This window comes from Anolis carolinensis, chromosome 1 (genome assembly GCF_035594765.1).
Source record: "Anolis carolinensis isolate JA03-04 chromosome 1, rAnoCar3.1.pri, whole genome shotgun sequence".
NCBI lineage: Eukaryota > Metazoa > Chordata > Lepidosauria > Squamata > Dactyloidae > Anolis > Anolis carolinensis.
Window position 1 is genome coordinate 247,004,789 of NC_085841.1, and position 72,089 is coordinate 247,076,877.

Below are 72,089 nucleotides of genomic sequence, written 5' to 3' on the forward strand. Positions count from 1 at the left end.
TTAGTTAATTAAACTTAAAGAACATGGAACCAGATAAAAATTCATTAAATAGGTGCAGGCTGACAGCAAGTTTGAATGTTAATTGAGCTTTTATGTGCAACAAAAGAGGTACAAATGGAAATTCAGTGTTATTCTAGTGAGTGCTGCTCATAAAAGGCCCCAGCAGAGCAGAGATGCAGGCAGGAAATCGGGCTGTAAAAATCTCAGAGATAAAATTCACTTCTATCAAACTTGAAGCCCCATTGCTTTCTGTTCCATTTTGAGAGGTTTCATTTAATAATGTCAAGCAATGATGCAATGAATGCTGAAGGCATCCAGACTTCAGTTCCTGGCCGAAAAAGCACCTTCTTCTGACTTTGAAGAACGATGGTGGTGACTGTGTGTGTGTGTGTGTGTGTGTGTGTTTGTGTATATGTGTTTGGTCTTTCCCCTCTCATTTGCTATACCCCAGCAATGCTTCCTTCCTTCCAATGTCAACACAAAAACATTTCTTTGCATTTATAAGACTAATTAAACACTTGTGTTTAGCCATATTATCAGGGCTGATCTAATAGAGCTGCAAGCTGAGCATAGCACAAATGAAAATACTCTATGAAAAGCACAAGGTGCTTTATCCATTCGTGTGCCCCTAATTTTGGTGAGTCTGTTCTCAGTTGGACTAGGGGACTTGATCCCATGCAGTCTTTTCTCAGTCTTCTTTCCGTTTTCTATGCTACTGAAACAGAGTCCTATGGAGGCCATCACATAACACAAAGCCACTTCCAGTGGTTGCCCATGGGACTCCATTGCGGCAGCACTGGGAAAAGGAGGAAAGACTGCATTTCTAGGGGTCGGGTGCTACCTAACTCCCAACAACAGAAGACTGAGAGAAGGTAAATACAAGTGGGGAAAGACAGGGAAAGCATGCTGCCATCCCCAAAGATGGAAAGACACAGGACCTTGATAGTAGGGAACAAAAGAAGATGGTTCCCTCTGCTTTTCCTAGCTTTTCCTGCATTCATGTGATGAGGTCCCATGTCTGGATCCATTCCTGTCTGATGCACACACAGCTGTATCATTCTTCTTCCCCTCAACTGCAACAATAATATCACCAACAGGAACATCATTTTATCTCTCATTTCTTTCTAACTTCCACATAGGATTGTATATTAGTTTTTAACAATGGCACTCACTCTATCCTCCAGAAAGTGCTCCTGTGTGTGCGGTTTTTTTAATGAAGCAAGAAAGTAGTCCTCCCTAAAAATAGCTTCACATGCATGCCAGTGCTGTCTCATATAACATTTGATTTCTGGGGCCGGGCTGTGGCGCAGGTTGTTGAGCAGCTGCAATAAATCACTCTGACCATGAGGTCACGAGTTCGAGGCCAGCCCATGGCGGGGAGAGCACCCGTCAATTAAAAATAAAAAATAGCCCCTGCTCGTTGCTGACCTAGCAACCTGAAAGATAGTTGCATCTATCAAGTAGGAAATAAGGTACCACTTATAAAAGTGGGGAGGCAAGTTTAACTAATTTACGACCTGGAATGAGGAAGTGCTGTCAGAGTGGATGATGAAGCAGCTGCTCCCCCCTGTGGCCAGAATCGAACATCCCCTCAGGAGAAGGTTAAATTGCCTCTGCGTCTGTCTGTCTCGGTCTTTGTTTGATGTGTTTATGGGCATTGAATGTTTGCCCTATGTGTGTATAATGTGATCCGCCCTGAGTCCCCTTCGGGGTGAGAAGGGCGGAATAGAAATACTGTAAATAAATAAATAAATTTCTGCATTGAGGTGGTTGTTTTTGTATGATGCTGAACATTTCTATGCTGTCACTTTAATCCACATTTTATATATTTTCTAAGAGAGTGTGAGTCAAAATGTGCTGCCTGTTCTGATATATTACGACATTCAAATGATCAATCAACACATAATAAATCATTCTGTGTGGATTCACTACTTCACTTGCTTACCTTGGCTATTTTTCTGAATCCATGGTATAATCCACATCAAGCTCTCAACTCAAAAAGGAGGTTTTCAAATTCAAATAACAGATGCATTTTAATAATGATTCAATTCAAAGTTTCTCTCTTTGAAAACTTCATTTAATTTGTTTTCGAATTTGTCACTTTTAAGACTTCCAACCTTGCTTATTTTATGCTAAGCTCTTTAGACCAATTTAATTGGCTGTTGATGTCTTTTCATTTGCACAATTTGTCTCATGACAAATCTGTAGCTAAATATCAAAACAGAAGTGACATTCCCAGAGCTGGGGCACGCGTGATGCATGTGCATAACATCACACATTACATAACCCCACATTTATGAAGACCAAAATGTCATCTGTAGAATTTTAAATTATAGTCTGAGCATTTCAGATTCCAAAATAACAAACAACCAAACCCGCAGTCAATGACAAACAGAAAACCTTCATTTTTGTCCAGCTCCTGTGTCCAATTAAGCAAGAAGCAGATACTTTCTCAAATACTTGGCTTTCTGTTTCTGACATCTATACTATGCTTTCATCTTATCTCATCAATCAGTTCCTGAAGCCACTTAATTATAGCAGAGTAAAATATTTTCCAAGAATTTACTGCTACCTTTCAATCCTAGGACATATTTAGATCCATAACCATCTTATCCAGTGCCATCTTGTGGCTTCCATATCAGTAGACTGTGAATCAAATTGCAAAATTTAATCCAAATTTGGTGATTAATTTCAGAAAATATCTGAGCAAGGAATTTTGAAATTGATTGGGATTTCTCATGCAGTGGTGCCTGCTGGATTGTTTCATGAGTTGATGGTGTATCATAGAGAAATACTGAGAAACAAAGCAGAAAATATTTCAGAAATGTCCATAATGTATTTTTTCCTAACACTTCCAATTCCTCATTAGTTATTTCCTTGACTCTTATGAACTCATTTATTGATTAGATTTATCGCTGCCTCTCACTTACAGGCTCAAAGTGAGTTACTGAAGCCTCTATCGGAAGGAGCTTACAATTTAAGTAATTAAATGGCTTGGGAGGCACAGAGGCCATCTGCATTTTTCAAATGATGATAGAGGAACACAGAATTAAAAGTGATTAAGACAACAGCCCTAAAGCTCTCAGGTGGAGACTTCTGATGGGCTTTAAGTAGCTGTAGAGGTCTCTCATAGTCTGTTCGCTGAATGTAAAGGACAGTGGGAGCTAGAACAGGGCATGTCAGGGGCATGTCAAAGGGTCTGTGGATCTGCAAGGTGCATGGGCAAACTTCAGCCTTCCAGGTGTTTTGGACTTCAACTCCAACAATTCCTAACAGCTGGCCTAACTGGAGGGCCAAAGTTTGCCCATGACTGTCCTAAATCCTCTCATTCTCTTAGGTGCGCCTTAGTAGGACCTGCAACTATGCCATCACCGGCATAGTTACTATCCTCACACTGCATTTAATGGGAGGAATCTGTTTTATAAACACCCATTGGCCAAAAAACCAATAAGTGTCTTGCTACCCCCAGCCTCCTACTCTAGCCATTGAGAGTCAACAAGGCTTTGGATGCTGTTGCAGATTTCGACAGATTTCCTCCTTTTCAGTGCTTCCCTGGTAAATGGGGCTGTCCTGCAAGAATCTTAGTATACATTGTGAGAAATTTAAGGAAACAGTGGGAAACATAAGATTTGCACTGATAGATTTCTCCTAGTGCATTATTTGAAAATACCACTTTGGTGTGAAAGTGAATAGAGGATTGGTCTGTTCGTTCTGTCCATCCCTTCTCCTTCCCAATAAGAAGATAGAAGGAAATTACCCATCCAAGATGTCTATCTTGACTAACATCTATTCAAAAGTGTCTTTACTAGTTGTACTACTTCGGTGCCAGAAAACGTATACTTTTTATTTTTTGCAGGATTGCACTTTTCATCAACCACTCTACAGGTAAGTGACAGCTTCTCCCAGTGTTGGTGATATGGAACATACCTGTCTATAGCTACTTATCTATCTGTTAATGATAAATATGCATTATTCCTGAATATCTAGTGCATTTTAAAAAGCTGATTCAGGGTACAGAAGTTTCATAAATCTATCACTGCAACTATCAAAAATAGTATAAAGTAGTATCAGTAATGTAAGGGACGGAAATGAACTAAAGAGGGATTAGGCAGTGGTTCTCAGCCTATGAGTCCCCAGATGTTTTTGGCTTTTAACTCCCAGAAATTGTAACAGGTGGTAAACTGGCTGGGATTTCTGGGAGTTGTAGGCCAAAAACATCTGGGGACCACTGGCTTAAATCCTGTTCAGTATTTACCATGTGGCAAACTAGACTTATTACTTCATCAGTTCTGGTATTGTATTTATGATCAGGACACCAAGACCTCAAATATACAACTCACCTTAAAGACCAAGCAGCCATATTAATCAAAAATATTCTACAGCATTAGTTGTAGCACATCCTTCAGCCACCTCCAACCAGGAAGTCACCATGTGAAGTCTCTGGCATCTCTATATAGTCCTGTCATAACTACTTGTTGCTTCTTTGCTCACTGGTAGGAGGGGGCTGGATGCAGCCCATCTCCACTGTGTGACATCCCTGTCCCAGTTTGATCCATTTACTTGCACATTTATCTGTTTTATTCCAATCAATTTGGAAAGTCACACAGTAGGCATGGACGAATTCCTCAGAATCATCGTTAATCATAATAAAATCATATCTATTTTGGGTTCTGGACAGGGTTCCGAGGTGGTTAACTTTCCAATTTGAAGCGCTGGAGCCCATTTATTTAATGACCTTGGAAAACCTTTGAATATATGAGAAAGCATTTTTAATTCAACCAAACTTTGTTTGCAGGGAAGAGCAGGCTAGCCTAGGGTTGCCTCCTTGCCCAATCAATCCTGAGTCTTGGCAGAAAGGGAAGAGTCTTTTCATCCAGGCTTAATGGCAGCTCCATAGAAAGCAACCAAGTCCTGAGTGTTTTCCCTCCTGGCTGGGGCTAGCCACAGACTTAATGGCAGCTCCATAGAAAGCAACCAAGTCCTGAGAGTTTTCCCTCCTGGATGGGGCTAGCCACCAGCTTAATGGCAGTTCCAAGGAAAGCAACCAAGTCCTGAGCATTTTCCCTCCTGGCTGGGGTTAGCTACCGGCTTAATGGTAGCTCCATAGAAAGCAACCAAGTCCTGAGTGTTTTCCCTCCTGGCTGGGGCTAGCAACCGGCTTAATGGCAACCCCATAGAAAGCAACCAAGTCCTGAGCATTTTCTTTCCTGGCTGGGGCTAGCAGCCACCGGTTTTGAGACAGCATGGTGTAGTGTAGTGGTTTGAGAGTTGGACTACGATTGTGGCTTGATTCCCCACTCAGCCATGGAAACCCACTGGGTGATCTTGGGCAAGTCACACATTCTCAGCCCTAGAAAACCCAATGAAACAGGAAATAACATTTTCAAACCAGGAACAGATTTTTATTATTAAAAAATGTTTTTATAAAAACATTGAAAATTCACCAAAAATCTGAGGATAAGTCAAACCTTAGATTTGGTGAGTTAATAGTGGTAAATGTGTTCTACCAGTGTAGCAAGTTTCATTAGGATAGCTCAAAAAATGAGGGAGAGAGAAGCCCTTCAATTTTCCCCATTCACAATAATGTTTTCCTTCATGCGCATGTGCATCCGCCTTTAACTAGGTACATACAGAGATTAGGAAGTTTTGGAAAGTTTTGAACTTTTTGCTTCAAAATTTGGAAATAACTTTCCAAACAAAGCGCCAGAGCCCCCTACTTTCGAACAGAGTTTAGAACCATTTTTTTCCTGGATCGCACATGCCTATCACACAGGTATCACTCTATTACATAACCACATGGGTGCAAGGGGTGCATGTGATCACTGTATTGTCTGCTCAGTATCACAAATTTATGGGTTTTTGTTTTGCTTGGATTTCTACAATGCATGTTCATTTTTGCCTATTCGCTTAATCAAATATCCTTTGCTTTCCTTTCATTCTCATTGCATTTCTACATTTCTATAAAATGAACCTGGTAAAGAAGGAGGAAATGTGAATGTGTGCATAAAAATACCAAGCCAAAAAAAAACCCAACAATCTTTCCAAATGCCAATACAAACTAGGGAGCTATATAGCTTCCCTGTATTCTTATTGAGCTTAAATGCATCAACATAGTAGCTGGAGCACAGGAGATTTTCACAGCAAAAATGTATTGTTGTGAGCTGTCCTTGCTGTATTTTGAGTGCCTTGGTTTTGAATGGATAATACAGCTTTACAAAAGAACTATACAGATAAGAACATCATGAACTGATTTGGATCAACACCTTGATGAGTGCCTGCATGTCAACATTTCTGCTGCACTAATAAGGCCATCTGGACAAGGTAAATGTGAAGACGTTTACTTTGTTTTCTGAACCAGGAAAAGTAGGACTATACATTGTGTTTTTCCCCTGAGGTCTCGGTCCATGTTGTAGTGCAACTCTCAGTGTGCTAGAGGCCAAGGCAAGAACTGAGCTGTCTTTCCACCATGATCTAATTCCTCAAATTTTTCTTTTAAATGAGAAAGCTTTCTTTCTCATTATGCTCAGGTCATGTCAGGCTTGCAAACTGGTAAGCTGCAAAGCCCAATGCCTGAATAGTATGTGCAGAGGAATGAAAGGCTACTCACTCATAAGGTATTAAAATGGATTATCTTTGCAATCTCAGAGACATGGATACATTGAAATGAATTACATTCATCTACCACCTGACCCCTCTTCCCACATTTTGGCTTCTCTCAAGGACGCCATTTCTGTTCTCTTGGCTGTTGCTATTTTATGAACAATTTCAGTGAAAAAAGAAAGACACTTCCTGGTGGGACTTGTGGCTTTGTACTATATCTTTGAGATACATTTGCAAATTCCCCTTCTTGCTTTCTTTGCGTGCCATTCGCCCCTCTTTGGCAAACAAGGAGGAGATCACAGTGGCATTAGTAAATGTACCTAATGTAATCACTTGGCCTCTGGGGGTTAGATCCCATTAAAGAGCTTAGAAATTGCATGGATATTTTAATCATTAAAGCTTATTGGTACCAAAGCTGATTAATGTAACAGAGTCCCATTTGAGAGGGGGGGGGGTCATTTAATCTTCATTCTCCTTATAGCACAGCTGTCATGTCAGTTTAAAAAGAAGCTGTTAATCCCTGGACATCAGGATGGCAACATTGCCCAAGCTTTACCTGCTTCCTTTGTACATCCCTCTAAAATCAACATTTCAGGACAGGGAAGTAACTTCCATGTTAGGTGTACAGCAAACATTTTTCCGGTTTTATTGCCAATTTTAAAGAAGCTATCTAAGGTAAGAAATAGGTCTGGTGATTTGGAAAGTCTGTGAAAGGTCTGAAAGAAAACCTAGAGTGAATTCACTGCATCCATGGCATGAAAGGTATTGACCATGACTGATGCTAGGATATTTTTTTAAAAATGAAATATGTGAGAGCTGGAAGATTCATACTCTTTATAGCTCAATTCTTTTTTTAAAAGCAGGGAGGTTATTTTTGTTAAATCATCAGGTTATTTTAATTCATAAGATTGAAAATAGAGCAAAACATCTTCTTCACTTGATTATAAAATAGGTTGCCTGATATGCCAGGCATGGGCAAACTTTGGCCATCCAGGTGTTTTTGGACGTCAACTCTGCAATTCCAAATTGTGGGAGTTGAGGTCCAAAACACCTGGAGGGCCAAAGTTTGCCCATGCCTGTGATACTCTGTGGTGGTATGACTAATAAAACCATCTAAAATACTGTTTCCAGGTCTGGGCACTGCAATATAAGAAGGATATTGACAAGCTGGAATGTGTCCAGAAAAGGGCAAACAAAATGATGAAAGGCTTGGAAATCAAGCTCTATTTGAGGGAGGTGGGTATGTTTAGCTTGGAGAAAAGAAAGCCAAGAGGGGACATGATAGCCATGTTTCAATATCTGAAAGGATGTCAAATGAAAAGGGGGCAAGTTTGTTTTCTACTGCTCTGCAGACTAAGAACCTCATAACATAGAGGTCCTTAAGCCAAGGGACAGCTGGGGGCATCCATGGAGCAGTGTGGCGAATCTATTGAGCAGTGCCCCACATCACCCTCTTGCCATCCCACGCTGCTATCTGTCCGGCCCCAGCTTGCTCCCACGCTGTCCCCAGCTTGTCCTATTAGAACACGGGTAGTCACTCATGTTCTCAGGACTGGTGCTTAGCATGCTGCCAAGTCACAGCATGCACGTAGCCAGCATGGAGCCTACCAGAAGTAGCCCTGTGTCATGCGATGGGTTCCAGTGGGCTGCAGCCTGGCTGCATCATAGGTAAAGGTAAAGGTTAAGTTTCCCCTGACGTTAAGTCCAGTCATGTCTGACTCTGGGGGTTGGTGCTCATCTCCATTTCTAAGCCAAAGAGCCGGCGTTGTCCGTAGACACCTTCAAGGTCATGTGGCCGGCATGACTGCATGGAGCACCGTTACCTTCCCGCCGGAGCGGTACCCATTGATCTACTCACATTGGCATGTTTTCGAACTGCTAGGTTGGCAGAAGCTGGAGCAACAGCGGGCGCTCACTCCGCTCCCGGGGTTTGAACCTGGGAACTTTCGGTCTGCAAGTTCAGCAGCTCAGTGCTTTAACACACTTCGCCACCGGGACTCCTGGCTGCATCATAGGATGGGGTAAAAAGCCCATGTGATGAGGTCGTAGGACACGAAGCAATGGATTCAAAGTGCATGAAAAGACATTCCACCTGAATATTAGGAAGAACTTCCAGATGGTAAGAACTGTTTGGCAGTGGAATATGGTGCCTCAGCACATAGTGGAGTCTTCTTCTCTGGAGGTTTTTAAGCAGAGGCTGGATGGTCATCTGTCGGGGGTGCTTTGATTCTGTGTTCCTGCATGGCAGGGAATTGGACTGAGTGACCTTTGTGGTCTCTTCCAATTCTATGATTTTATGAATTTATTGGATGTACATTCCAAAGGTAAAACGTTAAGGGATTTTGGTCACATGCATTCACTACAGATTAATAAAACACACACATTTCTATCAGCATTAATTCAAGCCATGCTGAATCCCTATTTATTTTCTGTGCCGCCATTTGCATAGAAGACCCTGGGAAGCAAGCATTTCCAAAAAAGAAAAAACCCACACCAAAACCCAAACTCTGTTTTCTTTTAAACCATTTGCCCTGGAATCAACACATAGCACACAGGAAGCAATGCCAAAAGTAATCTAAAGGTTCATATGGCATGTCCCTTTGCCCAGGATTACAGTGAGCAATCCATTTTTGGTGCTAGCTCCCTACCCCCCAGAAGGACCACATTCTCTTAGGTAATTCTAAAATGCCTACCTGGGTTTTTGGCCAGCCTTTACAGCTTGAAACTGTTCTTTAAACTTTCACAGTATAAACAACAGGGATAGGGATCCGACCTGACTCACAGCACTTGAAGTGTCACAGCGATGTGACTGCTGCAGCAATGACAAATAGCTCTTTCCGTTATCTGGCAATCACTCCCAATTAAGCCCCCTATCATGGAATTGATCTTCCAGCTGAAAAGCACAAGTGGGAAACAAGAAATCATCAAGATGACAAAAGATGTAAGCCTGAAAAATGTATCTTAAGCTCTCAGTTGCTTTGGAAGCTTTCATCCATGGAAGGAGCGAGTAGCTTAACAAAACAGGATGGATCAAGGCTTTTGGGTTGAATGTTCATCAACTTTCACAGCAAGCAAAAATATTACTGATCCCTCTTAAAGCCCAGACGCTAGCACATTAACCCAGAAAATTAAGATTTAACAGATATTTCCAGCTATGCTGTGTATGTGCAATTGCTCGTAGCAAGCTATACTCAAATGTCATCCATCACTGAAGTGAGATGAGGGGGCCCCTAACAGTCTTCTATGAATCTTCTTTACTCATTTTTACTTCTTTCAATTATTGTGTTAGATTTTTTTTTCTCCTCATAAGCTAACCTATCTTAAAGCAACACAGGCAGCCTATAAGGTGGCCATCTCACACAGCGCATGTGCAAGAACACACCTCCAATTGTAACTACAGTAGAATCTCACTTATCCAACACTCACTTAGCCAACATTCTGGATTATCCAATGCATTTTTGTAGTCAATGTTTTCAAAACATTGTGATATTTTGGTGCTAAATTCATAAATACAGTAATTACTACATAGCATTACTGCGTATTGAACTACTTTTTCTGTCAAATTTGTTGTATAACATGATGTTTTGGTGCTTAATTTGTAAAATCATAACCTAATTTGATGTTTAATAGACTTTTTCTTGATCCCTCCTTATTATCCAACATATTCACTTATCCAACATTCTGCCAGCCCGTTTATGTTGGATAAGTGAGACTCTACTGTACTGATAATATACAATGGCTTCCAGGGGGACTTTGACCCTAGAAAAGTCATTATACTGCTTTTGACCTCCAAGCCACTCTTAGAAATAGAATCATAGAGTTGGAGAAGATGATGAGGGCCATCCAGTCCAACTTCCTGCCACATAGCAATACACAATCACAGCAGATGGCCATAAAACATCTTTTTAAAATCCTCCAAAAAGGAGATTCCACCACACTCTGAGGCAATATATTCCACATTCAAACAGCTCTAACCATCAGGATATTCTTCCATACATTTAGGTGAAATCTCTCCTGCAATTTGAATCCATTGTCCCATGTCTCTAAAGCAGCAAAAAAGCATATCTGCCCCTTCTTCAATAATTATAGAATCATAGATATTTACGACTATCATGTCCTCTCTTAATCTTTTCTTCTCTTTTCTCCCTAATCTATTCCTCATAGGCCTTGGATTCAGTAGCAGATGGCATTTATTTATTTATTTATTTGCATCATTTATATACCGCCTTCATCTCCAGGGCCAGTCCAATGTCAATTCTTCATTGCAAGTATGGATCAATGTCTCTTATTGCTGTTGAGTAAAGGCTTGATCCCACAACCAGGTTTTTAGTTTCTTCCTAAAGACCACGAGGGAGGAGGCAGATCTGATGTCACAGAGGAGGGAGTTCCACAGTCTGGGGACCACCACTGAGAAGGCCCTGTCTCTTGTCCCTGCCAATCTTGCCTGCGAAGGAGGCGGGATCGAGAGCAAGGCCTCCCCAGATGATCTTAGATTCCGGGAGGGCTTGTAGGGGTAGATACGTTCGGACAGATAAGATGGGCCCAAACTGTTTAGGGCTTTATAGCCCAAGGCCAGCACTTTGAATTGTGCCCAGAAGCAGACTGGCAGCCAGTGGAGCTGGTGTAACAGAGGAGTTGTATGCTCCCTGTACCCTGCTCCAGTTAGCCATCTGACAACCATATGTTGGACTAGTTGAAGCTTCCAAGCAGTCTTGCTCTCTATTTACTCTATTTACTCTCTATTTATGAAAATGAACAAAATCTGGCTACCAGTGTTTAAAAAACTCTAGAATCAGAGCAGTAAATAGAGAACAACACTCTGAAAACAGAGGAATTCTGGACATGGATCAATCAGGGCCAGCTAACATCTCCGAACGAGGATTCCCCCAGGCAGGAAGCAGCCATTAAATGACAATCAAGGTGATTCATTACAACATTCGCACTGGCCTCCAACAGAGAAGAGTTCTTTCTCCCAGCCTGGACCTTCCACAGATATATAAACCACCCTTGCTTAGTTTTCCAATATACTTCACAACCTCTGAGGATGCCTGCCATAGATGTGGGCAAAACGTTGGGAGAGAATGCTTCTGGAATATGGCTATACAACCCGAAAAACTCACAAAAACCCAGTTTGTTTTTAGTTCAGCATGAGGAAGAGGAGAAGGGAGGAAGCATCTTGCTCTACTCGACAGGGTCAGGCAAAAGCCAGCTGCTACAGCTTCTCTGCTTTTTCTCATTAATAACTCTTGCTATTTGACCAGACTCTTAATGTTGTTTGGCCTCATGCATCCTTGTTTTCATCTATGGAATGTTGAAAGGTATGTAATAAGAAAGGAGCTTTAGCCTTGAATTCGCTCCATGTATTCCCAAGTCAATGGTACAAATTGAACAGAGCAAATGACCACATTCAGTTCGCTGCAAAATCAAACTCATGAAAGAACCTTACCCTTTGCAGATTGCTCTGGGAAAGAACTCTCTGTTCTCTGAAATACATCAGACCTCCCTCAATTGAGACATTTTAGGAAACATTATCCTTCTTTCCACAAACACATATCTTTAATTGCTGTGTATTGCCTTTCTGGGTGGTTTCACATATGGCAAATCCATTCCCCAGAATTCTTGTTTCCTCAATAGGAGGGTTAACTGATAATCTCCTATCCTATAGGAATGAAATTTATGCTATCTGATGACAGATCTGTGAAAGGAATGAGTGATGGTACAAATCTTCTGAAATGCAATTTCAAGCCTGTACCTTATCATCGCTCTTGCTTTATTTCTCTCCCCTACAATAAAATACCCGAAGGTGAAATGTACTTGTTGTACCTTTAAGCATATTATGCAAATCCAAACAAAGTTTGTACAGGGTTGTTGTGAGTTTTCCGGGCTGCATGAACACAGTCCAGAAGCATTCTCACCTGACATTTTGCTCACATCTATGGCAGGCATCCTCAGAGGTTGTGAGGTATGCCTGCCATAGATGTGGGTTAAACGTCAGGAGAGAATGCTTCTGGAACATGGCCATACAGCCCAGAAAAATCACAACAACCCTGTGATTCCAGCCATGAAAGCCTTCAACAACACAAAGTTTGTACAAACCACTGATAAAAGAAGCTACAGGTTTCTACATAATTTTTGACTTCAATTTCATGACTTTAATCAATCTTTGACCATGTTTAATTACACTATGTAATAAAATTTGAAAAATGTTCTGTCCCTGGTTAGAAAGTGTTATTCCCATTTAATTTTGCAGTAATTACTTTGAAAGAAGTTGTTATACTCCAGAAACATCGTTTTTGTGGCTGCCACAAAGTATGTTGAATTGGCTGAGACTCAATGAGATATTTCTTGAAAACCTATAGCTAAATGTGCTGTAGGATGTCCCGTATAGTTTTTGCAGTTTAATGAACTTTTTCCATTTATTTATAATAGAACTAATTAGGAAATAACTCGTATAATGGATGTTTAAATGGATGTTTTTAATTAATGTCTAACTTGTTTAAATTGTAATTGTTTTAAATATTATTTTTTTAGCATCTAATGATTGCTGATTGTGAGGCCGCCCAGAGTCCCCCCTCAGGGGTGAGAGGGACGGGATATAAATGTCTGAAATAAATAAATATAACCCAGAAACAAAAATCATATTACATAGTGTTATTTATCACTTCTCACATTCAAGTTGTTTCTTTTGATGCCAATATTAAAGATATGCTACCTCCATCCAACAGACGATCTATGAAGACAAGCCACCGATTTAAAATAGTAGATGTAATTTTACAAATATATGAGTACTGGGAAGTGGGGAAAGCTATCTGGAACCCTTTTGCGAAATGGAAGTTAGAAAAGGTAAGCCTGCAAAAATTCAAATGGAAGATAAAAGCCTAAATTATTTATTTAATCTGTGGTTTTCTGCAGTCAGAACACTTCATCTTTCATCCTTCCTTTGAATTTTCCTTTTGTCATTTTTTTCATGTTGGTAATTAAGAATTTGAAAGAAGCTTCCAAAAATCACTCTGGGGAAAAGGAAAACTGAGCACATCCTTGCTCATCTTCTGTTTTTCATGCGTCAGAGCTACCAATGAGCCCAGCCTGAACATTTTGTATTCAGATGGGGAGGAGGAAACTCCAGTGAACTTTTTAATGTCTGGGATAGAAACTACCCAGAATAGGCTGGACTACAAAAAAAAGTTGTCTTTATTGAAAGCAAGGAAAAGGAGAGAAATGAGGAGGGGGGACATGAAGACAGATGTGTGGCTTTTGTAAAGAGCAGGATGAAATATATTGACAGAAGGCCCAGAACATTTGCCCAGCCATCATAATAACATGATAATTAGTTTTTGGGGTGGGGGAAGAACATCTCTATTACCATAAATAAGAAACACCTCTGCTAGAGGATTTTATTGGAGGCAATTTGCTTGCCAGTGAGTCTGATCACCACAAAACCAAATTAATATCCAAGCTGTCCAAGGAAAGGCTTAATGTGTGTTTTCATGAAAGTTTGGCAATGTGTTTCAACAGGGCAGAACAGCATTATATTGTGCTGAGAATGACAAAATGGCAAGAGTCTGCTTTCTTCAAATAACTGAGCTATATCAGCTATTCTTGCCAATTAGATATGATCACATATAGTGAATGGACTCTATTCCATCTGTCTCTTGGCCATGCAAAATATCTAGGCATAAATCTATGGGGGATTTATTTTTACTTGAAATGATTTTCAGGCTGTCTTCCAGACTAAAACTTTATAGAGGAGCTTAGATGGATTGATCCGCTTCCCCAATGGAAGCAACTAGTCTAGGGAACTATAATCAGCATCTGCTAGAATTTTTTGGACTCTCAAAATATCCTTGACAGCATGGCCATCGTAATTGGGGAATTCTAGGACCTGCGGTACAAAATTTCTCTGAGCTCCGGAAATTCCTTTGACTCTCAACTTGTAAGCCAGATTAGAGTTGAACAATTTCTCACTCTTACGTTCAAATTCTTGAGACCAGCCTGACGCTACATCTGGTCCAAACCTGCAAGATTTCCAGTGCTTTCATACTCATGTTGGTCATCCTTCATAACCCTGCAATGAAGCAACTCAACCAAAGCCAGCAGTCCTAACACTATTATCACAACTGTCTGGATAAAACAGTGGATTATATTGCTTCAGTGTGTGATAGAGTCTCCTTGAGATTTTTAAACAGAGGTTGGATGGCCTTATGTCAGGAGAGTCTTGCCTGTTTGTTTCTGCATAACAGAATGGAGTTACTGATAAACTGACTATAGGGCCCTTGTGGTCTCTTCCATCACTATTATTCTATGAGAGTCTACGACACATAATAATAATAATAATAATAATAATAATAATAATAATAATAATAATTTTATTCTTGTACCCCACCTCTATCTCCCCACAGGCACTCAGGGCGGCTTACAAATGCAAAACAAGTATACATACATAAAACATCAAATACCGAAAACACACGAATGAAAAATTAAAACATACGATTAAAATCAAACCATTAATAAGACAAAGTTAAAACGCAGCAATAAAACATAAGGATGGGCTGATCAAAGTGCACTAAGTGAGACTTGTAAACATGGAGGAAGTTAAAAGTGCTATAAGAACATGGGGGAGAACCCAAAAGTGAGTTGAACCCTGAGGGTATATAGTTGAACCCTGAGGGTATATACCTGAGGGTAACCGATCAAGGATAACCATTTGTACAAGAATTTAACATTCAAGAGGGTGGTACTTATTCAAAAGCCTGTGTGAACAGCCAAGTTTTCAGGCTTTTCCTAAACTCTTCCAAGGTGGCAGCTAGCCGAATTTCCCTTGGGAGTGCGTTCCAGAGCCAGGGGGCCACCACAGAGAAGGCCCTCTCCCTCGTCCCCACCAACCGCGCTTGTGATGGCGGCGGAAGCGAGAGGAGGGCCTCCCCCGATGAATGAAGAGATCGTGTGGGTTCATAGGGGGATATGCGGTCACAAAGGTAGGCAGATCCCAAACCGTTCAGGGCTTTGTAGGTCATCACCTGCACCTTGAATTGGGTCCGGAAAATAAACGGCTGCCAGCGGAGCTCCTTAAACAGGGGAGTAGACCGCTCCCTGTAATTTGCTCCAGTTAGAAGCCTGGACAGATAGACAGATGACATATCCTTATAGACACCTTATAGCACATATGGTGCTATATGCTGCTACTAGCATATCATGGATATCCCCGAAATGACTTTTCAGCCATTCTAGATTTTGTTGAGGAAGGAAGAAAACGTGGAGGCAGTGACATGCAAAGATGACTGCAGACACAGACTGCAGCCAGGAAATCAGAAGAGCAATGACCAACCTCAATAAAATAGTAAAGAGTGAAGAAATCACACTGGCAACGAAGGTCCGCATAGTTAAATGATGATAACCTATGGATGCGAGAGATGGACCATAAGGAAGGCTGAGTGAAGGAAGATAAGACACTTTTGAACGGTGGTGTTGGAAGAACATTCTGAGAGTGCCTTGGACCGCAAGAAGATTCAGCCAGTCCATACTCCAGGAAATAATGCCCAACTGCTCACTGGAGGGAAGGATATCAGAATCAAAGATGAAGTACTTTGGCCACATAATGAGAAGACAGGAAAGCTTGGAGAAGAGAATGATGCTGGGGAAAATGGAAGAAAAGAGGAAGAGAGGCCGACCAAGGGCAAGATGGATGGATGATATCCATGAAGTGACTGGCTTGACCTTGAGGGAGCTGGGGTTAGCAACAGCCGATAGGGAGCTCTGTGTGGGCTGGTCTATGAGGTCGCAAAGAGTCGGAAGTGACTGAACAAATAAACAACAAGATTTTGTTGAAAACAATAGATTTTTGTAGCCACTGGCTTATTTCTTGTCCATGTCACTGTCTATTTTCTAGTAGCACTTCCGTAATACCTTACCAAGTTCTGAAAGACTCTTCATTTAATAAATGGGTGGCTTCCCAGTAGACAGTGTGAAAGCTGCAAGCCTTTGGCAGAGACAAATGCAGTCCCTTGGAAGTGGAATGCAAAGCAGAATCATACAGGTGATAGGTAATAATCAATCAATACTGTATTAAAGGCATTTCATGCTGGAAAATTCTGGGGATGCGAACAAACTTTGAAATGGACTGTGTGTGTGATGAGCAAGCATGCCACAGCATTCTGAGATGCAATTATATCCCTTGCCATTTGTGAAAGGGATTAGTCTCCGTCTCCACAAAGGTTGGACGGGAAGGCAAATATCACGTGGAGCTGTCAAAAGTCTTGGATGACAAATGGCAGTTTGAACTGTCTTTCCAGAACTTTTAAAGTGAGTTTAATTCAAATGAAAAGACCCAATAAATAATCTCCTGCTGCTGACTTTCAAATCTCCACACTAGAGCTGTTAAATTTTTCACCAGCACACTTTCATTGCTATTAGAAGTGACATGTTTTAACATTCTTAGGATATCTATCAATTTCTGCTGATTTCCAAAGAAAACTTCTGTTCCTTAATAGCAGCCCTTTAGGGAAATGGAAAGCTCATTTAAATAGATCACTCCCCAAGTGTTTTTGGAGAACATTTTTCCAAATTACAGTGACATTGTTAAAAATAAAATAAATAAAATCATCCTTTCAAAGTAAATCATGCTTTGGAAATCAATTGGAATCTTGAGAAAACAGCAGGGTCGCTGGATTGTAAACTCAATAACTGTGAAGGCTACTCAGGGCCGGCCCTAGGTAATTTTCAAGTGTAAGCAAGCAATCTTTTTGGCCCATCCCCCCCCCCCAAAAAAAACCAATCACTGAAAAATAAAAGGTAGAAGGTAGAGGTGAATAGAATACACACACACACATATGGCACATATGGTCCTTGCATATGTGTTTGTATGTGTGTGTATATATATACATATATCTTATATATACATACAGATACACACAATGTGGAGAATATGTGGCAAGGTAGATAGATAGGTAGGGAGCCACGGCAGAAGAACCTTCCCTGGAGCAAGGCCTAATAATAATAATATTAATACATCATCCCAACGAAAGATTCCCCCAGACAGGAAGCAGCTAAGCTTTGAAGCTGAAAGGCTATTCAATGCTAATCAAGTTGGGAAATTGAAACATTTATACATGCCTCCAACAGACAAGAGTTCTTTCTTTCTCCCACCCTGGACTTTCTACAGATTAGTTTCCAACTTCTAAGGATGCCTGCCATAGATGCAGGCAAAACGTCAGGAGAGAATGCTTCTGGAACATAGCCATACAGCCCAGAAAGCTCACAGCAACCCACTTGTTTTTACCGTATTATACAAATGTAATGTGCATCTCAATTTTGGCACATTACATTGATGAAATAGATTGATGTAATAGATGGATGAAATATGGTAGTTTTCTTACTCAGAAGCTTGAATAGGGCTACAGTAACTAGGCTTTGGCATTTTGGAGAATATGCTCAGCATGATAACTATGGTCCTTGCCCTCTGCTGAGCATGAGAATGATGAACAGACCTTCTTCTCAACCTCTGACAACTCTGATGGCAAGGCTGGGGTGACTTACTTGAAGTGGGGACAAACTTAGTAGATGTGGGCAAAATGTCAGTACAGTAGAGTCTCACTTATCCAACATTCGCTTATCCAACGTTCTGGATTATTCAACGCATTTTTGTAGTCAATGTTTTCAATACATCATGATATTTTGGTGCTAAATTCGTAAATACAGTAATTACTACATAGCATTACTACGTATTGAACTACTTTTTCTGTCAAATTTGTTGTAAAACATGATGTTTTGGTGCTTCATTTGTAAAATCATAACCTAATTTGATGTTTAATAGGCTTTTCCTTAATCCTTCCTTATTATCCAACATATTCACTTATCCAACTTTCTGCTGGCCCATTTATGTTGGATAAGTGAGACTCTACTGTATTTTAAAAACTCTAAAATCAGGACAGTAAATAAAGAACACCACTCAGAAAACAGAGGAATTCCAGACAGGAAACAATCAGGGCCAGCTAGCACCTCCCAACAAAGGATTACCTCAGGCAGAAAACAGCCAGGCTTTGAAGCTGCAAGGCTATTTAATGATAATCAAGGCACCTCAGACAAGTTCTTTTTCCCACCCTAAACATTCCACAGATAAATAAACCCGACTTGACTAGTTTCCAAGAGACATCACAACCTCTGAGGATGCCTGACATAGATGCAGGCGAAACGTCAGGAGAGAATGCTTCTGGAACATAGCCATAAACTCACCAGAGACTGGGAAAATGGCCAATGAATGTCGGTGCAGTAGAAAGGAGATGAGGAAGGAAGGAGGGAGGGAGGGAGGAAAGAAGGAGGAAAGAAAGAAGGGATGAAGGAAGGAAGGAAAGAGTGAAGGATGGGAGGGAAAGAGGAAGAAGGAAGGCCAGAAAGGGAGAGGAGGGAGAAGAAAGAGGGAGGGAGGGAGAAGAGGGAGGGCGCCAGGGGATCTTCAATCAGGGCCAGCTAACACCTCCCAACAAAGGATTACCCCAGGCAAAAAGCAGCCAGCCTTTGAAGCTGCAAGGCTCTTTAATGCTAATCAAGATGGCCAATTGCAACATTCACACCTGCCTCAGACAAGAGTTCTTTTTCCCACCCTGAACATTCCGCAGATATATAAACCCCACTTGCTTTGTTTCCAACAAACCTTGCAACCACTGAGGGTGCCTGCCATAGATGCAGGCAAAACGTCAGGATTTAATGCTTCTGGAACATGGCCAGACAGCCCATGAGAACCACCATCTTGATCAGGCCACGCTCGGGCTGTGGAGGGGGCGGGGCCTAAGGGCAAGGAGGGCACGCCCCTCCCAGGAGACCACGCCCCCTGCTTCCCCTGCTTCCGAAGGAGGCTGAAGTGAAGACTGCCTTGGAAGTTCAGGGAAGGAGAAAAAAAAGGCAGGAGGTAAAAGGAGAAAAAAGAGATGAAAGCAAGCAAAGGGGGGAAGAAAAAGAAGAGAAAGAATGATTGGGTTGCTATGAGTTTTCAGAGCTGTATGGCCATGTTCCAGAAGCATTCCCTCCTAGCGTTTCGCCTGCATCCATGTCAGGCATCCTCAGAGGTTGCGAGGTCTTTTTTCTTTCTCCTTCCCTGGACTTCCAAGGCACTCTTTTGGAAGCAAGGAGGGAGGGAGGGAGGGAGGGAGGGAGACCGGCGCTGCGCCCTTCCAGGCTTTGCCGGCTCCTGCGCCTTCCACGACCGCGTAGTTGGCGTATGCCTTGAGCCGCCCTTGAGGCTACTCAGTATATTTGTGTATATTTAACACAATTTAAAGTCCTGAAGACTTTATTCAGGGAGAAAGAAAGCCAGTAAGTGTACTCTGTAACCAAGATCTTCAGGGAGCTTTAGTGAAGCCAGTGTTGGGCATTCAACTATCTATTCATAATAACATAAATATCAAAAACTAAGGGAAAGTGATGTAAATATAGACAGAAAAGAAAGATGGTTTGATGTGGTTTGGCCTTGCAATAACTTGATGGCAGTCAGACACAATAGCAGTTAAACATATTCTTGGTAGATCTACCCATTTCTGCTGATTTCTGGCTGCAATTTTCAAATGTTACTTGTACGGCACTTAACATTTTCCCAGATGTAACAATACAGAGACTCCTGGAGAAATTCAATGTTCACTGCCTAAGAAAGGAGCCACTAGGACAGGGATGGGTGAATCTCAAAGAAAGTTGCTTTTCTGTTGCTAAAGGTCTTGAAATTTTATTACCTGTTTCTTATTGCCTTTTGTTTCCACTCCTCACATGCCCAAAAAGGGGGATAATGTCTGCTTGCATTGAAATCTCTCAATACCATCTTAACCAATAGCAGAGTAACATCAAAATGTAGACCTGTAACTCTTGTCCTGTATGATTTTTAACATCTTTGTCTGAAAAAGAATTCAATGAACCTTCTAAAGCTCACCTAATTTATTTTATGAATTGGCCCAATGAAATAATTGCTGTTTTGTTGATTTTTTTTTTGTATTTTGCTGCATAGCTGGCCTACCTTCCCTTGAATATATTTTAGTTAAATATGTATATCTGATTGGAAGGCTGTCAAAAGATCAGTTAAAGTTTTATGTGATTGGAGACATAGTGGCCTTGCACAAAAGAGTAGTAAAACCTCATTTCCAGTTGGATGATGTTTGACCTTGAACAGACTATAATAAAACTTATCTAATTAGCTGATGACAAAAGATCTGTGAAGCTTGTTGCTAACTGCCTGATAAGAGAATGCCAGAGAACAGTTACTCTGGATAAGCACAGATGCACAGATAGAAGACGCTTGAAATAACAAAAATACAGACCCAAAAAAGAGAGAAGGTAAACAATATGTGGTTGCTTCCATGGCTGAAGCTATGGCTGTTTCTAATAGTCACCTACTAGGTTATTTTCGAGACATATACCATAACTAATAATGCTGATGACAGAGCATATTAGAGAAACACCTGCTATAGAACTGTATAACAAATACATATGTTTTGAGATGCCATGGCCACCTGCTGGAGATATATACAAAATGTATCACTGAATACTAAAATTAGAATTGTCCATGTCACTGTGTCCATGCCAATGTGCTTCCCATTTCTGTGTATGGGTGGAAGTGGACAGTGAAAAAACTGATGGAAAGAAAGTCAATTCATTTGAGATGTGGTGCTAAAGAAGTGTTCTGTGGTTAATAAATGAGTCCTAGAGTAAATCAGGCCTGAACTTTCTTTATAGGCCAAGTTGACTAAATTGAGGGTGTAGTACTTTGGCTATATCATGAGAAGAGATGACTCACTACAAAAGACAATCCTGCTTGGTAAGGTAGAAGGCAGTAGGAAAAGTGGAAGACTACATCACAGATGGCTAGACTCAATCAAGGAAGCCACAGCTTTGAGTCTGCAAGACTTGAGCAGTACTGATAATGATAGGGTGGTTTGGAGATCTCTAATTAATTTTGTGGAGTCCCTGGTGGTGCAGTGGATTAAATGCTGAGCTGCTGAACTTATTGATCAAAAGATCAGTGGCTCGAATCCAGGGAGCGGTGTGAGCTCCCGCTGTTAGTTCCAGCTTCTGCCAACCTAGCAGTTCAAAAACATGCAAGGGTGAGTAGATCAATAGGTACCGCTCCGTCGGGAAGGTAACGGCACTCCATGCAGTCATGCCGGCCACATGACCTTGGAGGTATCTATGAACAATGCCAGCTCTTCAGCTTAGAAATGGAGATGTGCACCAACCCCAGAGTCGGAAACTACTAGACATAATGTCAGGGGAAAACCTTTACCTTTACCTAATTAATTCTGTCAGTATATATCAAAGTTGCCTTGATGACAGTTAATAATAACAGTGGAAGATGTTTAATTCTTTAACAATGTAAATTAACATGGCTGCATTTTAGTACTGCTTCCAAAACTAAGTATAGTGTTCCAATAAAAAGTAAGGTGTTTCATTTCTTGTGAACATAGAATAGATAAGAATTTTCTTAAACTGAAATGTCTGTGATCACCCCCAAGAAAAGACAGAACATGAAAGCTTAAGTTACCAAGCTAGAGGACTGTAGAATACATCCACAGATTATTAGACAAATAGCTACAGATTTGCAGATCCCTCAAATAAAAAGGTAATGTGGAGGATTCACAATTTTCCAGACCTTTGCTGTTTTTTTCTTTAAAAATGTCACTAGAGATGAGTACAACAAATGAAGAGAAAGCATCAAGCAGAAGGTTTTCTAGCTAAGCTAGAGGTGTCGGCGGTGGCCGGGAGGGCCTTTGCACAACTCAAACTTGTGCGCCAACTGCGACCATACCTCGTGAAGTCTGACTTGATCATGGTGGTCCATGCCTTAGTTACCTCTAGACTGGACTACTGTAATGCGCTCTACGTGGGGCTTCCCTTGAAGACGGCCCGGAAATTACAATTGGTCCAACGCTCGGCTGCCAGATTAATAACGGGGGCAAGTTACAGGGAGAGATCCACTCCCCTGTTTAAGGAGCTCCACTGGCTGCCGTTCATCTTCCGGTCCCAATTCAAGGTGCAGACCATCATCTATAAAGCCCTAAACGGTTTGGGACCCACCTACCTCCGTGACCCTATCTCCCTCCATAAACCTGCCCGATCTTTACGATCATCCGGGGAGGCCCTTTTATCACCACTGTCGTTATCCCAGGCCCGCCTTGTGAGTACAAGGGAGAGGGCCTTCTCTGCTGTGGCCCCCCGACTGTGGAACTCACTACCCACTGAAATTAGGCAAGCTCCCACGCTGTTAGCTTTTAGGAAAGACTTGAAAACATGGCTTTTCCGCTGTGCCTTCGGTGAGTAATTTCTGTCATATATTTCTGTGTTACTCCCACCCCGAACATCTATCCTCTAGATTACCCCACTTCCATATGTCCCCGCCCGCAGTGGAGTACCCCTCTGTCCCTCTCACTCCAGGTTTTATCTCTGTGTTTACGCGGCCTGCCCTTGTTTTATTGTTTTTTGATTTCTTGATGTAATGCCTATTATTATTTATTGTATTTTTAATGGTGCTATGATATGTTGTTTTTATATTTTATTATATTGTATTGCTCTGGGCATGGCCCCATGTTAGCCGCCCCGAGTCCCCGTTGGGGAGATGGTGGCGGGGTATAAATAAAGTTTTATTATTATTATTATTAAGCTGTTGACTTGACCAGGAGATGAAACTGCTAATAGTGGGTGACTATTTATTTGAATAAATTCTATTATGACACTATCTTGTAAAAAGGAGAGAGAGAGGACCTCATCAGACATAAGGTGAGCTCCATTTCTAGATGCTTTGAAGACATATTCCCACAGATCCCATTAAATGACGCACAACCTGTTTTGTGGGTTGCCTATGGGAGTCCATCTCCGTAGTGTTTAGAAATGGGTGGATTTGAAAGATGGGCCAGAATCGACTCCACTCATTGCTCTACGCTTAAGAATTATTACTTTTTCATTGGGAATTGAGCATTTGTCTGCTTTGGTGTCAGTTTGTGATGTGTCCGTGTGGGTGTACATCTCGGGTAGTTTTTTCGTGTCACTCAAAGTTCCATCTGCTGCCACTACTACTTAGATACACAAAGGACCTTGTTAAGTATAGGAAATAAGAATGGCCTCTTTTTAAAAAAAATTGTAGCTGTAACCGCACAATTTTAAACTTTTGTAATTAATTTTGTAATTGCGAAATTTAAAAAAAATGAATTTAAAAAGCTGTGAGATGGGCACTCCATGGACTACAAAATGGGAGGAGGCAACAGCCACCTGTGTGATGGGGAACGAAGCACATAATTTTACTAAAAACAGGCAGAAGCGCATGCTGTGTGATGGTAAGGTGAGTAAAATCTCTGTGTTCTTCCAAAACAGAACAACAGGGAATGCAACAAGAAAAAGATGCTACCTCCCACTTCTTCCCTTCCTTGTATGATGAGGTCCAGAGAGAGGGGGGGGGGAGAGATATAAGACTGACTCTATTAGGAGTTCCCAGGTGAAGTGGGATCTACATTATCTGTGGTCATGTTTACTTGGAAGTAAGTTTAGGACCAGATTTGCCCTATGCTGTATGCACTCTTGGAAAACAATTTTTCAAAACATAACTTATTCTGTTCTGCAACCTATTTTCAATATATTGCATCAATTATACCTTTTAATTATTTAAGTGTCTTTTTAATGCTGTTTTAAACTTGATATTAATTTTTTTATTTAAACAGAATTTAGTTTAAGCACATTTTAACTTTTGTACTAAATTTTTTTTTAATTGTGTTGTACTTTTAAAATGTTGCACACCTCCTTGGAACCTGTGCTGGGAGAAATGAATGATATACATAAAATAAACAAATAGTTAATTTGCAAAAGACAATCAAAATGCAAAGAAAATAGGCTTCTAGTTCTCCATAGTATCAGAAGAGTGGTCAGGATGTGAAGCCTCTCTAACAAAAATTTATTATCTGTCCACAAGGCAGTACAGAATTCCAGTAGGAAACTGTTATCTTTATTGGTCCTGGATACAGCTGCCAGGATCAATCTCGAACCAAATTGGAACTTGGGGAAGTGGACCTGGAGCAAGGCAGTGACACTTGATGGCTTCGAGTGTCAGTGCAATGGGTTTTTTCCACCTCATCACATTGAGGCAAATTGCCCCTTTGCAGCACTTTGGGGATGGTACCTTTCAAGCACTATCACATGATGCTTGGCAGGCCCTGCCCCATTGAACCTCCAAGTGCAGGGGAAGTGTTGCAAGATGCTGCCTCAGCCACGATGAGAAGAAAAGTGTTTTTCAGGTAGCTCCAATGGAGCTACCCACATTTTCCTTTCCTTTTGCCCATAGTGGGGTAATGGGCAATGCAGTAATGCATGTTGCTGTCCTTTCCTCCATCTGATGCGCCTTGTCCCATTCCCCCAATGTGATGGGGGAGGGTGGAAGGAGGTGCCCCACGTGCCTGCCATTTTGTCTGCAATTGCACACCTGAAGTAAGTGTGAAGAGATCTTAGTCTGAACATTTTAGGAAGTATCGAAGGTGCTCAACCTATTTGAGGTATGGGGTTCAACTTCCTGGATAGTTCCTCTACCCTGTTTCCCCTAAAATAAGACATCCCCAGAAAATAAGACCTAGTAGAGGTTTTGCTGAATTGCTAAATATAAGGCCTCCCCCTAAAGTAAGACCTAGCAAAGTTTTTGTTTGGAAGCATGCCCGCCTAACAGAACACCAGAACATGTAGGATCGGTAAATGTACGTACCAGAGTGTTGTACATGGAAATAATGGTAGTAACAAGAAATTCTTGATAGGATTCACAGTTTCTCTGGTTATGTTGGTTTGTGATGACAACTACTGTACAGTATATAATAAATGTTCATTTTTTTTGTTCAACAATAAATGTGAATTCTTCTTCACGGAAAAATAAGACATCCCCTGAAAATAAGACCTAGAGCATCTTTTGGAGCAAAAATTAATATAAGACACTGTCTTATTTTCGGGGAAACACGGTATTGTTCAGACTCATTTACATAGAAGCCATTAGTCACCACTGGAGTCATGAAAAACATGTATTCCCACCTTTCATGATTTGCAGTTCCATGTTGTTGCTCTGTGCCAGTGAGAAGAGCTCTAGTCTTAAGGAGAGGAGGCTAAATCCAAAATCATAAGCCCCTCCCTTTTTTGCATGCAACAATTGTACAGGGAGAGCAAATTCAATTTTTGCCTAGAGAAGGAATGCACTTGAGCCAGTCTTGATTGTTAATTCCATATTCGCCCCTATAAATGGTAACTGCTGTTGAGTTTTAAGCAGGAGAAGAATCTGATCTCCTGGATAACATCTCTAAACATGCACAGCACACTTTTAAGAAAGGAAGAAAAGGCGGGGTGGGGGCATCCAGGCTTGATGACACTGAGGTCCTTGCTGACAATGTGCCAGGAGATCGCAAGCCACGCCTCATTTGCATATAAATTGCAAGCATGTTTTATCAAATATAAATGCACACAATTGTAATACGACATTTGCTCGACCCTGGCTCCCTAGTCTGTGATGAATGCAAAATTTTTGCATTTTAATTTCACAGCAGCAGAGCTCTAAACTTCCCAGTGCCACCACTGCATTGGGGGGAGGAGAGGGACAGAGACAATAGGATGCCATTTTCAGCTGCACACAGACATGTGAAAGTGTGCAGCCTAATTTTTCTAATGAAATATCATCTTGCACCTGGTCAGGGTTAATGGGTAGAGTAGTCTCAAAGCAAAGGGCAGAAGTCAGGAGTTGTAACAAAAATGAGTGGAAAGGTCATGTTTATCTAGAGCAGAGGTGGGAAAATACAGAGGGGGCAAGGGACATTTTTTTCAACCCCTGTACTCTTCAGGGAAGCCACACCAATTTGCCCAATGTGGGGGAAAAAATCACAGCCCTTCTGGTTTCATTTTTTTATGATTTTTGATAGAATTTTACTGTTTTTAAAAAGATATTTGGAAAGTATATCACAGTTTTGGGGGTTGTTGGGGTAAAGCTGCTGTACTCTGCAGTGTTTATGACCTATCCTGAACACTGGGAGGGTAAAAAAAAAAAAAGCTTGAAGCTTTAAAAAAAACTTCTGATGGATCTGTGGGGCTTAAATATCACACTTGGGGCCCCAGTTGTGATTTGCAACCAACGGGCCATTTGCAATCCACAAAATACATGTTACCAACTCCTTGTTAAGGATGCAGAAGTATATTGTGTGTGCTTCTCTGTTAGTTCCTTCACTCAATCAATCTCATACTGTCATCATACAATCAACTGTAGGATCAAAGCTTGTGAATCCTTCTGAAAATGCATGTTGTCATGTATATAACAAAAAGCTGTAGCCATGTTGCCAAGTGTATATCATACTTAAGGAATTCTGCATGAAGGAGATATTACAGAAACATATGAAAAATGGACAATATCAAGGGAAGACTACTCACATGTATGATAAAATACCATTGAAACAGAACTCCAAACATATACACAATGGAGTGATTATTTATTTGTCCATTTGCTCAATCTGCCTTTCTCCTAGAACTGAGAAGCAAGGTAATTTCCACAAAAAAGCTGAAAAGATACCAATAAAACACAATATATTATATATGTTAAAATATTATCAAAATCCCACATCAAACACTTAGGACTTTATCACACAAGACAGACCATCCAGCATAGCAGCTGAAATGTCACCTTTGATGAAGGTCCCTATCGCACAAAGCCAATTGCATCCTGCTGCCAATCTGCCACCTTCCCATGATTCTCTGTCCCTAGCTTTGATTGTTTTTTTTTTTCATGTCATTGAGAAACTGCAAGTCGCTTCTGGTGTGAGAGAATTGGCTGTCTGCAAGGACACTGCCTCGGGAACACACAGATTTTTTGATGTTTTTACCATCCTTGTGGGAGGCTTTTCTCATGTCCCCACATGGAGCTGATAGAGGGAGATCATCCGCACTCTCCATGGGTTGGATTCGAACTGGCAACCTTCAGGTCAGCAACCCAGCCTTCAAGTCATCAGTCCTACCAACAGAAGGGTTTAACCCACTGCCCCATGGGGTGCTCCTAGCTTTGATAGTAAAATCCATTGAAAGCTCCCAATCTCACAAAGTGCTCATCACCTGCCTTGGCATGAAGGGTCTCCTCTTCTTCCCCAACCCCCTTGCTATTCCCAGTTTTCCCCTTTTGTTTTATATTTTACAATTATATTTACCTTTTTTGTTTTGTTTTGTTTTTCAAAGCTGGAAATGTGATATTGCTCTAAAAATAAAAATAAAGGAACAGTTATAGCATGGGAAGGTGGAGTGAAGAGGGCATGGGGAAGTATGTTCACAGGACCCTGAACTGCCAAATTAGTGCAATTACATGATTGGAAAGAGGTGTGATGTCAAATGTGTTCAACCACTATGTATCCACTATCAATGATAGAATGACTAGTAGAATAGTGGGTTCATGCAAGAAAATCCATAGCAATGATATTAGATCTTTGTTCTAACTCTCCATCTGAACCCTGCAACCCACCCAAACAGCCAGTCAGTCAACTAGAACAGCAAAGGTCTGTTCTGCTGGTGAACTGGGCATGCAGGATCACTTTACCAGCCCCTTCCTGACAGCAAGAAAGAGTTCAGCGAAGACTTACAAGTCCCCATAAACATCCCTGTCTCTATTCCCAATAGTATCACTCACTGGTAGAAGTGGCCATGTGGCCCTGCAAAGCCCCAGTTGGCAGCAATAGAGAGACCTTTATTGCTTGGGATGGCTGCCTGATTTCAGGAACATTTGCATTCGTGACCATAGTGCCACAATCGCAAAGGATAATTCCAAGCAGTTACAATAAATGTAACTTGGGACATCCTAACTGACTAAGGATACCAATCTACAAATCAAATTGCTTATAATATCAAAACACTAAGAGCATCATATAACACCAAAATAAAAGTAAAGAGCCATTAAAACATTTCAAAACTACAGCACATGCATTTTAAAATCTCTGACCGTAGCAGGTAGTAATTTGCTAAAGACCTTCTGATATTGAAAGATCTTTCATACCTGGGGAATAACAACAGGAAGGAGACCATCCTAAACCCCCTAATCTGGAACAGCCACTGAGAAATCCTTCTCTTTCATCTAAACCACACACGCCTCTAAGAGACCAAGAGCCTGTTTTGCAAATTATCAAAGCTAAAACAACCTTATACAAGAAAATGTGGTCTTTCTCATGAAATGTTTGCCAAGCTACTCACTGTGATTGAAGTCACAGATACTATCTAGAAAGTAGGAATGACAAGAATATTAGAAAATAGTTTTTTTTAATGTAATGCCAGAAAACTTTAATGAGGGAATGCTGGACTAACAAGTATCAGGGCTTACTGTACTAAAAATTTGAACATGATTCTCACATGTGAATTTTGTTCAAAACACACATTAAACTGCTAATCATTTCCAAAACTATGCAGTTTTCAAAGGCTTTGTTGCAGCAAGAAGAAAATTACTAAAATTGTTCATTGCTTTCTTCAAGAAGAAAATTAATGAAGAATTACCTTTCATAGAAAACAATTATGCATTCTACAGAATCTTGGGAAACTATTTATATGTTGTGGAACACATCAAGGCTAAGTGTTTCTGTAGAAAGAGGGAATGAGGACCAATTGGGGCACAGTTAGTTTAAGAAAAGAAGCTGAACTATAGGACAATGTCATGTGTTATATAGCCAAAATCAGAGTTTGGACTATTACTTTTAAATGATAAGTTCATTCAGTATGTGGGTGAAACATCAGGAGAGAATGCTTCTGGAACATAGCCATACAGCCCGGAAAACTCACAACAACCCAATGGTGCCAGCCATGAAAGCCTTCGACAACACAATCATCATCATCATCATCAAGTTTATTTACATCCCGCCCCATCTTCCGATGGGACTCAGGGAAGCTCACACATAATAATACAATAAAACGGTTCTGGTCCTGCCTATCTATCCGAACGTATCTCCTCCTATGAGCCCGTTAGAACCTTAAGATCTTCTGGGGAGGCCCTGCTCTCGATCCCACCTGCCTCGCAGGCGCGGCTGGTGGGGACGAGGGACAGGGCCTTCTCGGTGGTGGCTCCTCGGCTGTGGAACTCCCTCCCCAGCGATATCTGGCAAACCCCATCCCTCCTGGGATTTAGAAGAAAACTAAAAACTTGGCTCTGCGCCCAGGCATTCAGCGAATAAGCTCATTGGCTGTTGTAATCGGGTCGCAAATCTGTAATTGTAGCAGTAGTGAATGACTGAGGATGGTGCAATATCACTGCTTTGCAGCGTTTTAATTTTTGTATACTTTTTATCATGTTTTTATCATGTTTTTATCATGTTTTAATTGTTTTGTTTTTATAGTATATTTGTTGCTGGCCCTCGTGGCAGAATGTAAGCCGCTCTGAGTCCCCTCGGGGAGAAGGGCGGGGTATAAATGCATGTAATAAATAAATAAATAAATAAAATACAATAAATACATTATGTAAGATAGGATAAACAATAATATCAGCAGTCAATATAAAACAAGATACAATACAACAGCAAAAAGAATTAACAATAATATTGTAAAAAAATAGGTTAAAAGCATTTAGCCCTCCTGATGTTTAGACTGAACTCCCAGCAGCTCTAACTAATATTGAAAGTGGTGAAAGATGCTGCAGTTCAACATCTAGATTCTCACTTCTGCTGTATAGCTACCAGGGTTTCAAATAGTTTTTACAGCCCTACCAAAAGACACTGAGGATTGAAGTTGAGACCTTAAGTCTGCAAAAAAAAAAAAGTATTATACGGCTAGCTACAGGCCTGGGGCTGTAAGTAAAGAAATCTTATGAAGTTCATCAGGCCACCATAAGTCAACAGGCAACCTGAAAACATATACACACATACAAGTGAATTAGTCATACCCAAGCATTGAGGTAGTAATCCCCAATGAACATTCCCAAGGCACTGTAATGGATGAACTAACGGTGAAGTTGACTGATACTTTGGGGTTCAGTGAAGCCTCAAACACCACTCTGAAAGGATGGATATTTGCATGGGAAATGTATTGTTTAGTCATTCATTCAATTTGTATCTCACCTTTCTCTTGTCAATAGACCCACAGTGAGAACTATCTGCTGCTCAGTGTTTTAACTAGACAAATAATAATAATAATAATAATAATAATAATAATAATAATAATAATAATAATAATAACTTTATTTGTATCCCCCCTTATCTCCCTACAGTATTTTCTCCCATAAGGACACATGCATCAAAAATGGCCAACTGCCAGACACTGGGAAGTTTACATTTTAAAAAAATGGGTTTGCTTCTATATATTAGTACATTACCTGCTTGGGTCCAGCTTGATTAGGTAGTTTCCCCATATATGTCTTAGCAAGCAAATATGTAAGATGCATCTTGACAAACAGCACCTAATGTCACTCTGCAAAATTGAAAACTGAATAAATGGGACAGCATGGTCAGGTGAACACTGGCTTGAACTAGGATTAAATGAATGTATAAATATATTTATGGTGGGGAGAGGAATTGGCCTAGTCTGCAATAGGCTAGAGATGAGGTCTAAAGTGACGAAGGAGCTATTTCAATCTCATTTTTATTTTAAAGGGAGCAGTCTAATATTCCAATGTAAGTCTCAGCCACTTTTCCAAATACCTAGAAGATTGGAAATTCTTCATTTCTACTGTTCTCTAATGGCATTGTCAAAATGGGAGGTGAGATTGAGGGATACAGATTTTTCAAGGGCCAATCAACCAGACGTTGCAGAGTCAGATTCTGTGTCTTCCAAGTTCAACATTAATACACTGTCTACCAAATGCAGGAGGGGAGGGAGAGTAAAAATAGGAAGGAGGAGAACTTCTAAGAAGCTATCTAGCACTGCATAATTATAACATTATGAGTCTGCTATAAAAGCCAAGGCATTTACAATTGTCAACCAGAGAATTGTAACCTCTCACCACATTACAAGTCCAAAAACTCCACAAGATTCAACCATGGTGGTTAAAGTGGAATCATAACACTAGAAAGGGTGAAAGTGGTGGCCTGTGAATATTTGGGTCTTCACAGATTCCTGATAATAACAATCTCTGGTGGTGGTCATTGCCTTTTTGCGTGTGTCATAATAACAAGGAATCCTCCCATGCTGTATTTGACAGCTTTACATGACTTTTAATGAGCCTATACAATCTGAATTGCATAAAATAAATGCCTAGGGCTAAATCCAGTTGCAACTCCCAACTACAGCACAGTTACTGAATCTATGAGGGCACACTAAATCAACATCTATCCCATTGATGGGTCTCCTCTAGCTGGGAGAAGTATCTATATTTATCCCATGGGCTCCATTAAAATATGTGAAATAGTAATGCATATTGAAGCAGTGTCACCAATTTCCCAATTCTGGGGGTTGGAGTCAGATTACAGTCCTTGTTAGTAGAGTGCAGCAAGGCACAGAAGTTTGGGATTTTTACAGTCATTGTTGTTGCTGTTGATTAGTTTATATCCTGTCTTTCTCCAATAATTGGACTCAAGACAGTTTACCAAAGTTCCCTTAATGCATTTTCCCAACAATTCATAGTTGCATATTAAGTTACATGATACAAACTATTTGACCTTCTTTCCATATGAAAAGAAAGAGTCAACCAATTCTTTTCTAAGCAACCAAACAAATTGTCTCATGAATTGTAGGTTTCACTGGCATAAAACCAGGCAATCAATTTGAAATAACTCACTAGGTTGGATCCCGAGATTTTTATTTTGGCAGTGGGGACTCCAATACAAAAGAGTTAGTGAGCTGTAACTTGCCAAATCTTGGTTCTTGAATGTCTTTCGGAAAGCGTATGTAGGCACCGCATTTTTAAAACAACCATTTGTCTGTTGTTTCATAATCTGATGACAGATTCCATATTCTGCTTCCAGAATGTGTGGTTTATTAGATGAATCTAGTACAAAAAGAACCCTCTTTTGTCTCTCCATCTCCTTCCCTCCCTCCCTCTCTTTTCTTATTCAAATGAAATTGCTCTCCCGTGTTTATTTCACTACACATTTTCCCTACAAAAGCATTTTCTTCCCTTTCCCTTCCCTTTGGCAAGCACAAGTTCTACATGCATCAAGAGACAAAAGTTGGCTTTATTCATTGTTTTCTAACTCTGGCATTCGAGTCTCACTGAACAGCTTTCTGGACTTTGTAAAAAACTTGTTGCGGGTCACCATTGGCAGCAAAGAACAAAATCACTTCCAACAAACAGGAAACAAGGAAGAAAATGGAATCGGGAAGCCTTGCGAATGAGCAGGTAATAGATGCAGGTATGTAGTTAAGGACCTCGCTAGAGTGTTCAGGGCTATTTGTGCTAGAACAACAATATGAGGGCTTCTTTAATACTAGTATTTCCACTTTTGCTGACTTGTAGTACTATTATAATCCCCAAGACTCTCAATTCCTTCAAAATATAGGGGAAGAACATATAGATTACCTTTGACAGAGCTATACATTTACAGTGCTCCCATGACTCATAAAAATTGATTGTTGGGGATTAATTTAGGTAATTGTGGTGCAGATTATCATGTGAGAAGGAAATGGTTTAGAAAGTAAGAAAGTTCTAATAAATAAGAGCTTTCTCTTTAAACTAGTTAAATGTGTATTGACATTAATCTAGTTATCAATCTACCTCCCTTCGGTGCAGCGGGTTAAACCACTGAGCTGCTTAACTGGCTGACCGAAAGGTCGGCAGTTTGAATCCGGGGAGTGGGTTGAACTTCTGCTGTTAGCCCCAGCTTCTGTCAACCTAGCAGTTCGAAAACATGCAAATGTAAGTAGATCAATAGATACCACTCTGGTGGAAAGGTAACGGCGCTTCATGCAGTCATGCCGGCCACATGACCTTGGAGGTGTCTACGGACAACGCCGGCTCTTCGGCTTAGAAATGGAGATGAGCACCAACCCCCAGAGTCAGACATGACTAGACTTAATGTCAGGAGAAAACCTTTATTTTTACCTTTAGTTATCAATCTAGTCACTTAGATTCTGTTGCAAAGCTCTCATATAAGATATATCTATCCATGGTGTATGATAAAGTGAAGAATTACTAAACTAGCTAATTGACCATCATAAAACTGGTAGTGGAGTAAATTACATATACTATTTCATCAAATAAACAAAAAAATCTATAAAGAAAATTATCAAAACATGTCTTGAGCATTATTGTTGTCTTGTTTGATTTTTCCACACAACTGTGCCCAGAGACTTAAATATTACTGAAGAACCTATTACAAATCCACCTAACAGTAGCATTGTCTAGCCCCCATTTGACTAGTTTGTTTGCAAGAAAGTCATGGGGGACCTTGTCATATCCCTTACTAAAAACAAGATATGCTACATCCAAAGCATTCCCTGAATCTACTATCAAAAGAAGAGATAATATTAGGCTGTTATGACTTGTTTTTGAGAAACCCAGGTTGACATTTAGTAATCACATCCTTCCTTTCTAAATGATTGCAGACTACTTCCTTAACGATCTGCTCCAGAATCTTTCCTGGTATTGATGTCAGGCTGACTGGATGGTAATTGTTTGGTTCTTTTTTTTCCCCTTCTTGAAGATCGGGACAACATTTGCCCTTCTCACGTCTGCTGGGATTTAGGGCCAGTGGTTCTGAAACGACTTCTGCAATTTCCTTCAATACTCTTGGATGTAGTTTATCTGTCCCTGAATAAACTACATTCTTACTGTCATTCCTTTAATGACCATGTCATCTTTATATCCTTTCATTCCTTAGTGACCATATTAATGTTACTGGCTTTGGGACATGTTAAGTTACTCTTCGGTAACACATTTTTGCCAGTTTAAAACACCCATTTGTTTTTTTTGTTTCTATAACCATGTTCCCAATAGCTTGATAAAAATTGTGGGGATTGTTCTAATAATTTATCATCGTTCCTCACTCTATATGATTGATATTTTAATTCGACCATCCCCTCGTTCTTTTCTTGCTCCTTCTCCTGTTTGTTCTGATTTTATCTATGTACCAGTCACCCTCTGTATACGTAGAAATTGATGTTTAGATTTTTTAAAGTAATTGTTGTGTTATATTGTTTATATTTTTATTGCTACACTGTTTTAAATTATTGAATGTATGTTCCTATATAAGCCGCCCCGAGTCCCTCCTTATTATAATTATCAGAGCTGCATGGACCAACCTGCCAATACAATGCAGTAACCTTTGCTGGTAATGATGTCTTGAGGTGGAAAACCTACTCCAAAATTCACTGTGAACTTTAAAATAACTTTCCAAGGTGCTGATCCATAACCCCAAGATAAGTTCAGCAACATGAACCACTCTTTTAATTTCAACCTAAACCCCTAAATGGAGTCATCATTCCACCATTATGATGTTCCTTATGGGAATAAGATATATACTGCCATAGGGATTTTATTACTATTATTATTAATATTGTTATTATTATTATTGACACAACAACATAGTCTGACACAGCAAACAAGATAGATATGCTGGATTTCGTATTACAAAATCACAAGTCGAACACTTCTCAAGTGTCTAGGACTGCGTGATGTATTTTTGGATGATGCGTGCAGATCCCAGTAGGGTGACCTTTTGCAGTTGACAGATCATTATTGTTGTGGTTGTTATTATTATTATTATTATTATTATTATTATTATTATTATTATTATTATTATTTTATTATGACACAGCAAACAAGATAGATATGCTGGATTTCGTATCACAAAATCACAAGTCAAACACTTCCCAAGTGTCTAGGACTGTGTGGTGTATTTTCGGATGATGCATGCAGATCCCAGTAAGGTGGCCTTTTGCAGTTGGCAGATCGTGATTTTGTCAATGTCTATTGTTTCCAAATGCCAGCTGAGATCTTTTGGCACGGTACCCAATGTGCCGATCATGATTATTATTATTTATACCTCATCTTTCTCCCCATGGGTACTTAAGAAGGCTAACAATCCCAAACTTAGTCAAGTTTTAAAAGGGCAATACAAAAGTTAAAAAAACAATTAAATAGTAATAGTGTGGAAAATCACAGCTATTATATAGCCTAACCTTTCCTATGAAGTAAACCAGATCCAGTTGGAGCCTAGTCTAAATGCCTTGCTGTGAGATTCAGTAGCAAAGGCCTTTCCTTTCTGAGATATTGTTTTGGACTGCCCTTTTTAAGCACAAGATTTGAACAATGGCTCTAGAACAGTGGTGCCCAACCTATAGTCCATGGACCACCAGTGGTCCCCAAGAACTAAAATATGGTCCACGGCCTCACCGTTACTACATCGTTGCAACGAGAGTGACTGGTCTTGTGAAACCCTCTTAGAGTGCCAAGGCAACGGGGATGTCGGGAGGGGAGAGGCTGACTATCCATGAAAGGCACAACAACAAGCCTCCTGACTGCTGCTTCTCCTCCTCCTCCCTCCCCCTGAGTGGAGCCATTCCATGTGGCGCATGGAAGCGGGGGCACCTTAGTGTCTTCGTTTTCAGGCCTGTTCCTGTGGTTATTTGGGGCACTGATTCAGAAAATTGCATTGGATAAACCACATCAGCTCTAGAATATTAAATATGGTTTTCTGTGGGCAAGCAGATGGCAAATACTGGATGGCATATGTTCTGTATCAGAAACTAGAGCTGATGTGGTCCATCCAATGCAATTTTCTGAATCAACACTCCAAGTAACCAAACCGAATCTAAAGGTGACCAACAACTGATTCATTACCCTTTCGGTACTAATGTTGGAGAGTGGTCCCTGGTCAAAGTGGTCCCTGGTCAGAAAAAGGTCGGAAACCATTTCTCTAGAAGGTCCCTTGAAGATAGACAGGATAGATCTGCTCTGAAGAAGCACCCTTGACTATCCAAGAGGGTCATGTTCTTAAAATTTCCTATCAAGGGCAATTTATTTCAAATACTTGGGGCCCAAGCACATCCAGTTGTTTAACATATTTGTAATTAAATATTCTGTTTCCTCTTGCTAATGCTCTCAGCACAATTCTCCACTTAGGCATTTTGTATAATTAATGGAGTTTTGTTTTTCCTGCTGCTGGGCTTGTTTGAAAAATTTAATAGGCCTGTAACTGTTGGCATAATTGAGCAATGTACAAATTGTACATAACAAATGGTATGTAACGAATAGTCTTAAGATGAATTTACATGACATAAGGTCTCCTCTGAAGGACTGACCTTTCTGTGGTAAATAATCATGAAAACCTGGGTAAATAATGATCTCTTCTCATTCTCCATATTTTTAATTTGCTGCCAATAGGGTAAAAGTCTTTGCTCATAATAGCTTGCCCAAGTCCAGTGAAACCAAATGCAAATGTTGAAATGTAAGCCATAACTTTGAATGTGCTCATAACTGTCTTGTGAACAACACTATTCTCTATGGATGGGAAGCATATTTCAAAAATTATCAAAATGGTCCAAAAATTGATTTCTCAAGTACCCTGTTTCCCCTAAAATAAGACATCCCCAGAAAATAAGACCTAGTAGAGGTTTTGCTGAATTGCTAAATATAAGGCCTCCCCCGAAAGTAAGACCTAGCAAAGTTTTTGTTTGGAAGCATGCCCAACGAACAGAACACCAGAGCATGTAAGATAGGTAAATGTATATACCATAGAGTGTTGTACATGGAAATAATGGTAGTAACAAGAAATTCTTGATAGGATTCACAGTTTGTCTGATTATGCTGCTTTGTCATGACAACTACTGTACATTATATAATAAATGTTCATTTTTTGTTCAACAATAAATGTGAATTCTTCATGGAAAAATAAGACATCCCCTGAAAATAAGACCTAGAGCATCTTTGGGAGCAAAAATTAATATAAGACACTGTCTTATTTTTGGGGAAACATGGTATTACAAAATACTAATGAGAAGGAACCTGGGGTTTGGTATCTGCTTGCTTGAAATTCACATATGCTTTTTTTTTTTTTTTTTGCACAGAACATAATAGTTTCAAACTGGAGACTATAAGACTAGGAGCAGTGGGTTCAAATTACAGGAAACGAAATTCCACCTGAACATTAGGAAGAACTTCCTGACTGTAAGAGCTGTTCAGCAATGGAATACTCTGCCTCAGAGTGTAATGGAAGCTCCTTCTTTGGAGACTTTTAAACAGAGGCTGGGTGGTCATCTGTCAAGAGTACTTTGATTGTGCTTTTCCTGCATGACAGAGGGTTGGACTGGATGGCCCTTGCTGTTTGTCCCAAACAGCAAAGTAGGAGCAAAGATGTTTTAATAGTTCTAAAGGTAGAACAAAAGGCAGCATGTTGTAGTGGTTTGAGTGTTGGACTATGGCTCTGGAGACCAGGGTTTGAATCTCCACTCAGCCATGAAAGCCTACTTCTTGACCTTGGACAAGTCATATCCTCTCAGCCTTGGAGGGTGGCAAAGGCAAATCTATTTGAACATATCTGGCTCAGAAAACTTTGTGACAGGGTCAACATTGGATTGCATAAGTCAGAAACAACTTGACGGCATGCAACAACAAAAAGGTATCAGAAGCAAGTTGAAAAAGTTTGAAAAAAAAACAGATTTCACTGCATCAGAATGAATGACCATTGGGAACTTCTTCCTAACCAAAAAATTATGTAACCTCAAATTACCTTGTAGACTTGAGTTTTGCTAGTGAAACATTTTCCACTTACTCTTTGCTTCAGGGGTGGATAGGGGAAAAGCACATCATTTCCACATTTTTAAATGGAAATGTCTTTATCCCGTGAGCATGAATTTCCCCCCTTCTCTCTACTTTTCTGCTCTGGACTGGGATACATTAATATTTTAGCTGGGTAAACTGGAAAATATTTTTCAGGCTTCAGTAAGAGGCCTACTCATGTCTCCATATTCTTCTCTAATATCAGAGTGAGCATTAACAATTAATAAACTAATTTTATCTTCTCAAATAACTGTTGGGATGATGTTGTACAGCTCTGTAAAGCCGTTGGAGAAAAGGAGGCAAATGGAGAGACAATGATGAAAACTCTAACATTCCCACAACTTCATTATTTTCTTCCCCCAAGAAATATGTTTGTTTTTCTGAAGCAATTATTTTGATGAAACTCTAGTATCTCAGGCGATATTCTTCTAAGGAGTGAAAGGCAGCTTGTATTTTTTATTTTCATTGTTATTATGAAAATCATATCTCGTGTAAATAATTAAACATTGGAGATTAAATTGGTGAATGACCTAGTGAAACCGAAAACCATGCTTATTACATTCTGGCACCTTCTATACAAAATGACATGAGGTTTATTGAGTGTGTAACTCTTTGCAGCCCAGAAGGGTAACTGAGGACTAGTAAGGCATAACAGAAGTAATGCTCCATTCATTGGATGAGAAGCCTAAGGTGCATCTACACCCTAGAATTAATGAAGTTTGGCACTACTTTGACTGCCATGGCTCAATGATAGAGACTCATGGGAGTTGTTGTTTGGTAAGGCACAAGCACTCTTTGGCAGAGATGGCTAAAGACCTTACAAAACCTCAACTCCCATGATTTCATAGCATTGAGCAATGGTGTGTCTTAATTCCACGGGTGTCTTGTGTCTTGACACAAGGGAGGGAAGGATGTAACCTCATTCATCTTTGGCTGCATCCCTCTTTTCGGCCCTTTTGACTGGCCAATAAGATAGACAGAGATAGATAGATAGATAGATAGATAGATAGATATGTTTATTGATTAGTCCTCTGACCTTCTCAACACTAAAAGACAAAAGACAAGTATACAAAGATGCAATAAACACACATCTCTATCCTAACATTCCTGTAATAATTAGCTAAAATACATTTAAACACTTAAAACTTGATTAAATAACAACTTTGGTAAAACTGGATTAAATTAAATTACAAAATGATTTTAAATAAGTTAAAATTAGACTGGCCAGTAAGATCTCTATCTTATCTAGCTAAAACTTCAAATTGTTCATCCTTAGCTGATGCCAGGTGCTAGTATAGAAATGAAACAGCTCCCTCAAATCTGAGACTCTTTCACACTATTATTGTTCAGTGATTCCAGTTTAACTGTCCAGGTAACTGTCCTGGAATTTGGAATTTAGGGAGGGATATTTACAATCCTCAGTCTGAAGGTGACTTCCCAAAATTGCAAATAACCAAGATTCCATAGAATGTATCCACAGCAGTTAAACTGGAGTCATTGTGCTATAATGATCCTTAAAGTACATGTGGAAGTGTCAGAAATTGGCTTCAGATTAGTGTTGTGCTTTTGTATGGAATTGCTGTTCGTTTTGTGTAGTTTCATTTGTGTCATCTCATTTTCGTATTCCGTTCCCGCTAACAAAAATGGGCCACCTATATGACATGAATTTTCATCTGGCTAATGAAAAACACGAACATTTTCATGCCATTAGCAGCAATGGGATGGCTTCCAAGGCTCTCACACACACACACACCTCGGCTTTTGGACTAGAGGGGTGAAAATCGCCACACACTGACGGTATTTCGACTCCTTTTAGCCCACCAACTTTTAAAAAAATTGGGTCTTATCCAGAGTACTATTCTTATTAATAATATTATTATTATTAACACCCATTGGCACATATCAGCTGTCATGGGGAGGCACTCCTCCTCAGTCTCAGCTTAGAGTCCCAGATTAGCTATCATTCTTAATATATATATTAATATTATTAGTAAGACCTATTGGCTCACATCAAATGTCATGGGGAGGCACTCCTCCCCCAGACTCAGCTTAGAGTCCCAGAGTAGCTATCGTTATTAATATTAATATTATTATTAACACCCATTGGTACATATCAGCTATAATGGGAAAGCAACCCTCTGTCAGTAAGTACCTGCTTATTGTTATGGGGCCGAAATGAAAGTAAAACGATGCCTCTAATTTCCTACGAAAATCCCATCATTTGTTTTGTGTAGACAAACCATCGAAACAAAACAATAGTACGAAGGAAAAATCTTCACACACATCTCTACTTCAGATACACCTTTTTTGCTTTAAGCTTTTGCATAGAGCACATTGCATCATGGCACAAACAACAGTGGATAATGGATGAATATAAAAAAATTCAAACCCAAATTCTTAATTTCCATCCACAAGTGATAACAAGTCCTTATGTGTCCTTCCTCTCTCTCTCTCTCTCTCTCTCTCTCTCTCTCTCTCTCTCTCTCTCTCTCTCTCTCTCTCTCTCTCTCTCTCTCATTTTAAATGGGAGAGTGTGTTATCCTGACTTTCTGTTAGCTTTTAATACTAAAATAACTTTTTTGCTATAGAAGAAAACTGTAATAGATTGCAAAGTAGGGTTGTGTGCCATACTCCAGAGAAAGCTAATGTGATTTTACTTTTAGTTGTTAAAAAATTTAGACAGCGCCCAAAAGAGAAAGAGGGAGAAAGAAAACTCCATAATAGCCTTTGAACTGCACTCCGATTTCCTCTAAAATGTCGTACTGGTTATTATTTTATTTATGCCATTTTGTGTTGAGAATTGAGAGAAAAGACCATCCCAACTATAAAAGCATTGAGTACTGCTTGAAAATGTCTTGTTAATGTTTTATGATGTAACTTTCTAACTAGTTTCTTCTTAAAGTTTTGAACAGGTAAGCTCAGGTTGTTGTGGCAAGCTATCATACTTCTGTGTTGTCGAAGGCTTTCATGGCCAGGATCACAGGGTTGTTGTATGTTTTCCGGGCTGTATGGCCATGTTCTAGAAGTATTCTCTCCTGACGTTTCGCCCACATCTATGGCAGGCATCCTCATACCTCACAACCTCTGAGCCCGGAAAACATACAACAACCCTATCATACTTCTCTTCTGTGTCATGGAAATAGAAGGTATGAAAGGGAGAGAATACCAACATTAAAAAAAAAACCTGTCTTTAGGAAAAATGCAATGTCTGTCTCCAGCTGAACCCCTCACTGCAGTCTTCGTTCTACTATTTTCATCTGTTGTTGTCTTGTTGGATGTGGTGTTGATCAAGACACAATATAAGCTTTCTCTTTCCCAGAAAGCCATTAAGTTTATCCAGGCTTTGGTAAGTGTAGAAAAAACCCTACACTTACCCATCAAGCTAAGCTATTTGAGGTGGCAAGAAGAACTGGTAGGATCTCACCAAGAATTAAGTTTAATCAGTCTTCTGGCTCGATTCATCAACCATCTTCAAACTTCTTTATCATCTGCTTTCGCTATGCTTGGCTGTGGTCATATTGGGGTTTTTTGGTCCATATGCATATTGTACTTTACTTAGTATAGCAAACTTTCTGTAGTTTTAGCATGAAATCTAAAGGTTACTCGACCAAACGCATCTCCTCTTACAAACCAGCCCAGGCATTGTGGTCACCGGAGGAGACCCTGCTCTCGTTCCCATCCCCATCTCAAGTACGGCTGGTGGGAACGAGAGAGAGGGCCTTCTCCATGGTTATCCCCTACCTCTGGAACTCCCTCCCTAAAGAAATATAGCTGGCCCCCTCCCTTCTCTCCATCAAAAAACAACTACTTATGCTCATTAGCATATGAAAAGAGGAGGATTAGATAATGAGAGATCACTACCGGGCCACTGGCTGAGAGCTATATCATATTTGGACCTTCCTAGTCCATGCCAGCCCAATAACCATCATTTGACTACCCAACCAACCCACACTGTTTTGTGAACTCTAGTTGGCAGTTGTAAATTAATATAAATGTTTGTTTAGATTTTATTTTATATTATTATATAATTTTGTTTGACTACGTGTAGTTTAATTTATTGATGTTAGGTTTAAATTACTCATGTTAGGCTTTAATTTGATGTTAGGTATTAATATTATTTTCATAAGCAGGGTTTCGCTGGGATTTTATGTCAGTATTCATTTGTTTATGGAGGCATTTAATGTTTGCTGTTGTATGTTGGAATCCGCCCTGAGTCCCCTTGGGGAGTTAGGATGGAATACAATTAAAGTTTTATTATTATTATTATTATTATTATTATTATTATTATTATTATTATTATTTAATCTAGGTCCACATGGAGACATGTCTTATACACCCATCAACCCCAGTTTGGTGTTCCTTTAGGCAGCCATGGGAGTATAGGAATGAGAAGTCATTCCTAGCTTGGAGTTCAATGCAATTTGACACCACTTTAACTGCCATGGCATCATTCTATGGAATCCTGGAATTTGTCATTTGGTGAGACACCAGCACTCTTTGGCATAGAAGGCTAAAGACCTTGTAGAACTACAGCTGATTCCATAGCACTGAACCATGACAGTTAAAGTGGTGGCAAACTGCATTAAAGTAGATATAACTGATTTTAATGTTTGTGTATATTTATTTTATTTTATGTTCAAGCATGGAATGTTTGCTGTATATATGTTGTGTTCCACCCTGAATCCCTTTCAAGGTGAGAAGGGCGGAATATTTATTATTTATTTATTTACAGCATTTATATTCTGCCCTTCTCACCCCGAAGTGGATTCAGGGCGGATCACATTACACATATAGGCAAACATTAAATGCCTTTTGACATAGAACAAAGACAAGACAAACATAGGCTCTGAGCGGGCCTCGAACTCATGACCTCCTGGTCAGAGTGATTCATTGCAGCTGGTTTCAGCTGGCTTGCTCTCCAGCCTGCGCCACAGCCCGGGCCCATGTTGAAATGTTGAAAATAAATTTAAATTAAATAATTAATTCTACAGTATAGATATACCCTAAGAAATGGAAAAAGTAACTTCTACATCTCCCCATTTGATAACCCACAGATGAAAACAGAGAATAAATACAAGATATGCTGCATATTTTAACGTTGTTGCTTATTCTCTGTGTCCTAGTTATTTCGCTTGAAATCCATGAAGCCTATCTCAACGATATTTATGAATGCGGTATTAGTCTGAATATTTATTATCACTGTTATTACCATCATAACCATCTTCAGGATATGTTCGTAGTTTTACTTCTTGGAATGGGAACTGACACAAGAGCATCATATTATGTACGAACAATGTGATAAAAATATATACATTGTCAGTCATTGTTTGCCATAACTCAATCAACTTTACTCAGTAGTAAGAAACAGTGAAATGGTGGGAGGGTTTTATAAAAAGTACATATTGAATTAAAACATTTCTGCCATTTTGCCCAAGTAGGGCATTCCACAGAATCAGCAAAACTGCACAAAATGCCCTGCTTAGATCTGTGAATATTTTGTTGTTCTGCTTTGTTAAGAACATCTATATTTAAGAGTAACACATTAGCATTTAACAACATTGCATATGTTAATGGCCCATGAAAATGTTCTATGATTATAATATAGAACTGCTGGGAAAGTACCATGTTGGTTTATATAAATCACATTCTTCCGTCATAGCCAGAAATCATGGGGAAAGTGTTACGTCTACAGGCCATATCACTTTTTATAATTTCTAACTTGCTCATTACAGTTTTTGACAACAAATCCACCCCTATTATATTTTGAAGTATTGCAAATTATTGTTCATTTATTTTGCCACATTTTTTGCCCCAAACAACCTAAGATAAGTATGAGAAAATAGCATTAAAAAGTTGAAAATATAATTTCCAGTGCCCTTAAATGTAACTTTTGAAAATAACTAGAAAGTATTATGGATTACTCCCAATAAAATAATTACACGTTTATTCATTTGATAGCTGTGGCTCATTGCTTTTGAGCTCTTGATTATATTCAAAAAAATTAAAAGTAAAACTTCACAGTGACTTATGCTGATTTTCAGGTAGAAAGGGTTAAAATGAGAGTTGGCCCTTCATATTCGCAGAGAACTGATTCCAGGACCCTACAAAGATATCCCAAAATACAGGGGCTTAAGTCCCTCATATAAAGGGACTTCATTCACATGGATTCAGTGAACTTTTCCATCCCAGCACCCCCATGTGCAACCTGAAAGTAACAACTCTTTCCCTCTTCCTCTGTTTCTTACTGTCCCTGACATGCATCTCAAAGACAATTGCCACCCTTCCCCTCCTCACCCCACCCTGACAACGGAACAGCCACAGAAGAGTCTCCACCATGGTCCTCTCACAAGGTCACCAGGTGAAATGAGGGAGAGATTAGACATCCCACATTCCTATTTTTTTTAATTATTTTGATGTGTAGTTGGTTGAATCCATAGATCCAGAGCTGTGGATATGGAGAGCCCATTTCAGCTACTTTATAACACCTGGTGACCACCAGCAATTATTTTCTGGCTTTTCTCTTACAGTCATTATTCCATTTTCTCCATTTCTACAACATCTTTTGTGAAACACCTTGTTGTGTGGTATCAAAAGAACCATCTAATATGCTTTTGGTTCTAGTAGTAGTATAATGTGTATTTTATTTTTAAAATATGACTTTTTGCCACACTGTGTGGCAAAGGAGTTGTTACATTCAGTGGGAACATGTGTAGTAGCCAGGAAGGGGAGAAACTAGAATGAGCTTGGATGATGACCATGGAGAGAATGCACCAGAGAAGGGAGTTCAGTCAGATATTACGGTTTGCATTCTGGGAAGGGAAGAATGAAATGGAAATAAAAGAATGAAATGTGATTCAAAGATAGGAAAGCTATTTACATGCTTATATGTTTGTATAAGCAATGTATATAAAGGATTCTGAAAAATGGCAAATGGTGTCTACAAGTAGTATTTCTATTCTAAGGTTTCATTGCAATCCAGATTTCCATTATAATACTACCCTCGGTAGAGAAAGAAGAGGGGAAATTTGATGGAAAGGCTAAAGAGCTGAAAGAGAAATAAATTCCATAAGGTGGTACAGTATGAGAAATGTAACAGCAGCGCACGAGGATTGGTTTTTTTATTTTTAAATAGCCCTTTGTATATTTGCACATTCCCCATTTCTTAAATAGGAAATGGTATTCTATTTCTCTTCTCAAAATAACTTGCATAAAGCTTAGAACCGGTAAGGAAGGCACACTCTCTGATATGAACGCCTGCTCTTCAAAGTGTTCTGGTTACCCATTTAGGAGGAAATTCCACCCTATATATTCAAAAATAGTTTTGTTCTTTCCACGTTGCAGAGCTAGGGCCTGCTACAAAAAATACTTTTGCCACAATACTGCATGATCTCTGGGGTGCAAAACAGTGGCAGGCCAGGCAACTTCACAGCCAATGATTATCCTGGCCCTAGTGCTACATTAGTCTCCATCCTGTCTCATTTGTTTAATGTGCTAAAAGGGGAAACACATTTATGAGAACGGCAGTAATTGCCTTTTGGATGCTTGTAACACAAGAGTTGCAGCTTCACTTGTTTGGTAGGCTGAACAGAGATTCATCGCTAATACAAACAGCAAAAACATAGAATGCATGAAAGTTTAGGCGCTCTGATGCAAATTTAGAAATACAGTAGAGTCTCACTTATCCAAGCCTCGCTTATCCAAGGTTCTGGATTATCCAAGGCATTTTTGTAGTCAATGTTTTCAATATATCGTGATATTTCGGTGCTAAAGTCGTAAATACAGTAATTACAACATAACATTACTGTGTATTGAACTACGCAAACATGATGTTTTGGTGCTTAATTTATAAAATCATAACCTAATTTGATGTTTAATAGGCTTTTCCTTAATCCCTCCTTATTATCCAAGATATTCGCTTATCCAAGGTTCTGCCGGCCAGTTTAGTTTGGATAAGTGAGACTCTACTGTAGTATCATTTGGACAGAAATGATCTCACCACAATGGGATAAACAGTGAGCAGGAAACCTATATTTCCTCCTCAGACTGCTGTCCAAGTGGTAAGTGTTGGTGGGTAAATTCAAGAGCCCTGCCCTCCATTTAAACCAGGAGTGGGTAACCATTGGGGACCAGAAGGCCACACCGGACCATCAAGAGACTTTGGAGGACCATACCTTTCCCATACTAGCCATGGAAAAACTTATTTACTCCTAAGTGCCCGCTAATAACCTCTTCACACGGGGCTAAATGCAGCGGCACATGCCAATTTAGCCTCAGGCACCCACTGAGCCAGTCGGCTCCCATCACATGGCACAACCATGTGGAGCTGTCTCCATGGGTTAAGGAGGGCACAGTCGATGCATGCCATCACCAGGGCAACACAGGAGGGCTCCCATGTTACCATTGCAATGTATGGGGGGAAGCCACACTTCCCACGCATGCTCATACTTCCCCCATCTGATTGCCCTTAGCTGGAGCCAGGCAATGCAGTGTGTGCGGTGCTGGGTTACAAACCCCACACCCCTCTACAAAGTGGAGCACCAGCGCCAACTGTCTGATGAGGTTGATATGGCACAGGGCATTTTTGTCATGTTTTGGCTATCCTGGGCCAACTTTTACAATATCAAGTGCCTTGGAAGGGGCAAAATCACAAACCATGGCAAAATTCCCCACATAGTCCCTAGAAAACATCTGGGCCACCAAGAAATGGAAACACCCCTAATTTCTTTTTTTGTAATGAACCCTGGTCCACAAATATGGCCCAAGGGTGGGAGGATAAATAGGTCTTTTTAAAAATATTTAAAACAGATTAAACAGCACAGGTACTCTGCCAAGGCAGAGAGATGGCCACTCTACCATTTCTCCACAACCAGGATCAGGAAACGCTTGTGTTTCTATTGTCTCTCAGCCAGCAAATCTGTTACTTTAGAGATGATGACTCAATCCTTCACTTTTGCAGGTCTTCACACAGCTATTAAAGGTTGTATGGGCCACATTCAAGTGCTGGGACTGATATCAAACAGAGGTTCTGCACCAGGAGTGTTTCCATACAGCTGCAAGAAGAACAGCCATAAAATCAAGTGCTCCCATAGTAATGGATCCACTGGGCAACTCCATGCCTGAATGCTGATTTCCAGCCCTTCCATCATAAATTTCTTGGGACAATGTCATATTCTTGATTCTGTGGTATTACCATAATGTCTGGAAAAGTGCATGCTTTCACTACTTAATATGCACCTTTTTTGTTTCTATGATCATCACTAACAATAAGCAAAGCGATATCCTACAATCCACCCACCCATGAGCACAAGAAAAACTTAGAAACAGTAAACAGGAACAGAATGTTTGAAGTTTTCAGTAGCTGATGTGTCATTTTAGTTTGTGCAAAGAAATGTCATCCCAGGGAGTCTCAATATACCTGCGGCATTAGCAGCAGAGGCCACCGTAATTAGGTAACGTTGACCCCAGGTACCAGGTATTTCAGGAGAGGAAATAATTGCACACTGGGAGCTCCACGCCTGGAGGACAACCTGAGGACCTGAGCTTGTCATTAACCCCTTGTAATTGCTTTGGACCCAGCGGGACTGTAAGAATAAAACCAGCTGCCAACACAAAGCGTGTGACTGCATGTGTAATATACACAAAGATACACACAGACACGCGAGAGCATGGTGACTTTCAGTAGCTATGCATCCTAGTATGAATGGTGAAATTCTCTCCCAACACTCCATTCAGTTTCTAATAGTGGGTATGAAAATTTTATCTGATTTTCTACTTTACTCTTTTGAAATATTGAAGGTTGATAAATTATTTAACCAAATGTAAAATGTTACAAATGTGCGTACGTTTCATAAGGAACTCTGCTCAGGCAGGCTGCATAATAGGGTTGTTTCTGCCGTGCAAATCAGCTGAAATCAAGCTTCCTTTCTTTTCTCCATCTGTCTTGAGCTCTGACTACTTATTCATAAGATATCCAAGTGCTCTATATTTCACTTTACCTCATTTGATCTCTCCAATAGGTTTTATAAACTTCTGTGATCTGCGATCTTCTCTCATTCAAGTGAAGAACTTTAAAAGAAGCCAAGGGGGCATATTCATCTTTGAATATTAACTGGTGGTCTGTGGGCTGCATAGGTGAACATAGACCTAGACCTATAACAGAGTCTCAGCAATCTTCAAATTTGCAAAGAGGCAGACTGAGCAAGAGACACAGCAAGAAATTTAAATCTCTCGTCCCTGCCTCCCAACATCTACTGATCATTCTAGGTGGTGAGGATGAAACCCTCTCCCATTCCACAGCAATCGCTACAAAGAAAACACCAATCCGGGAAGGCAAGGGTCAGCATTTTTATGATTCTATTAAAATGTATTGGATAAAATCAAGTGTTATAAAACTGAAAATTATTTTTGCTTGATGCGCCCAACTCTGACAATTTGATTATTAATTAATTCACTATTAAAATAGCAAGTCTTTGGGGCAGACGGGATTTTTAGGAAATGGCAATGAGGTTACCACTCTTGATCCTAGTGGCACACTTTGCTGTCGGCACCTTCAGAAGTGTCATTTTTCTCCTTTTAAAGTTACCTTCTCTGAACTTCAAATTCCTTGATAAACCCCAAAGGCAATCACAAAATGGTTGCCTAAGGGTGGCGAGACTTCAATATCTCTGAAAACCTTTGGGTTTGGGAACTCATCCTAAACATCAGAATTTCCTTTTACTACTTCTTCAGTTAATGTTTTTTTGCTTGTCCAGTCTCTCCTCTTTTGTTACCTCCTTCCAACCTCAGCAATATGTAGGGTGTTCACTCCAAGACTACTGGGAGTTGTAGTCTAAGCACATATAGAAGGCCTCATAACTCAAAGGGAGTCATGTACAGTAGAGTCTCACTTATCCAACATAAACAGGCCAGCAGAATGTTGGATAAGTGAATATGTTGGATAATAAGGAGGGATTAAGGAAAAGCCTATTAAACATCAAATTACATTATGATTTTACAAATTAAGCACCAAAACATGTTTTACAACAAATTTGACAGAAAAAGCAGTTCAATATATAGCAATGTAATGTAGTAATTATACTGTATTTACGAATTTAGCACCAAAACATCACAATGTATTGAAAAGATTGACTATAAAAACATTGACTACTAAAAGGCAGATTGTGTTGGATAATCCAGAACGTTGGATAAGCGAATGTTGGATAAGTGAGACTCTACTGTATTGCTTTATTTGTTGATGACATTGATTTCCTCTTCCACTTTAAAGCAAGGAGTCCACTTTTGATTACAGTAGTATCCTGAGAAAGGGATGCTTTAAACTTTCACTGCTGTTGCTGTTTTTCCAGTCTTCCTTGCCCATTCTTCCAAAAGCGTTACTAGTGAAAGAGAGAGAGAAGCATCTTCATCTTCATCAAGCTGAAAGGAGTTTCAGGACGAGGACTGTATATATAGTCAATGGATTAAATGCCCCCACAGTCCTGCCTAAAGTTTTCAAAACTTGGGAAATCTAATCAAAGGCCTTCTGCATTGCATGCATTTTACCCTTATGCAACCAGAAACTACCTTGGATTTTGATTGCCAGTGCTGTCAGAAGTCATCCATATCATGGATGTATGTAATAAAAATACAATAGAAATCATATTTGGGGTTCATTGGCAACCTGTTCACATTTCCAGTGTCAGCAACTCAGTGTCACTTGAAAATCCTGTTCGACAATAATGGTATTCCGATTCACCATGGAGTTTGTATAAGGTTACAGATGTCACTATTGATACTTTGATAACTGTCAGTTCTTTTGTGGCTTTCTCACCTTTTCTCTATCATAATTATGTCTGCAGCAGGAATACCTGAATAAAAGACTCAGTGGAGGCACATGAATGGCACTGCTTTGCAACATGAATTCAGGATAAAATCCAGCAATTTTGAAATCCTACAAAGGTTTGCTTTTGGTTAAAATAAATTTCTAGGCTGGATAGCAGGTCATCTTCCATTAGGAACTCTATTCTGCACACACTGTAGTAGCTTTCAAAGAGTAAGTGAATGTGACACAAGGGAGATGGCAAACATTGCCATTTTCCATTAAAGATACAGAAAGGTACCAGTACTTTCTATTTTTGACTCAGATACAGCATGACTGCTCCATCAGAGGTAAACTACATGCTGTACTAAATGTATAATGTACCACTCAAAGTTAGTTCCTTTTTAACTTGCAGGTAAGCACAGGAGGAGTAGTGGTTTATATTGGGCTCACCAGTTATAACATTTTGCTTCCCCTTTAACTGTCATGGCTGCATCCCATGGAAACCTAAGGTTGATAATTTGATCAAAGTCACTAGAGAAATTCTCTAAATACATCACAAAACTACAAATCACAGGATTCCATATTAAGCAGCCTTGATGGTTAACATGGAAACAAAGTGCTTTAAGGGTCTGCATATTTTTCTTCTCAGCTGCCAATGTTTCCCCCCCCCCCTCTTTTTTAACCCTCAGCCCATCCGCCTGTGCCTACCACATTCTTACTTGCAAATAAGTGAAAATAAGTTTAAGGCACTCATTATGAGTACACTGTAGCCTGTAATTTAACCACTTTAAAAGGTGCTTTTTTGAAACCACAAGCTCTTTTGAAAGCAGTTAACAATATAGCATACTATCACAAAGAAAATTTATTTTTTAAATCCAACCAGAGATGTCCAAATCTTTGTTTTTGCTTCTATGACATACCAGAAACTGCTTTTGATGAGGCTTTCAACACAGAGAGTTTCAGAACTTTATCTTTCAAGCATAACGACTTCAGGACACTTTTAATAAACTGAACTTTTTCAGCACCACATGTTTCACAATACTAACAACCGTCTTTCTCTCCTTTGAACACATACACAAAGCACTCCAAAATAAGGCCCACAGATTCAGACCCAGACTTTGATTTGGCTTCATAATAACGTGGAGTCAACATCTAGCGTCACCATGAGACGATCACGGTGGGTGCTATGCTTTCTGTGTTCATGACAGAGTTTTGCAGTTTGTGGGATGAAGAGAGAGGAAATGGTACTCACCAGTAAATTTGTGTCAAAAGCACTGCATAAATAAACAAGTTTAAAACTGATAAGATACAGGGATCACAAGCAGCTAAATAGTTTTAGACTAAAAATGGGCAACAGAGACGGCATTGTCTGTAGCTTTAAACAGTTTTTCCTCTGTGCATGAGGCAGGGCATTGTGGGCAAGCATACAGATGCTGAGTTGTTTGTTCAGCTCCACAGTCACACAAGATGGAGGACTCTTCTAGGTAATGCCATTTTGCCAGGTTGTTTTTGGATCTGCCCACTCCACTTCTGAGTCTGTTCAGAGACTTCCAAGTTGCCCATTCTTGGTTTGTCCCTGGAAGAAAGGCCTCATGGGGGGCATCCAGTTGGAATTGTCTTATTTTGCTGCCCACAGGAATATTCTTGCTGTTGCCGGAGGAACATTTAGAGGAGTGGGGGTTCTCATGAAACTTTTCCTTGATTTAGGTCTACTGGGAGGAGGCTGGTAGCCATTCAGTGGGTGGCTTTCACAATGTTCAATCTTATTTCAACCTCTGAAGATGCCAGCCACAGATGCAGGTGAAACGTTATGAAAGAATGCTGCTGGAACATGGCCATACAGCCCAAAAACTCGCAGCAACTATACAACAAATTTATTATGAAAGACTAGCTATTGGCAGTCCCTTTTTTCCAATAACAAAAGTATAATTAAGTTACTTTACCATTGTAACTGTATTGGGTGTGTTGGATTAGTTTATGGAGTTAATGGTATGAGATGAAGTGGCAGAGGATAGGTGCTGTTCTCATCTCAATGTAATAGAACAACATTCCTTCCTAGGGCAAACCAAGTAATTTTCCTCAGTGTTTCCTCAGGTGTTCAGACAGTTTGTCAGTAGATGGGAAGCAAAGAGAATCTACTTAGATTCTGAGACAATGGTATCAACTTGCTTTATGGAAGAGCTAGACTTGTATCCTTGACAACTGGCAATATCCCTCCCAGGTCTTTGTTTCTATCAGAGCTTGCTGTGAAAAGACATAGCACCCGCCTCTGATCTAATTGTTAGTAATCAGGATTTCAGATCACTTCTGCCTGAGCAAAATGTTTACAAGGAAACAGAAAGAAGCCCTTCATATGGTATTAAAAGTTTTATATAGCTTTACCCTCTGCCCACAGATGGCATTCAATTTGTACCCTGAAGCCTCATGATTAATAGGCCTTGTCACGTCAGCCTCCCTGCCATCTCAATGAAACATGGGCTTTTGTCACTAGGGTTTCTCCAGAGGACAATTTGGGACATTAATGCTTTGGAGCAAGGTAACTCCAGTGGTGATTATAGGGTAATGTTTTCATGTGTGTTTGTTGTCCCAGCCAGCATCACAGATCTTCCAGCGGGAGGAGGGGGAGAAGAGACAACCCAACCTGTTCTCTCATATTACAACAGAAACAGCTATACAATCATCTGTAGTCATAACAATATGTTTGGAGACAAAGCCAAGAAAGTATAGAGCAGGCGTGGGGAATGCAGGGCAAATTGGTGCTGGAAAGCATCTCCCATCATTCCTTCCCCATTTTGTGGTAACTGAGAGTGTTATATTCCTGAAACATATTGGGGAAAGGGCCATACATTTCCCAGCCTTGGTATGTGCACGTGCTTTTAAAATGTCCTGGTTTCTCTCTCCTCACCTTACTTCACTGTAAATTGAGTCCAAAGAGCAAAACTAGCTTCTATTCAATTAACTCATATGAGTGCAAGGAGAAAGGAGAAGGGGAAAAATACCTTCCTCTATAAATTCAGGCAAAAGTTAACTGCTGCAACCTTTCTTAATACCTTTGCAGTCTTGACCACATTCTGATGTTGCTTGGATACATAAGCCTTAGATTTCATCTGCAAAATGTTGGAGGGTTTGCATCCACCAGCTTTCTCAATGTTCTAGCCCTCACTTTAGACTTTGCACTATTCCCATTGTTGTTGTTGTTGTGTGCCTTCGAGTGATTTCTAACTTATGATGCACTAATATCATGTGGTTTTCTTGGCAAAATTTGGTCAGAGAGGGGTTTACCATTGTCTCCTCTGAGACTGAGAGAGTGTGACTTGCCCAAGTTCACCTAGTGGGTTTCCATGACCAAGCAGGGATTCACCCCTAATCTCCAGAATGCAATGGGATCCTGTAGTACCTTACACACTAATTGGGAGAAAGAAGTTGGTAGCATATGTTTGTAGGGCAGGTCTACACTGGACAGTAAATCCACAGATGCCTGTGATTGCCAGGAGTTTGCATGGAGCACTGTGTTTGGCTGGGAGCAGCAATGATGTCAACGGGGGCAAGATTCATCTCCTTTTCCCAGTGCTGATGAGCGCAGGCAAATGGTGATGATGGTGGTGTCCCATCTGGATAGCGGACTGGATCAAATTGAACCTAATACATCTGTCTATGCTGTCCCAAAGTCATGGGATACTCTAGAACTGTGATTCACAACCTGTGGGTCCCCAGATGTTTTGGCCTCCAACTCCTAGAAATCCTAACAGCTGGTAAACTGGTGGGGATTGCTGAAAGTTGTAGGCCAAAACACGTGGGGACCCACAAGTTTAGAACCACTGCTCTAAAGCAGACCTGCACAAATTGTGGCATTCCAGGTGTTTTGGAATTTTGGGCCATTGGAAAAGATGGCTACAGCTTCTGGGAGTTGGACGCCCAAACACCTGGAGGGCCGCAGGTTGTGCAGGCCCGCTCTAGAGTTTCCAGAAAACTCCAGACATCCCCCAATTTCCCTGAAATGGGGAAAAGCTAGTTTAACCCAGTATAACCTGTGATTGTTGCCTAAAGCATTGGAATATTGTGAGGACAGCCAAAAAACAATTCAGGGTGAGTCCAAGTTTTCATGCCTATGGAGACTTGCCCTAAGCCTACTCTCTCTGATGGTCTTCAGAGTTGTAGTCCAATGCTCAAACCATTGCACCACACTGCTTCCTCCCCAATTTCCATCTTCTCCATAGTGTCTTTGGACCTACTTCTTCTTGCTTTGCTGCCCATAAGTACAACCTACCACCCACATCCTGAGGGATCCCTTTGCCTTCTTGTGCCGGAGCATAGCTTGACCACCACTAACTTTTTCCTGGATGAAAATCTAGCTTAGCTTAGCTGGGAAGGCAAAGCAGAATAGGTTTGTTACCACTATGGGATTCTTGCCCACAAAAAAGCTCCAGGCAAAAGGAGCAGATAGGGATCAGAAGGCAAGAACACAGCTCGGCACAACCCGCAGGATGAACCACTTGTTGACAGCCAAACGGATCAAGAGTTCTCCGCTGTGCCAGTCTTTGCCTGACCTTATCCCGGATGCTTCCCCCTGCCCTCCCTTTTGACTTTCTTCCTCAAAAAGCTTAATAGATTTTCTTTCGCTTTAGGCAGCACAAACCTCTACTGGTTTGAAGTAATGTAGAAATATTAGAAGAAATTGGAGCCGGGAATTCTTCCCTTCCTCCCCATTCTCCTTGCAGGGTGACTGGAGAAAAATGGCTGACCTAAATCTGCCAGACACCTTCTGAAGAGAAGGATGAAAAAGGTGCAAGGCAAAACAGTATCTACAAGCCACCGGCTCTGGTGAATAATTGTTATTAGAATGCAAGAGCCACTAAATTAATCTGAAGAGGAAACAAAATCTGAAGAAGTGTTAAATGATTACAGTTTTACACTCATATTTCTCTCTCACTCTGTCGCTCTCTTTCTCTCGTGGTCTAGTTAGATATTCTATCCCATAAATAAATATTTTCAGATGTAAGTGGGCACCTCATGAATAGATGTTAATTTGTTTTAATTTCATTTTAATTTGATGGGGATGAGTATGGGCGACATGTAGCAAAATATCATTCTGGAGCGCCCCCTGCAGGATCTTTTCCTTCATTGCAGTCTGTCAAAAAACTGTAAAAAGAAAACATACCAGCCTTCAGACCAAATGCAAACCGTTTTTTGATTAATTTGCCCCATCGAATGTTCATCCTTTCCTTATTTTAGACAGAAAAAGCACTAAAGAAAATTGGCATAACACTGCAGCTTGGAATTTATCCTCATATTTTCTTCGGAATATTCTGGCTTTAGTTGGAAGAAATGAAGATTGTAAAAATCAGTAGCTAGAGGACTGAAGTTAAGTACGACACATGGCCAGTATCATCTAATCCCTCAAGAAGCAAATAAGAGGCATTTGTTATGGTTTGTTGACAGATGGGTAAAATAAAGATTGATAGACTATGGTTGTGGGCCTCCATCTGTAATCACCTTCTCAAAGAGTTTCTACAAAAAATTAGTTGCCATCTGTAGGCCAATCCACTGTTCATTTATTTGTTTATTAAAATATTTGAATCCTACTCAGGTATTTTGAAGCCCCCAGTGGCACAGCGGGTTAAAATGCTGAACTGCTGAACTTCCTGACTGGTTGGCGGTTTAAATTCGGGGAGCAGGGTGAGCTCCTGCTGTTAGCCCCAGCTTCTGCCAACTGGAAACATGCAAATGTGAGTAGATCAATAGGTACTGCTCCACCAGGAAGGTAACAGTGCTCCATGTAGTCATGCTGGCCACATGAACTTAGAGGCATCTACGGACAACACCGGCTCTTCGGCTTAGAAATGGAGATGAGTATGAACCCCCAGAGTTGGACATGACTAGACTTAATGTCAGGGGAAAATCTTTACCTTTTCCTCAGATATTTAAACATTCTAGGGCAGTGGTTCTCATCTTGGGGTCCCCAGATGTTTTGGCATTCAATTCCCAGAAATCCTAACAACTGGTAAACTGGCTGGGATTTCTGGGAGTTGTAGGCCAAAAACATCTAAGGACCCTAGGTTGAGAACCATTGTCTTAGGGCATCACACAATCAAATTAATTTAATCAATGGAAAACTTTAAAATACTAGTTTAAATTGATGGAAGATATAAAATATTAAAACAAGACAATCTGAAGTTGGTCTGAACAGTTTAAAACAACTTAAAGCCATGAACACGTCCAGATTTGCTTTAAATCCATTAGATGTAAAAGGCCTTAATAAAAAACTAGGTTTTCACTTGGGGCCAGAATGACATCAGTATTAGCAGAAACCCAGCCTCTAAGGGAAGAGTGTTCCCTGTCTTCTTCAGCATCCTTCCATTATGCATTTCCTGCATTTGGTGGGTCACCAATCTTAATCCTTCAGTCATCAAACTGTTTGGGGCTCTGAATGTCATCACTAGCACCACAACATCAGATGGAGAAAAGCACATTGATAGATTAGCGGCGCCCACCCAGGGAGCATGGGGACTTGTTGCCCCGCACCACCATGGCTTCCCCCTGCCTCATCACACGGGGGAAGCCTGTTTAAGGTGGCTCGACCCATCTTTCCTTATGAAAAGACAGGGAGCCTCTGTTGTCCACTGGCAGTGGTGGCAGGTTTTTTCCCAGTTGGGCCATGGAGCCACCCTGGAAATACTTTTCTGGAGCGTGATGGGAGCCATAAGGCTGAACTGAAAAACGTTGCCACTGCCAAAATCAAGCCCGTGTGAAGAGATCCTAGGTGTTTTAGGACTGTGCAATCTATGGGGAGGGAGGATAGTCTAACATGAAATAAGGACCAGGCCTGAAGTAATTAGTATATCCATATCACCTTTTTCCTTTTTTCACAGCAAAATATGAATCAAATATTTTCACCATTAGATGAAGCACTGTGACTAGGTTGAAAACACAATACTCAGTCTAGAATGTTACATGTTACATGTTTAGCCTGCAGAAGAGAAGACTGAGAGGAGACATGATAGCCATGTGTGAATACCTGAGGGGAAGTCATAGGAAGGAGGAAGCAAGCTTGTTTTCTGCTGCCCTGAAGACTAGGACGCGGAACAATGGCTTCAAACTACAGGAAAGGAGATTCAACCTGAACATTAGGAAGAACTTCCTCACTGTGAGAGCTGTTCAGCAGTGGAACTCTCTGCCTCGGACTATGGTAGAGGCTACTTCTTTGGAGGCTTTTAAGCAGAGGCTGGATGGCCATCTGTTGGGGGTGCTTTGAATGTGACTTTCTTGCTTCTTGGCAGGGGGTTGGACTGGATGGCCCGTGAGGTCTCTTCCAACTCTATGATTCTATTCTATGATTATAGAAAAGACCTGTTTTGGGGAAAACTTGGAATATGGTTCCATATTAGAAGAGAATACAACAGGCCTAGTAGATGGGTGGAATTAATGGGAAGAGATGACTCTTCAGGAAGTCATGAGATATCCATAGGTAGAAAAAGTTGACTTTGCAGAATTATAGCAGTTTGATACCACATTAACTGCCTTGGCTCAATGCTATGGAATTATGGAATGTGTACTTTTGTGAGATATTTACCTTTCTCTGTCAGAGACCTCTGATGCCATAACAACCTCAAATCCCAGGAATTTGTGGGATGAAACCATGAAGGACATAATTGAAACCGAATGGCGCTGTTTTATCTTTTATCTGCAGAATTGAGCCCGCCGATTCAGTAGGTGAGACTCGCCATTTTTGGAAGCTGCTACGTTGTGTGATTTACATTGCTCTTGGGTCTTACAACCCTCCGAAGTGTTTGGGTGCCTTTCAGTGTCGGAGAGGATATATTAATTATTGTTAGAGTGGGGTCAAACTGCTATAATTCTGCAGTGTGAATGGCCTCTTTGTTGAGTAATAATTGTTAAGATTCCCCAGTCTTCATAGCTATTGCTGATTGGGGGGTGCTTATGGCTATAGAGGTCATAGTCATCCTATAGAAGTCCAGAAGCGAGTCGATACTGTGGTTACTGAAAGCAACTGTTCCAACTTTTACAGCAAAGCCAGACTTTTAGGTTACATAGAGATTTTTTCCAGGCCAAGAAAAAATAGCAGCCACTGCACGGCTAACACAGTTTTAGAACAAAACCAAAAAGACACAGAAAGAGGTTAGCCTTAAATTCAAGGATGTGCAAAATGCTTCTGATTATTATTCCATCTTACTGAAATCCCTTTGATTTCCCAGAAATATTTCAGACTTGTTATCTGAAGAAGAACCTCAAATTTCACACATTTAGGTGAATTCATGCAAGACTCCTCTGGAGAAATGTCATTTTCTTTTTTTATTTTCATCAGAAAAACCTGATGAAGGACATATAACATTTGCTTCTATTTAAAAATTTGTCCTCTAAGGAGCCATTTTATCTCTGTAACTTAGCTTTTTCTTAAAAGTTATAGGTTGAAAATGCTGAATGTTCAGATTCCTAGAAGGCAAGCCTGGCATTTTTAATGGTGACGGCAGATTTTTTAAAAATGACAGTTTATATAGCTCCTTGTAACAGTCTTTCCATCTCAATCTCTCATACGCAGATATCTACAAACACACACGTCTTCTTCATTCAGACTTGTTATATATTAGCAGTGCCTCCCAGGATCAAGAATTCAAAAGTGGGTTTTTTTAGTCCTTCTGGCTCTGCAATCATTACTGCAATATTATTAATCTAACCAGAATATAATTCAGTAAAACTTCCCAGATCTAATAGAATACACTATACAGTCACTGTGTCCACAGGACCAGTACCTGAAGCTTCATTTATCCATGCCTAACAAAATATGTCATTTCCGGGCACTTTCAAAGTCCTCCTTACAATTCTACCAGAAATTATCCATGGAGTTGCACTTGAGAGCCTAGCAATGCATAAAGAGGTGTTCTCTCAAGGCATTTCAAGGCATTATGAGGTATGCTTCTTCCAGAAGTCATTCATTAAATAGGGTTCACTATTACCCACAGTTCTATATATTCACACACATTCCTGGAATGTATCTCCTGCAGATATGGAGTTCATGCTGCACGTCACATCCTAGGTAATTATTTTTTCATATTCTACATGTGTAAATTGATGCCACAATGTTTACTTTGTAGTCCTTCAATAGTGTCATTGCACTATCATAAAAACCCATTGCAGCAATAGTTTAACTTTTTCCGAATTAGTGCAAGGGTAGTATACAATACAGTGTTGTTGCTGGAGTGCCTGCTCAAGAAGTTACACAATCTCCTGCACAACTGCTTGCACTATAGGTTGTGCAACCACTTGCACAATTGTGTTTCACAATTGTGTTTCACAATAGCTTATGCACAGGTTCAATCTAGCACAACTGAAGTTGCAGGGATTTTCACTTTAATCAGGTAATATAATGGATTGTTGATGGGTTTATGCTAATTAATGGGCCTACTCTTTGTTGTTGTTTATTCGTTCAGTTGCCCACACTCCCTGTTGGCCTTGGCCACCCCCAGCTCCTTCAAGGTCAAGCCAGTCACTTCAAGGATACCGTCCATCCATCTTGTCCTTGGCCGGCCTCTCTTCCCTTTTCCTTCCATTTTCCCCACCATCATTCTCTTCTCCAAGCTTTCCTGTCTGCTCATTATGTGGCCAAAGTACTTCATCTTTGCCTCTGATATCCAGTGAACAGCGGGGCATTATTTCCTGGAGTATGGACTGGCTGGCTCTTCTTGCGCTCCAAGGCACTCTCAGGATTTTCTTCCAGCACCAGAGTTCAAAAGCATCTATCTTCCTTCGCTCAGCCTTCCTTATGGTCCAGCTCTTACATCCATATGTTACTACAGGGAACACTATTGCTTTAACTATGTAGACCTTCATTGCCAGTGTGATGTCTCTACTCTTCACTATTTTATCAAGATTGGTCCTGGCTCCCCTCTCAAGAAGTAAACATCTTCTGATTTCCTGGCTACAGTCTGCATCAGCAGTAATCTTTGTGCCTTACCAGTCTATCCCATCCCCTCCCATGAGGTTCTCTAGTGGGACAGACAGAAGCAGGGACAATGCAAGGATTATGAATATGAAGCATCTCTCATATTTTCCAACATGCTAAGGGAGAAGATGTGTAAATGATGGGTTATATTTCCATTTGATGAAATACCAGCTGGGCAAGTGGCTGATGGCGCAAAGGCAGTGCCCCTCCCAATCCAGCAATGGCTACACCATTTTAGTTTACTACTCTCACACAATGGATTGGATCCAAATATAATCATACCTAGAGTAAACTAATAAAATCAAAAGCATTTATGTTAGTCATGACTAACATTTCTAAGTACAACTAAATCCACTATGACTGAAATCTTTCAAATCGCATCAAATATCCTACTAGGCCTAAACCCTAAACCAATCATACTACTTAAGCCTCTTAATGGGGAGGAATTTATGAACTTTCAAAATTGTTTTGTGGTTTTACAAAAAAAATTGATTTTAGTTGCTGAGACACAAATGAAAGTGCAAGAAAAATCTAGGCACATCTCTGATATGCTGTGAGTTAAGATTCTTACCATTTGTTTTGGAATCACATATAGCTTAACAACAGTAAGCGGAGTTATCAGTAATCTTGCTGTGCCATCTTGGTCAGACTTCTTTTTTATAGAGCACATTTTTGCAGGCTCGAATTTTACTTCTTCCAAACATAACACGATCTTTTGACCTACCAGTTAGCATGTGGTATTAAACAGATGCTGCGTTTCAATTGTGGATAATGTAATCCCAGTATATTGCTTGGGGAGAAGTCTGGTCTCTTGGGATGAAAGAAGCCCCCATAAATGTACTGCAAGCTGTTATCTAGTTTTCTAAAATGATTCACTTCAGGGATAAGATCTTTTATGCCAACTTTTAGCTCAGGGGAAACTTTTATGGCCAGGATATAAACTTCTGAATAGAGGGAGTTTATAATGGAAAACCGCAGTGTATCTATGGAATCAGTTGGAGCAATACTGTTATACAATTTACAGCCACCTTTGCTTTGGATTCCTAGAATAATGATCTCTCGCAACGGCTAATATTAAAGGCTTGTTTCTAAGATGGTATGAGGAACAAGAGGGCTCACGGAATTACATGTATGTAAGTACCCTATGGGTTCATTTTCAAAAAGGAGTGTAAGTGCAATCTGATTTGGAAACATTTATTGAAAGATTTGGAAATTAACACAACTATAATGGGAGCCTCCAGTAGTACAGCGGGTTAAACCACTGAGCTGCTAAACTTCCTGACTGAAAGGTTGGCAGTTTGAATCCAGGGAGCGGGATAAGCTCCTTCTGTTGGCCCCAGCTTCTGCTAACCTAGCAGTTAGAAAACATGAAAATGTGAGTAGATCAATAGGTATTGCTCCGGCAGGAAGGCAACGACACTGCATGTAGTCCTGCCAACCACATGACTTTAGAGGTGTCTACGGACAATGCTGACTCTTCGGCTTAGGAGTGGAGATGAGCACCAACCCCCCCATAGTCAGACACAACTAGATTTAATGTCAGAAGAAAACTTTTACCATTACTATAATGGGAAAAGACACCTAAAATATCCTGAAGGCACCACATCCCATCTATCTTGGAAGCTAAACAGGGTCAGACCTGGTCAGTTCTTGGAAGGAAGACCTCTAGGAAATACCAGATATCATAGACTACATTCAGAGGAAGGCAATGGCTAACCTCCTGCTTAAAAATACTAATTCATGGGGGTCACTCTAAATTAACAGACATATATGCAAGCTCATATAGTGAGAAATCTATGCTGGTATCAGACATATTTATCTATAGTAGTCAGTCACATCTATTTTATAAATGTCTTCTTAAAATACTGCTATCCCACCCTATAATTGAAGATCGAAGGTCAGGATACAAATAACACAGTATAAGCAGATTGTATCTATTTAAAACAATAAAAATATTTTAAATAGACTACAAACATATTAAATACATTGACATGTTAAAACAGGTTTAAAACGTTGAAACAGTCAGCTCCAAATATACTACTAGATGCATATATATTTAAGCATGGATTCTGTCCCAGTGCAACATCATATAGTTGCTGCTGCCTCTATGTATCTAAATCCATGATTACAAAACTTGGGTTTCCAGATGTTGTCAACTCAAATTCACAATGCTCCAAACAGAATTACTAACGGGAGTAGACGTCCTACATCTGGGAATCAACCGCAAAAATCATGGACCTAGATGGACCACACTCACCAGAACATTAGTAAATATTTAATCGATGTCAGCTAGAATCCTGTTCAGCAGTTACAAATATGTAGCCCACATTTCTGTATTTGTACCTGTTACATATTCATAATCATTGTGTTGCCTTTGCTTCTATTGTCACACCAGAGAACCTTTTTTTTCCATGTCAGGAGCGACTTGAAAAACTACAAGCCACTTCTGGTGTGAGAGAATTGGCCATCTGCAAGAACATTGCCCAGGGGATGCCCAGATGTTTGATGTTTTATCATCCTTATGGGAGGCTTCTCTCATGTCCCTGCATGGAACTGAAGCTAACAGAGGGAGCTCATCCACGCTCTCCCCAGAATGGATTTGAACTGGCAACCTTCAGTCAGCAACCCAACCTTCAAGTCATCAGTACTGCCGGCACAAGGGTTTAACCCACTGCGCCACCAGGGGCTCCTTACCAGAGAACCTGATGGGAGGGGACAAGATTATCAGTCAGCTGCTTCCAGACTGAAAGGGGAAAGGACTCCCATCAAGTACAGGCAGTCCCCGAGTTACAAACATCTGACTTACAAATGACTTATAATTAAGAATGGGGTTGAGAAATCTTAAGAACAAACCTACAGAATCAATCTTGTTCATAACTTGGGGACTGCCTGTACAGCAACTGTTTACTGGTAATGAGGATTGGGAAAGATTGGGACAGGATTCATTGCAGAAGACATATAGAAATCCCCAACTGAAATCCTCATCGAAAAATTGTGAGTTTGATTGATAAGAAAAGTATAGACAGGAAGGAACTTCTCTCCTCCAGGGTTGTCTGGTTCAGTCTCACCTGTCAACCAAATGAGCTTGCTTAATGTGTTTAATTTCTTCCCTCTGGTGTCATCATCTGTCAGTTTCTTATATTGACACAAGTACTTTTGTATTATTAATGAAGTGGCTAATGCAAACACCCACATTTGTTACGGATACAGGAACAGCTTTTCCACAGTCATGTGTGCATCCTTTGTGTTTGGCAGCCTGAAATGTCAACTGTAAGTAATGTACACACAGAAGAAGTCACAAAAATAACAGTGGCAGAAGACGAGAAGTGCAGCACAGCAGATAAGAATGAGAGTTGATATTCTCAATACAAATTTCAGTTCACAAGTGAATTTTTAGCAAGCCACCATTTTTGGTCTCTGCCCTCAGACATATCTGCAAAACAGGAAAAGTAATAACTTCACAAGATCTATTTACAAGATTGTTATAGGGCTTATCAAGGCAGATGGTGTACATGATGAAATCTGAATGCTGAGAAAAGTCCTCAACCAGGTTTCCTCTCCAGATATTTTGGAATTCAGTTCCCATGATCTCGCACCATTAATGATCTTCACTAAAATCTCTTGTTTAGTCCCAACTAGAGTAGGCCCAGACTACAATCAGGAAATCAAAAGATGTTTACTTCTTGGGGGGAGAGCAATGGCCAATCTCAATAAAATAGTGAAGAGTAGAGACATCACATTGGCAACAAAGGTCCTCATAGTTAAAGCAATGGTATTCCCCGGAGTAACCTATGGATGCGAGAGCTGGACCATAAGGAAGGCTGAGCAAAGGAAAATAGATGCTTTTGAATTGTGGTGTTGGAGGAAAATCCTAAAAGTGCCTTGGACCACAAGAAGATCCAACCAGTCCATCCTCCATGAAATAATGCCAAGCTGCTCACTGGAGGGAAGGATATTATAGGCAAAGATGAAGTACTTTGGTCGCATAATGAGAAGACAGGAAAGCTTGGAGAAGCTAATGGTGGTGGGTAAAATGGAAAGGAAAAGGAAGGGGGGCCAACCAAGGGCAAGATGGATGGATGGTATTCTTGAGGTGACTGGCTTGACCTTGAAGGAGCTGGGGGTGGCCATGACCAACAGGGAGCTCTGGCGTGGGCTGGTCCAGGAGGTCATGAAGAGTTGGAAGTGACTGAACAAATAAACAACAACAAAGAGTAAGCCCATTAATTAGAATAGACTCATAAATAATCCGTTATATCACTTTATTTGAACCAAAGGCATGGAAATGCTAATTTCAACCTTTAAAAAGAGCCAGAACTTTTTTAGACAATCACTGGGGGAGATTTAAAAGCAGGACTTTCAATTATGTTTGTTATTTTGCTTATTTCAGTGTGTGGTTTTAAAAAAAAGGACAGGTACCTTCTGTGTTAAAGCAAACCGATCTCACCACTTAATACAAGAACTATAAAATGCCTTAAAATCATCCAAAGTTCCCCTGTAAGCCAATCAAAGCTCCAGAAACACTTGAAGTATTGAAGCTTAATGCTATTTATCAGGGAAGAATGCCTTTCCACATTATTTGGTGTTCATAACGATGTTTGTAAAACCTCCCTAGAAATATTGTGTTCTTTCAATATCTAAAGATGAAACTGCCAATTCATCGTAAACATATTTCCACGATCATTGCAGCTAATTATTATTATTTTGCCTTAGTAGTTTGTGTTTTATTTGCCTGTGGGGTCATAAAATTCATTGATTCCCTCTTGAACACTGTAATATTGTGGGTTGTTCCTTTGCACTGGAACACAAAATTGCAGCACAGATTGTGTTCAGATGATGCTGTTTGAGCCTAACTGCTATTTAACCAACTGATTGCACTCAGCAATGATTTGGGGTCATGAAGGAATGGGGCCTACTGTAAAGCAATTCTGAAATAGCTGTGGCTGTCCTAGAGAGTTTTATTGTAGGGGAAATGCACTTCCCGTCTTCCTGCTGTTTAAAGAATGTATTTGATGAGCTACTTTGGAAACTGATTTGCTTCCAGCTAATGTAAAGGTCTTGGTTCTCAGCTTTAAAATCCTAAACAGTCCTGGGCTGTGTCAGGCAATAAACCAGTAGCAAAAATATGAGTTTCAATAACAAAATCCATGTAAGGGCGTCATCAAAACTGGAAAAGTTCATTTTTGGACTACAACCCCAAATAACCCAATTGGTCATGGCCAGCGGCCACACTGGGTAGGATAATCTGGGGTAATGCCAGAGACATCTGAGCAGTAGCTGCAAAGTGGGCCTCTAAACAGTTCCTCGGTTGGGCCTGCCTGGCATTCTCAAACCAGTTGCTCAAATTCTTCCAGATAATTATCTAGTGGAGGTGCTAAACGATTAATTTGGGTTAGTTGCTTCTATTTTTTGTTTTGTTGCACTCATAATTACTGCCAGACTCCTGTATGTCTATTATGTAGTGGAGTCCTGCCAAACCTCTCCAAATACAACTTACTGGTAAGCTCAGCTGCTTCTGGGATCAACAGGGAACCTGTTCCCTTGTCAATTGGTGTATAGTGTGAAAAAGAACCTCTGTTGCAAATCCCCCATATATTGGGGATCTCTTGTGCAAGGGGGTGGGGATGGCAGTATCAGCCAGCCACTTCTTGATTGACAAGGGAATGGATTTCCATCAATCCCTACAGCTGTTAAACAGTAAGGGTGATTTGGGAGACTTTCACAGACCCTATGTACAGTGGAACTTCAACTTAAGAGCATCCCAACTCATGCGTGTTTTGAGTTAAGAGCCATTGCTCAGCCCAGGTTTCACTTTGACATACGAGCAACATTTTGAGTTAAGAGCTAGAGTCAGAGGGAGCGCTATCGTGGTAGTACGGGGCTTTAAGGCTTCAAGGAGCAGCCTCAGTGCCTTGTGCCTCTGTGTCTCATGCTCTTGGCCACTTTGAGGAACTTTGGGTTAGTTTGTGTGGTTTTTATTCCTGGTATGTTTGGCTTCATGGGAGGGAGGGAGGGAGGAATGAGTACAGCCTCCCACAAAGATGGTAAAAAGATCAAAACATCCGGGCATCCCCTGGGCAATGTCCTTGCAATCAGTCAATTCTCTCACCCCAGAAGTGACTTGCAGTTTCTCAAGTCACTCCTGGCATAAAAAAAGATGTATACAAAATAGTCACAAATATGTAATTCTAGGTTGTGCATTTGGAAGTGCCCAAGAAGATTTCAGTTGATGTCTTTACATGCTGTGTTGGTCATTATAAGTCATGCTTTAAAATACAAGCACTCTCCTCCATCAAAAGAAAACCCTCAGTAACTCAAAAAAATAGACACAATCCAAACACACTTGAGCCCTTTTTAGGCTCGGTTCCATCTTACCATTTGTGTAATACATACTTCCTCTGCTTGGTAAACCAAATGTGTTCATCTGCAATACCCATCACCCCAATCAGATGTTTCTACCTGGTGATTTTCTGGCAGATGTTGCTACTAAGCAGAAATTCACAACCTAAGAAGTTGTGGGGGATTGGAGGGAAAGTGTATAAGCTGTGCTACAGGGGATTCGATCTTGTTTGGGTTCTGTGCAAAATGACTATTGTGCTGCTCACCATATGGAATAAATTGTCCATTGAGATTCAGTGGACTCCTAGTTAGCATGGTGTAGCAGTTTGAGCATTGGAGTATGATTCTAAAGACCAGGGTTTGAATCCCTAATCAGCCATGGAAACCCACTGGGTGACCTTGGATAAGTCAGACACTCTCAACCCAGAAGCAAAGGTCAACCCCTTCAGATCAAATCTTGCCATGATTTCATTGGTTCATGTTAGAATTAAAGAGCCATCTTAAGTTAGAAATTACTTGAAGATACAGAACAACAGCAACGATCTAAAGCATTTCCACTTGGAGATCTTATTTGTTTGTCTGACTGTTTTCCTGATTTCTTTTCCTTGGTTGATAATAGTGTTAATTACTCCTGGCTTTCATGGAATCGTCCCTAATGGATTTTATTGCTTTACAGTTATTACTTTTAGCTTTTGATTTTAATATAAACCCCTTTTCTTAAATGTTTGTTTAACTGAGAAGCACTATAGAATTGTTATTAAAAAATTATGGGAGAATAAAAGTGTAGTTGTTAAAACAGTGTTAGTCCTCTTCCATATTGGCAATGAAGTTCAAAGCACATCCTCCTTATCCAAAACTGTGCCTCCAGACAGACCTGCCTCCTTACTTGACCCTCTAGGTCAGGGTTTCTCAAACTGTGCTCCTTCAGATGTTTTGGACTTCAGCTCCCACAATTCATAACAGCTGGTAAACTGGCTAGGATTTCTGGGAACTGAAATCCAAAACACCTGGAGAGCACAGTTTGAAAAACACTGTTCCAGGTGTATGATGCAAATCCACTCTTCATCACTACCATTCCAATTTCATCATTGGTTCAGAGACTGCACAAAGCAGACCACAAGCCTATTGAGAATTAAGTGTATGCTTGACATTGCCACTGAAATAAATGGGACTGACAAGTTGTTAATTTAGATCATATTGTGAATGCCAGAGGAAGAAGCTGCTCATAGCTAACAAGGAGAAATGTAAGAAAATGCCTGTGGGAAATGACCACAGATTATCCAGCATTCTGTTCATGCATAACCAACAAAATGCCTGTGGGAAGTCCTCAAGCAGGATATGAAGCCAACAGTACGATTCTGACTCTCCTCCCCAGCATCAGCTATAAAGTAACTAACGGTGCAAGAGATATGTACAATGAGCCCTCCATATTTGTTGGGGTGGGGGCACAAGACCCCATGAAAGTGGGAAAAGACAACCCAATATTTTTCTAGGGATCTGTAGGCCAGGGGTCCCCAAACTAAGGCCCGGGGGCCGGATGCGGCCCATTGAAGCCATTTATCCGGCCCCCACGGCACAAGAGCAGAAGGGGGTTGGGCGAAATGACCCAAGGGGTCTCTTCTTCTCTTACAACCATTATTATAATTATAATTATAATTATTATTATTATTATTATTATTATTAACATTGAGGCTGGGTGGCCATCTGTCAGGGATGCTTTGCTTGTGCTTATGGTGCACAGAGGCAGAAGGGGGTTGGACTCAATGGCCCAAAGGGTCTCTTCCAACCCTCTTATTTCTTGTTGTTGTTGTTGTTATTATTATTATTTATTGCCCGGTGGCCAACTATAGTCCGGCCCTCCAATGGTCCGAAGGATCATGAACTGCCCCCCTGTTTAAAAAGTTTGGGGACCCCTGCTGTAGGCCCTCCATTGCGACTCTGATGATCTTTTTTTCTGGAAGCTGGCTACAAGGTCATGCTGAAGGACCTAGAAATTCCCTAAGGCACCATGTTAACCAAAACTATGAATAATCAAATTTACAAAAGTTGAGCCCATAAATCCAGAGAGTAGATTATAGTATCAAAGTTGGTAGCCAGCATGAATATTACCTGTTTGTAGCCTTGTCATCTATTAATTTGTCTTACCTCATTTCATATACAGTACAGTCTCACTTATCCAAGCCTCACTTATCCAAGCCTCTGGATTATCCAAGCCATTTTTGTAGTCAATGTTTTCAATATATCGTGATATTTTGGTGCTAAATTCATAAATACAGTAATTACAACATAACATTACTGTGTATTGAACTACTTTTTCTGTCAAATTTGTTGTATAACATGTTTTGGTGCTTAAATTGTAAAATCATAACCTATTTTGATGTTTAATAGTCTTTTCCTTAATCCCTCCTTTTTATCCAAGATATTCGCTTATCCAAGCTTCTGCCGGCCCGTTTAGCTTGGATAAGTGAGACACTACTGTATGTCCAAAACTGCTGGCATTCACTACATCTTCTGGAACCAAATGTCATTGTTCAATTAATTGTTGTTGATTCTCCCAGCATACAGAATTGTTGTTGTTGTTATTGTTGTTGTTGTTGAGATTTAGATCTTGGTTTACTCTCAAGCCATCCAGCCAAAACTGAACCTTTGTAATAGGATAGCCTATAAATATACCTCAGTAACTTGCACTCAAGCAAGCTGAGGATAATTTTATCCTGCATCTGGTTTCTTTTTCTTTTCTTTTCTTACATATTCCTAATATTACTTGTAAATGAAGTGTTAGGTAGATGTCTCACAGCATGTAAAATATGAAGTGCAAGAAGAAGAAGAAAATATTGTTCTGGGCTAATAATGAATAACTTGTTTAAAAAACAGTCACTTTGAGAGAATTTTTGCATACATAGTCCAGTTCATCCTGCTACCAAGGATCACTGGATATTGACAGATGTGTTTGCTTTTGCATATGAGCTTCTAGCGATAAGTGCAAATTGCCTTCTTGGATTTGCCTCTATGCACACCTGTCTTCCCCAACCTCATACTTTCCTCATGTTTTAAGCTCTTGTAATCCCTCACCTTTAGTCATTCTGTTTGGGCCTCATGGGAACTGAAGTCTTAAAAATATGGAGGGAAAGGATGCAGGTTAAGGAAGACTCGTCTGTACAAAAGGCTTAAAGAAGAGAAATGTCCACATACATCACCTTGAAATGCACGAATTGTACTCCTTGTAATTAACTGCCATCAAGTTGGCTTTGACTTACAAACATCTGCTAATTAATCACAGTCCAACCAAAAATGTGTCTTGATGTCTTAGATTTTTGGTCTGTTCCTGGGGTTATGTGGAGCACCGATTCAGAAAACTGCATTGACTAAACCATATCAGCTATAGTTTCTTAGATATGGTTATTGTGAGTTTCTGTGGGCAAGCAGATGACTTCTAGGAGGTGACATATGTTCTGTATCTCAAAAATTAGAACTGATAGGGGAAACTGGTGTCATTTTTGGAATCAGCAGGTCAAATATACTCAGAAATAGGGCAAACATATGAAGCACTAGAAGGTGTGATGACCAATGTAGACATATCACGATTGATCGACATGAGCCACAGGTCAGGAACCTCTTGCCCTCTTGTTGTAGTCCACCTCCTTTCACCCTCATCCAAAAGGTTCAGTTGGCAAGAATCGTGGAAGTTGTGCTCTCACAACATCTGGACCAGTGGTTCTCAACCTGTGGTCCCAGATGTTTTGGCCTTTAACTCCCAGAAATCCTAACAGCTGGTAAACTGGCTGGGATTTCTGCACGTTGTAGGTTAAATCATCTGGAGACCCATAGGTTGAGAACCACTGATCTTGATAGTCACATGCTATGCTTCTCTGACATATGTACTGGAGAGTAGAGATGATAAACTGGAGCATCACATTTCTTCCTTTCTAACCTCTTTCAAGAAAAAGATCATCAGAACCTTCAGAACTGATAATACCAATCTTGTTGTGAGAAAAATGTGTGGTAAAATTCCTCACATACACTTCAAGGAGTGTGAGGGAGAACTTTCTACACCAGGGTCATAGCTTTTCTTCTGGATGTTTCCCCTTTTAAAAAATGTGGTTTGCACTAACAGGATTACAAATCTAGCAGCACAGGAGCTTCTGGTCCTATCTGATTTTGTATTGCAGAGTCAGGATAATAAGTCCTGCTAAGCTGGGTTCTCATGTTTTTGTATTTGTAATGCAGGAGGATGGGATGGACTACATAGCTGGTGATGCTAGGAAGAGGGATTGTTTTTCATTTGCAGCTTGGAATAATGAGCAGATGTGTAGGGAAGGAAAACCAGGTTGCCAAGGTTGTTCCTGTGAAAACTTGATATGAAACAGGAGGAGGAGTAAGGCCTGGGAAGACAGAATGTTTGGAGTTCTTGGAGAATTGGAGGAAAGCCCATGAACATGTTTGAACTGGGTCGCTGTGAGTTTTTTGGGCTGTATGGCCATGTTCCAGAAGCATTCTCTCCTGACATTTCACCTGCATCTATGGCAGGCATCCTCAGAGGTTGTGAGGTCTGTTGGAAAGTGGGGTTTATATATCCATGGAAGGTCCAGAGTGGGAGAAAGAACTCTTGTCCGTTTGAAGCAGGTGTACATGTTGCAATTGGCCTCCTTGGTTATCATTTAATGGCCTTGCAGCCTCAAGGTCTGGCTGCTTCCTGCCTGGGGGATTTCTTTGTTGGGAGGTTATTAGCTCCCCTTGGTTGTTTCGCATCTGGAATTCTCCGTCGTGGCCCCCCGGCTTTGGAACTCGCTCCCTAGAGAGATCAGGCAGGCCCCTACCCTCCTCTCCTTCCGGAAAAGCCTAAAAACCTGGCTCTTCCAAAAGGCCTTTGATGATTAATTGTTGTGGGTTGGATTTATCTGCCCTTTCTACAATAGTTCCATCGTTGATGCTTTGCCATTATTACATTGCACTTTATTGTCCATTTTAGCTGTGAAACTACCTCTCCCCATTTTGGAATATTCTGCACTTTGGCCTAGATCTGTGTATTAGTCTCCTGTTTTTAACATTTTATGCTGTATGTTGATTTTAGTGACTGTTTTATTGATGCTGATGTTTTTATTGTTGGGATATTTGTTTTATTGTTTTGTTGTTGTTATTATATTGTTGTATTGGGCAAGGCCCCATGTAAGCTGCCCCGAGTCCCTTCGGGGAGATGGGGCAGGGTATAAATGTAAAGTTTTTATTATTATATTATAATTCCCCTGTTTTTGAGTGTTATTTTTATTTACTGTTTTGAACTTCTTTGTTCAAATAAATGCAGACAATAATAATTTGTACTTTTAAGTATTCTGTTTAACTGAAACATTTTCCGTTGTGAAAATAATTGTGTGTTATGTTTAACATGTTTCCTGAATAAAGTTGTCTGAGCCTATTAAAAGCTTGTGTTTGCTATTATATTACATGCCACAACATTCTTTGTGTCCCTCATATGAAACTGTTTGAGAATTTCCCTTGTTTTATCCAATCCTCAGGCCCAGAAGCCAAGTTGCTATATAAGACAGGGAATGTTCAGCTGATATTAATTCACAACAGCACCAAGCTGCACAAGCATGGTACAATATGTGTGCAACTCCCAAGTGTTGGATAGGACATAAAACAAATGGGGATTCAAACTTACTCCTCCCTCTTCAAACCAAACTTTTGACCTGGTGCATCCTTTTCTTTCCATATAACCCGTGACTTAGTGTAATCAACACATAATGAAGAACATT

At 40.3% G+C, this 72,089-nt stretch overlaps 2 long non-coding RNA genes across 2 annotated transcripts; one reads left to right on the forward strand and one right to left on the reverse strand.

Annotated features, from left to right (window-relative positions):
* Positions 1-26,377: 26,377 nt before the first annotated feature.
* LOC134295309 (uncharacterized) lies at positions 26,378-32,537 on the reverse strand. Its single transcript, XR_010001850.1, has 4 exons — positions 32,303-32,537; positions 30,902-30,996; positions 27,771-27,817; positions 26,378-27,130 (listed from the first exon to the last, which is right to left on the reverse strand). It is a non-coding gene; the product is annotated as an uncharacterized LOC134295309 (long non-coding RNA).
* Positions 32,538-32,557: 20 nt separating this feature from the next.
* Positions 32,558-48,622, forward strand: LOC134295310 (uncharacterized). The gene is made up of 3 exons (XR_010001851.1): positions 32,558-32,876; positions 34,069-34,130; positions 48,259-48,622. It is a non-coding gene; the product is annotated as an uncharacterized LOC134295310 (long non-coding RNA).
* Positions 48,623-72,089: the final 23,467 nt, after the last annotated feature.